The sequence below is a fragment of the Phaethon aethereus genome (assembly GCF_964289735.1).
Source record: "Phaethon aethereus genome assembly, chromosome: 1".
In the NCBI taxonomy this organism is placed as follows: domain Eukaryota; kingdom Metazoa; phylum Chordata; class Aves; order Phaethontiformes; family Phaethontidae; genus Phaethon; species Phaethon aethereus.
The window spans coordinates 173,960,231-174,032,319 of NC_138575.1; the positions used below are offsets into that span (position 1 = coordinate 173,960,231).

Sequence of the window (72,089 nt, forward strand, 5' to 3'; positions counted from 1 at the left end):
TGGTAGCGGAGGTGCTGCAGGGGTGGCTTCTGTGGGAAGCTGCTAGAAGTTTCCCCTATGTCCAGTAGAGCCGACGCCAGCCGGCTCCAAGACAGACCCAGCGCTGGCCAAGGCCGAGCCAGTCAGCAACAGTAGTAGCACCTCTGGGATAACGTATTTCAGAAGGGGGGTAAGAACTGGCAGGCAGCAACTGCAGCGGGAGAGAGGAGCGAGAATACGTGAGAGAAACATCTCTGCAGACACCCGGGTCAGTGCACAAGGAGGGGCAGGAGGTGCTCCAGGAGCCGGAGCAGAGATCCCTCTGCAGCCCCTGCTGAAGACCATGGTGAGGCCGGCTGTGCCCCTGCAGCCCATGGAGCTCCGTGGGGGAGCAGATCTCCACCTGCAGGCTGGGGAGGACCCCACGCCGGAGCAGGGGGCTGGGCTGCACGAAGGAGGCTGTGACCCCATTGGAAGCTGGAACTGGAGCAGGCTCCTGGCAGGACCTGCGGCCCCGTGGAGAGAGGAGCCCACGCTGGAGCAGGTTTGCTGGCAGGAGTTGTGGCCGCGTGGGGGACCCACCGTGGAGCAGCCTGTTCCTGAAGGATGGCACCCCGTGGCAGGGACCCAGGCTGGAGCAGTTGGTGAAGAACTGCAGCCTCTGGGAAGGACTCACGTTGGAGAAGTCCGTGGAAGAGTGTCTTGCGTGGGAGGGACCCCAGGCTGGAGCAGGGGAAGAGTGTGAGGAGTCCTCCCCCTGAGGAGGAAGGAGCAGCAGAGACAACGTGTGATGAACTGACCGCAACCCCCATTCCCCGTCCTCCTGTGGCACTCGGGGGAAGAGGTAGAGAATTCAGGAGTAGAGTTGAGCCCGGGAAGAAGGGAGGGGTGGGGGGAAGGTGTTTTAAGGTTTGGTTTTATTTCTCATTACCTTCCTCTGATTTGATTGGCAATAAATTCAACTGATTTCCCCAAGTTGAGTCTGGTTTTCCCATGACAGTAATTGGTGAGTGATCTCTCCCTGTCATTATCTTGACCACGAGCCTTTCATGATACTTTCTCTCCCCTGTCCAGCTGAGGAGAGGAGTGATGATGGAGCGGCTTTGGTGGGCACCTGGTGTCCAGCCAGCATCAATCCACCACAGTGGGATCTGCAGCTGGATAGTCAGGAGCGGCACCAGCCAGAAAAGCACATGTAACCACTGACAGAGATCACAAGAAAGGTGGGAATCTGGGGAGAACGACAGTTGGAAGTGTAGACAAAAAGAAAAGATGGCGGAGCAGATGGGCTGTGGGGGGTATTGCAAATGAAATGTGGCTGATCAGCTGGAAAAAAGAAAATCAAACCAGACCAGCCCGGACATACCTTTTTCACCAGAACAGTGACAGGGAAAGTTATCTGGGCTTAATCATTTCCTTTTTTAAGGAAAGGATACATCATGCCTGAGGATTAAACAGCATAAATATGTTTTTAAGAGAGTGTGTTATTCCCCAATTATTTTTAATTATGAACTCTCACCCATTTTTCATAGTAGATGTTTAAATAGCATTTTCCATAGGAAAACGGCAATTTTTAGTATTTGTGTTAGCATAGAGGCTCAAGAGTTGAGCCAAAGACTACAGTTTGGACAGAAGGAGGTAGGTAATTTTTGGGATGCAGCAACAAGGAGACAGGAGTGGGATTTGCATTCATAGACCAAAAGATAAGAACCAAGGGGGTGGGGTGAGGAGGGAAGGGACAGTTCTCAAATGCTCCCTTATAAATTAAACTTTGTTGTGAAAAATAAGTTTTGAGTATTTTTGAAGATAACTCTGTGGCTTTGCTGTTTCCCATTTCCCTGGAGGAGATTCTGCCTCTCACAAAATCGAGTGTGATGGAAGTGGTTGTGTGTTGCATATTCCACATGTTTTGCTCCCAGTGAGACTCTGGTGAAGTACATGACAATTTGGGCACTGTGCATTAGTATCTGGTTCGTCGATGCTACTGTCAGGGAGACAGCCAGCTCAGTTACAGGCAAACAGCAGCAGTACCACAGCCCATGGTTGAAACGATTCTTCATTCTTTGAGTGTAGAAAAAAGATCAAGCTGCTTACACCTTGGGTTTCCTCCGAAAGTTTGATGGCATCCAGTGTGACAGATACTTGACAAAAACACTTCAAACAGCAAAGCTCTAAGGTTACCAAATCCTGACATCATGAAATAATGTATTGCATGGGAACAGGACAATTAAAAAGGGAAAAACAACTGCATCTTCTCAAGGAGTTTCATTATATCCAAAATGCTTGGCTCTCCAGTTCACGACACGTTTTGTAGTGTGAAATTTAAAAACGCAAATCACGAACAGTTGTGCACCTTCCTTGAACATGTTGTCATCATACATAAACAACACTGGGAAGAAACACAGGCACTGGGTTCAAACCAAGAGCCTGGAAAATAGAAGAGCTTTAGCTACTAAAAATATTTTCAAAGTCTATACTGCCCTCCAGTGTACAACTCTGCATTACCTCCAACAGTTGCAACCTATTTCAAAAACTGAGTAATGTGGGACTGTGGTGTCCCAGATAATGGAGGGAAGGGATAAAATCCCAGCACTGGGGAACAGAGTGAAAAGACAGCTCAGGCCAGGGCTGAAACAGCCAGCAGTGAGCAGAAGGTAATCCTTGCCAGCTGTCTCCAGCCATCTTTTATGAAAGAGATCACATCTGTTCCCTAGCACCAGAAGAGCTTATCAATTTGGAAGGTTCTGCAAGCCCTACTTGCCACCGGCAAATAGCAAAGCACCCCCCAAGCTCACTCTGCACCCCCACCACAATCAGTCTGTGAGTGAGATAAACTGTTTAAGACAACAGAGATTGTCCACAAATGACCGATTGCTTTAACCAGCAGTAATTTCTTCCAATTAAAGCTTCCTATGAACAAGATGAGTCTAGCACACTGCTGCTGAAATACCTGTGCAGAAGTAATTTCCTTGCTGGAATATTTCTTCATACCCTCTTCAACAGTTCTGCTTTTTTTGGAGAAAAATGTTTTTAACTGGATTGAAAGAACTAAAGTGTGAAAAATGAATTGTTTATCTCTTTTAAACAATATTATGCTGTGCAAGGATACTATTGCACTACTATACAATCACTCCTCAGTGTAATGAAGGTTTTACTCACCACTACATGCTTCTCTTTTGTTTTTTATTTTAGCTTGCCCTTTTAAGAAAAGCAGGTCCTCGAACAAATTCAGAGCCATGGTGAAAGACTCACTTGGTACACAATCTCTGTTTCCCATAGTAAGTCATATGTGCACTTGCAGAATCTGAATATTAAACTGAAAAAACTCTTAAGATCATAATAAGATTGATTTAAAAGTAATACGTATTTGTCTTCTATGCATAGAATGGCTTCATAACACAATTTAACACAGTTCAGAAATTTTCAAATTAGTTATTTTTTGCAAAAATCCAGCATAGTCTTTATAAATGCTAAGTAATAAAGACTTCAAGAGATAAGTAGATGTCAGTTGCTAAATTCTGACACTTGCACACTCAAGAACAGCATTATTGCTGAAATAGATTCTTTATTTCTGAAACATTCCAAAACAGCAGTATACACAGTTGTAATCAAATATTAAGTCATATGCCATTATAAGAAAGCATTGATTAGTGCAATTGGATTTTGTAAAAGATCTATCAAAAAGTTTTATTCGCATTAAAACTCATTTTCCATAAGCAACGGTTAATAAAACATTACAATTTTATTCTTTGTAATAAAGTACTGAAAATCAACTGTAGTTTGAGAGATCACTGTATCTTTGTAAGTGCAATGTGACTTATGCTGCCATTTTAAATACAAAACACTATGACAATAAATTAACAATTGAACAAACAGTGAAAGACCAACAAAACCATGCTGACCCAGCTGGATGGCAATTTCCAGTGAATGCTACTTTTTTTTGTGCTTCTGCAACATAAATATACTGCTTTGTATTGCCAATGGTACGATTTTGTAAGATATGTTCCTAGTGCTAAAAAAGTACATTACCCCAAAAATATTATTTATGGCACAAAAAAGTTAAATTATCTCTCTGTTGTTCAAGGTTCAGGCAAGTTTAAATGAACTTAAGTATACAAAATAAAATGTACTGGAAACACTAGAAAAAAATTCAAGCACATACGTTAAGTCCCCCCAAATTCAAAAGAAAATGCATGATGCCTTTACACTGAATAAATTATCTTAGATTTTCAGTACAGCAAAGCTGCCTAAAAGCATTATCTCCTAGTTCTTTCCAAGGAAATATTCTTTGCACTTTCATGATACTTTCTCAGTTACAAATGCCAACACTGCCGTTGTTAGTCTGATAACAATGCAGCTGTTCAGGTAACTGATTAAGTGCAATATTTAGTATTAGATAAGATGTTCATTTTTTTAAAATGACACTGCATTATGGATGGTTACATATTAAAGTCCTGGGGGAAATAATACTGTATGACCGCCCTTTCCCAAATCATTGTTACCCAGCCAGCTGGGTAATGAAATCCGCATTATTTATTTTCCACTGTTGATGGGCATCCTTCATCAATAGCAGCCGTCTCTCCAGTTCCCATCCCGCATCGTGCTGAGTGACGAAAGTGGCTTTGGAGGCTGAAGAAAACTGTATTAACCAAATGACAAAAAAAGGCAAAAGGAAGTTGTATTTCATGTGAAAGATTGAGGCAACAAACATCATTTACTTCTGCAGTGACACTGGCTTTGTGGCTTGCTTACAGACATCACTCTGGTATATTTCTGGCTCCACACTAATGCAAATGTAAAAGCCTTAGATGAAATTAAGGCCATGTCCAATGAGACCCCATTACTGTTACTGGTCTTAACAGGGTGAAAGCTTTGTAAAAAGGAATTTGGTGAGTAATTGTCATGATGCATGAGACCCCTCTAAATGGGAAGATTTGGTTTTTCAGGGCTAAAGACAATAAAAACCTATTTTTGTCACTACAGACAGCAGAGATCTAATGAGAAATATTCTCCAAAGAGCTGTTGTGCTCAGCATGCTCATGAAAATCCAGCACTTCATAAAAACACCATGCAGGCACTAAAGAATTTTGGCATCTTATCAGTTGAAGAACTCTACCAAGTCCTGCTCCAGACCCTCTTATCCAAGACACATGATGACACGTTTCTATCCCACAGCCGAAGTCAGAGAGCCGCCCGTCCCAGCAGCACCACTCCTGCAGGGAACTCGCTGTCCTCCGGGCCCCCACCCTCATCCCTGGGCTGCATCTCTCGCTAATCAATGAGGACTTCTTATAAAATGCCTGTTGACCATCTTCCAAACCCTCCAGGTACTACCGAGGTAACTGTTTTCAAGTAAGATTAAAAAAAAGGAAAAACAACCATCTGACATGACCTGACTGCCAACTCACTGACAAGGTGAAAAGGCAGGCTCTCTCTGAATTGCTACAAGCGTATTTTAGTTATATCAGAATTTGCTGAAAATAAAGTGTCTCAATTCTGTGAAACTGTTTCTTATAAAACCAGGTCTCAAGCCTTGTTCTCATACTTCTCTGCTTTTTCTGAGAGTTTCCAATGCCTCTTGTCCTTTCCAAACGCCCTTGGCTGGAAAAAGGCTGAGGTATGTTGCAAGGCAGGCAGACTCAGTAAGTTAAAAGCAGTCACCAGAGCAGCTGCTCGCCTCTCTGCTACAACTGCTTTTTTAGTTGCAAAAACATTGCACTTAAGTAAAAAAACAGTTGGTTAAACTTAGGTTCAGCCAAGCTGGTTTTGTGCAGCTCCACTTCGTTGCAGGTTCGCTCATCTTTGACACAAATCCAGTTACTTGAGGCATAAAACACAACCTGCCTGCCTCTGCTGTTTTCTGCGACTGCTGCTTTAATTTCTTTCTTAATCCCAGAAAGAAAAGACGAAAGTATGTTTAACAATCTTCCAGAACAAATGGAGAGGGCAAAAGTAAAGAATAATTAACTAAGTTGAAAGTAACTGTAAGAATACTCCAATGTATCCAGAGCTGAATCTCTGCTACAGGGCAGTGAACAGGAAAATGCACCAGCGTTAAAAAACATTTCAAACAAGCACAAGCTGTCAGTGTGATGCCACGTGGTTTGAGATAAGAGAGTTTTGGAGGGTCTGTAGGCCCCTTCTACTTTTCCATTACCAGATGGATTGCAGTGACTGGCTCCAGCACATGGCAGCAGGAACACGCAAGCCTTCCATCTCGTCTCCGGAGCTGTGCTTGCATTTGCTGCCATTCCTGTGCCTGGTACCTGGGATGGTCCACAACCTGAGCTGCTGATTAACTTCCTGGCTTCAGGTGGGGCCGGCCTCATCACTGTCGACTTATCTGGAGACTGGGACTGTTGGCTGACCCTGGTCACCATCAGTGCTGCTCTTGGTTGGGCACCGTGGGGCAGCCCGGCTGTCCCACTCGGCTCCCGGCTCACCTCGCCCTATGGGAGGCTGCCCCTGCTGCCCCTCACATTGTGTAAGGATAGAAAGTGGGGGACTGGAAGGTAAGGGTCTGCAAGAAGCCCCAAGCATGGAGTTGGAGAGGGCTGAGAGTCGTGTGCATCCATTCAATGGGAACAAAAAAACAAAAGGTGCTGCCTCACTTGTAAGGCAAAGAAGAGATGGACTGTACCGTTGCAATTTCTTTACACTGCTTGTGGATGCGTGAATCTCTGACGGCAAGGAGAAAAGCAGTTCATATTTAGCCAAGCTGGTTATCTTGGCTTTTACAGTTTTATTTTGCAAATTATCAAAAGCACTCCCTCATCCCATGTTTGATCCTATGCAGTAAATATTGAAGTTCCCTAATGCTGGCCCTATATAAAGCATCTAACAAACTACTTTAAGTATCTAAAATAACAATAACTCAGCTACTTAACAATCTGGCCGTAGGTACGAAGACACAGCTTTGCTCTGAATGTGCACTCCTCCCTGAAATCTGCTTTATTTAAAAAACAGAAGATCTGTTCTACCTTTAATCAAGTCATGACTAAAACCACTACTTTATTTTCAGTATACTGAAAGAAGCTAGACACCTGAACTGATAATCAGAAATACCATTCCTTAGAAATTACGACAGTGACAAAAATGAACAGTAGAGAAAATCTGCCTCTGATGGCTGAATTCCTTCCAAGAAAATTCCATATGAACTGAAACTGCCCTTATCTTCCACATGCATAAACAAAATGAGACAAGGGTCTTAAAGAACTGTAGGCTGAGCTACAATCTGCCTGTGCTTTTAGAGTCCTATCAACTTGTCATTCCCACAGTGCAAAGACCATCCATCTTCACGGATCATTGCTCTGCATCTGTGGCAACATATGATGCTGCTAAGGTACATTTGAAGGTAAGACAAGAGGAGGCCAGACTTCCTGGACTATAAATAGCTGATTTGAATCAGCTTCTAATAAAAACAGTGTTGAGAGTACAGTGTCACACCGTCCCACTGAAACCTCTTAATTCTGTTTTTCTTTAATACTGTCTGTTGTATGAAAAGTTATAAAATAGCAAGGGACTTGTCTTCATGGCCCAGAAAGCCTCTTTCTCACATGTTGCTATGAAAGATTTAAGAGCTCTGCAGAAGAACGTGAGTGGAGGAAAGGAAAAAGAAACAAAGAAAGACAACCCTCTACTATAAAGAACTCTAACAGAGAGAGTTCCAGCAGAGAGCAAAGGAGGTTATAATAGAAATCTCATGATACAGTTTTCATCGAAGAAGAAACCTGACAGCTCTTTATCAAAGTTTCACTGCAGTTGGCCAAAACCTGTTGTCAGTCACATCGGTGTAATCCCCGAGTAACTCAACCAAAGAGAGAGTGTGAGCAATTGAACTTATTCTGGATCTAGGCAGTATCTAGTGAAAAGCATAAAAATGGTGAGAGCTAAACAGTGACAGTTCATTCAACAGAAAACCAGGTGGGCACACAGTGGGCCCTCACAAGGGGAGGGATGCGTGCGATGGGAAGAAATAGCTGGAAGAGTTGACACAGGTTGATAGAAGTTTCTCTTTGAGAAACTTCATCACCTATTAATCACAGAACATACAGCTAAGAGTTCAACTCCCACCTGTGATAAGGTGATTAAAACACTGTCTCTTTCCTCAAGCTTATTTCATTGCTTGCCCAAAAAAAAAAAAAAAAAATCAGAGATGAAATTATCTTGAAAAAAAGCAAAAATGCATTTGCTTAATAGTATAGCTCATTGCAAGTATGTGGTATTCCAGATTCCCTGTTTGCCCATTGTCTCCCAGCTGGAATTGAAAAGATGTTGGTTCAATCTAAGATTGTACTATCCAGGATATTTCCTTCCTTCCAACATCGTAATGTCACAAGTTGCATTTTTACAGTTGTCCCGCTTTCAGCCAGGGTAGAGTTAATTTTCTTCACAGAAGCTAGTGTGAGGCTATGTTTTGGATCTGGGATGAGAAAATGTTGATAACGTGCTGATGTTCTGAGTTGTTGCTAAGTAGTCAAGGACAGTCCAGCTTCTCGTGCTGGCCTGCCAGTGAGCAGGCTGGGGGTGCACGGGAAGCTGGGAGGGGACACAGCCAGGACAGCTGACCCAAGCTGGCCAAAGGGATATTCCACACCATATGATGTCATGGTCAGTATATAAAGCTGGGACGAAGAAGAAGTAAGGGGTGGAGGGACATTTGGAGTGATGGCGTCTGTCTTCCCAAGAAACCATTACGCGTGATAGAGCCCTGCTTCCCTGGAGATGGCTGAACACCTGCCTGCCCATGGGGAGTGGTGAATGAATTCCTTGTTTTGCTTTGCTTGTGTTTGTGGCTTTTGCTTTACCTATTAAACTGCCTTTATCTCAACCGATGAGTTTTCTCACTTTTACTCTTCCAATTCTCTCCCCCAACCCACCATGGGGGAGTGAGCAAGCAGCTGCAGGGGGCTTAGTTGCCGGCTGGGGCTAAACCATGACAACAGTCTACTGCCATTTACAACAACAGGGATGCAACTCTTTCTATCTTGGTATTCTAAGATTTGCTCATCCTGTGACATTGAAATAGCAGATGGCACATGTCTGTAAGAAGGCAAGCCACATGTGTTAATGATATGAGGTTTCCATTTGTTTTGATTTCTTATTGATGGGTGGCAATCCATTCTTATTTATATGTGATTACATTCTATCAATTATCATGGTTTACTAGGAACTACCAGCAAGCATTGTCCATCACTATTTCTGGAAAGAAATCTTCACCCATTAAGTGAGTCAGTATTGGGAGCTAGAAACTCTTCTGTTTTATAGCCCAGTTTCATATTCAGAAGAAAAAAACCAAACCAAAACACAATCTAAGCCACAGCTTTCCACACAGGGAAGGAGACTCTTACCTTCGAACGGGCTGTGCAATTTTACTTCTGGGTATGCCACTTCCATTGATGGCCAGTGATGGTCTTGGAAGAGCACTGCGTCCTACAACCCCCTGACTGGCAGTCTTGTTTGGCATTGGGATCCCAGTGTTAGAATATAACTGCAAGTTGTTGGACACTGGAATACTGCTGCTACTGCTACTACTACTGCCTTGTACAGTTGGGCTTACGTAGGCAGTAGCTTTGAGAGGCTGTCTGACAGACACTGGAAAATGTCCCACACTGTGAACTCTGTGTTGAAGCTGTCCTGGTGACGGAACTGTAAAGAGTGGTAGAAAAGGAAGTAACAAAGTCAGTATGCAACAGATGAGGCCAGGTAGTAATCCTAATTCTAGACAGATATGAAGAAGGATAAGCACATTATACAATTTACTTGCTAATTATAAAATGCTGAAAACCCCCTTGGATCCAATACTGTATCCAGTAACACTGCACTGAACTAAAACCCCCTTGCTCATCCCTACCCTGAACAAAAATCCCACCCTATATTCATCCTTCTTTGTCACCCCAAAGATGTTTCATTACAAGCACACAAATCCCACCTCTGCAATTAGAGCTATAAACAGGAGAAACTGCTGAAGTTATAAATTAATTACTGTTAGGTAATTTAGATTTTTGTAAGGTTGCTTGCAATAACTACATCTTGTTTAAGATATGTTGTATTAAAGCATTGTGGAACATCGCAGAAGTCTAAGCTTTATGTACAAAAAACAATAAAAAGGCTATAAAAAGATCTTGACTATAACAGTGTACTCTCAGGATGATGTTATGTAAACTATCATCTTAAATCAATGCTACGGGTTCCAGAAGCTTTACATAGAGATTTTCTACACAATCCTGCCCTCTGGTGTACATCAGACACGCATCTGTTTCAGAGTCCACATATCAAAAGCAAACTGTCAAAGCCTGAAGCATATAAACTAGCATACCACATACAGACCAATCCTTTTTCAAGTCTTTGAAAAAGGACATCTTAAAATCATTTAAAGACACAGGAGAAAATACAGATGTGTGATTGAATTAAACAATACTGGCAATATATTGCTATGGAACTTTTATCATAACACAGCTCCTTAAATATCCCAGCACAGCCACTTATTAGAAATGTTTTCAAAAAATTATTTCAGAAAAATCACATTTTATACACACACATATATACACATACATAAACACACAGAGAAATAGATATTTCTAAACTAGTAAATAATATTAAACTCTCAATGCACTATCATGCAAATCCAAGTGGAACCTGAACAACTGCTTCCATTCTCCTATTTGAACAGGACAAAAATAAAACAAAATAAATTCAGCAATTCAAATAACTTGACTGATGTATTTATCAGAGAAGATGTAATTTAACAGTTTTGAAGGCATTTGTAAGTTCTGCTCAAATTTGAAAGAAAACACCCACAGGAAAAGGTTTTGCCAATTTCTCCCTCCGAAACCTCCCATGTCCTGGGAAGCATCCGTTAAGTCCTTTCTCCTGCCTGTGTCCAATGAAATCCACTTTTTCCATTTCCTCTCAGAGTACCTGAACCACTGTGCTAGAAAAGATGGGTTTGGATCTTGATCTATCTTGTTCACGTTCTACATTAATAATTCAACATCCACTACACCAATACTCCCTTCATTCCCCCATCAAAAAGTCACCTAAATTAAACTAATTACAGAGTCATTTTAATTCCCCCACTTAACAAGTATATTATACTTGAGGATATAATTTCCATATTCGCTCAGAAGAAAGTGGTTCAACCTCAGTAGGAGAGTTCATTTATTTTAGGATAGTATTTATACAATGTACTGTAAAACCAGCATTGTAGAAATTACCAAGAAAAGCAGTTGTCAACTCCAGTGTCAAAACTAAAAAAATGTAAGCTTATATGAATTAATTGCATTATTGTTGCTTCTACAATATTACTTTACTAATTATTTTAGAATTTTAGTTTTAAAGTTGACACAAAATGAATGGGCAAAGAAAAAAAAAAAAAGGAGGTGATGAAACTCTCGATACTGCATAACAAGACCTGCAGAATACTTTCCAATATAGAAACATTGAAAATCCTGAGCTATATTAAAATCTGCAAAAGGAATACACTCTGCTTTTAATTTTTCATACAGCAGAGGATCAGTGACTGGGCCATGTATTTTACCACTCTATCAACTCCTTGCGCGCAGATGAAGAACACAGGTACTTACTACATGACTGCATCCTTGAAATCCCATTACTCGCTCCATGCAAACTGGAGTCAAAGCTCTGACTGTTCCTCACAGTGACTGGAGAACTAGCAAAGCCAGCATTACTGTTAATGGTGGGGGTACTTGGCATCCGAGTGAGGTTAGGCATGCTTCTTCGAAGTTTATCTGAAACAAAAGAAGACAACATCCATAGTCATGCCAGAATTTCCAACAAATGCAAGCTGTCTCTGAATAATTTCTGTAGAAAAATCAAAATTAAAACAAATTACTTCAACAGAAAGAAAGGTTTTGCTCTGCAGGAAGAATACGAACACGCTATATGACAGCCTACTAACTGAACCCTTCTGACTATCGCAACAGCATGATTATTCATAAATAATTTAAAAGAGACCAATAGGCAGTACATTTTCAGAATCACAAGGATTTAAACACTAAAGTGTCATAATAAGGATGAGTTTCACATAAATGTGTAAAGTAGGTCAGAAGAACCATGCCCTAAATGTGCCTGTTTCTTTGTAGTGAATACAGAGCAAGGCTGCAGTGACAAAGCCAGACACAGGTATCTGCACTGTGGATATCTAAAGACAGGTGAGATGAGTCCATCCTAAGTGACTAAAGTCTTGCTTTCGGGTGCCAATGAGATGCTAAAAAATTCCATTCAGTACCTAACCTTATCAGCATGCTAAGTTTCTGCAGGTGGCCATGTCCCAAACCTGCCACACTTTAATGCTGTTCAGTTGCTCATAGACCTGGGTTGACATCAGGATTTTTAAATCTGGTGTTTCTTCCTCCTACCCCACTTGTGGTGCCTGATTCAGTGGGAATTTTCAGAACAGGCCTCTAGGGTCTTTCACAAAAAGAAAGCTGCAAACGCCCCAAAAGCTGTTGAACCTGACCCAAAAGCAAAAGCAATTGTCTAAGAGGTCAGTAGATGTCTGCAACCCCACTCATGTTAGTTGATTTGGAGAGCGAAGCCGAAACCAAATCTGACATTTCAAGAAGACTTCCCAACCACAGCAACATTAGCAAATCTAAGGTGAAGCTCTTTTGGTCTCTTCTGCCACAGGGCCAAAGGGAGATGACTCAGTTCTGTATAATCAGAAGAGACTGTTGGAGGCAGGAAGGCACACACTGAACAACCTGGTCTGAATTGCCTCCTGTGATGTGACAGACTTCAGTAAAGAACCGCTGTGGGGAAATAATGGATCATTCATTAAATTCTCATTGATAACACCACTAATGCTGGCCTCTTGGCTAGGTTCAGGAGTGTTCGTGCCCTGCTGAGGTGGCTATGTTTCTCCTGGTACTGCAGTCAGCATGGAGGCCACCAGCTCCTGTCCCTGCCATAGGTTCCAGCACCTGGCAGGTATCTGCCTCCAGTTCTTACGCTGCAACAGAAAGCAGGGGTATGTTTGCCTTCTAACAGGCAGCTACGACTGCTCTCCAACAGCAAGCAGGGCATTTCAAGACTGACGTTTTGTTGGATTTATGCACAGGAACAACACATCACGCACAGCTTTGAATTGCTGTTTTGGATAGACCTCCTAGCTCACACAGGCAAGTTCAGTCCACAGAAACAATGAATTGACTTAGGAATCTTTGTTTATCAGTCCACATAAACATATAAACTATTCAGCGCCATCATGAGCTCTCTAATCCTTAAAGCTGCTAATACTGACAAGTAGTAAGAAGTGACAGTACCATTCTATCTATACAAGGTATTAGTAGTCACTAACTGTAACTTCAATGTATGTGATGCCTATGGAACTCCAGCAAACCAAGTCACAGCAAGGCTACAACTACAGTTGTTTTTTATGACTGGTTCTCATGGTAAGAATGGGTATAGAATCCTGCAAACAGTTAAAAAAAAAATCCTTGTACTTCAAAGGTCCAGCACCTCTCATATCCTCACGTCCCGAGTCCCAGTTACTAGTGCATACCTGCCCTTGTCACTATACCATACACAGTAATCCGTGTAATGATGAGACCTTGTCTTCCATCTCAACTAAGGCTGACTTTCAGTTACTGTAGATGGCCTGACATAGAAAACCATTTCTGTCTAGGAATGAGTTTAAATATTCCCATGAGTTAAATACACTACATTTTTGTATTTTTGAAATAAAAGAGTAGGTATTGGAGGTAAGACAGGGAGGAGTTCAGTGCAGGAAAAGGAAATGCAATGTTTTGAGTTCCTGGGAACTAGAGTACACCCAAATTCTAATAAAGAACCAGTCTAAGGATAATCCTTCATCAAAGCGTTAAGAGTTGTTGTGCTTCAGTGACTCATCACCAACACTGGCAGGCTGAAACTGCCAGTGGTACAGCAATGAACATTAGCAAAGGGGTTACCACTGTTGCTCAGTCAGGTGGTAAGTATTATCATCACTGATAAAACAATGATAAAACAGCAATCAGGCTTCCAAAACTGTCCTGGGGATGCAAACAATGGCATCCATACAGCTACTATATGTCGCTGTTGTTTAAATACTGACGATTTTGCAAACTGGAAAGGCAACTGTCTTCCTATGATGCAATCCTTGGCCCAGAGTGGCAGAAAATTCATGAATATGGGATATCTGCAGCTTAATTTTAGAGCCCTAGCCAACCCTTTAAAATCCTAGGTCCTGAAACCCTAGGTCAACATTACAGCACTTGGGAAAAGGCTTGAGCAGCAGGATGGTGGTAGGGAAGATGGCACTGCATAAAACAGCTTTTCTAATACTATGCCCATATATTGTATAAGAAGAATTCTTTAGACTCTACATGCTCTTCCACTCAGGGACTGCATCAGCTACCACAGGCATGATCTGCGCCTTGAATTGTCCAGTGGATGCAGCTACAATAGCAGGAAAAATAGGTAGAGAAGTAGCTTGGATTTCCTCCATGTCATGGCTGGCCACGTCTTTTGCCTCCTGTTCATTAGTCCCTTCTCGTTCCAGCAGTCTGGTCTGCTGCTGATTCACTCAGTCCTCAGGTAGCAGATTCCTGCTGCACCTGCAAATTCTCATCCATCGAGCATCTGCGTTACTTCTTTGATGGGTCCTTGTGTCTGCTGAGATAAATGGCCCTGAAAAGCAATGAAAATAGCAGGTCAGTTTTGTGTTTGGGGAAAATCCAGAAACGTTCGTCTTGATGGCATTTTGCAGCTTTCATCTCCTTGGATGATGCATCCTCTTTCATCTCTTTCTTGAGGTTTGTTCTGTCACCTGTTTCCCTCCTAAGAACAGTGGAAAGAGTCTTACAGACGTTTTGTCTGTAAATGAAACGCTGGCTCTTATGAGCTTGATATAAGGAAGCAGAAGGTGGGAGTTACGCAATTTTAATATTATTTCAGGCCGATGAGATGTGACTACATACAAACTTGCTGGAAATATAGGAGAAGAAAACAAATCTATTTTTCCAAGCTGCTAGCAGCAAACCTTCCCTTTCTAGAGCTCTTTGCTCTCCTATGACTGATGAGAAAAGGAACAGAGAGGAGGAGTGACGGAGTAGAACTGAGACGTATTCTCAGGTGAGAAGTAATTTGCCCAAATAGTCCTGTTTATGATGAATGCTGAAATTTGCTACAGTTTCTGCTACCTCTTCTGCACTACTCTGGTTCAGTGGCAAGCCTAAAAAATCACTGGTTGTTTACAGTTCATTCTGTCAGGAAGATGTGGATATTAACATATATAAGGACACCAGTGAGGAACTTCAAAGGACCTGCTCCTTCTACAGTATCCATAGTTATCACAAGCCATTACTGAGCCTCAGCTATAATCTAGGCCAAAACAAATACGATGTTTAAGCAGGATGCAGCCATATAGAACATCACAGATGTATCTTCACATTTCTCAACCTTCTTTGAGATGTAATAGCATGACCTACAGACATTGTATTATTGAGATATTTGAAACTGTGAAAAAAATGCAAGGATAGGTCATGCAAGGGAGTTAATAATCGGCTCCTGGTTATTACCACCTTCTCAGAATAGTTCATGTATATACATATGTGCTTGTAACTTCATGAGTCTTCTTTAGGTGGCATACGTCACCCTGGTTTCACGTATCTGCAGTAGAATGATACACCAAAAATCGCCTACTGTATGTTTACACTTCTTCCCCTTTGAGGCATCCATGCTGAATTGCCCGTTGCCTACAGCACAGGAGAAACTGGAAATTGTGAAATACAGGGTCCTCTGTCCACAACTGAAAATATGTATGAGAAGGCCATCCCACAGCACAGATCATATTCACTACTGGTGAGAAACAGGTCAAAAAGCAAGCAAAAGTGTCCCTTATTTTGTCAAACATTCCACAAAAGTACAGTAAAGACTGCAGTTCACCTCTTACCCAGCTGCTTCAGTTCTGATTTTTTCCAGGAAGTTCTTCCCTTGATGCCATTTCTTCTCTGAAGTCAGCCTGGGATCGGTGGCCCAGCTTCTTTCTGGCAGGACGCCAGAACAGGCAGCACCTGTCTTCTGTCTTCTGGTCCCACCATCGCTAGCAGCCACCCCCACTCCTCCACTGCTTTTTTTTTTTCCTTCCCTGACCTAATACTATCAGTGGCCGAAGATTAATGTCCACGTGGCACACAAACAGACCTTGCCCTTGGAGCAAAGCTGCCCCAGGAGAGGTGTGCTCTTGGTGGGCTGCCAGACTGGGAGTTCTGTAGCGGTTCTTGTTAAGTATCATCTTCTCTCTGCCAGAACACCTCATTCGGTGAGGGTCTCCTTGCAAGGAGGGCTTAAGTTGACTCTACATTGAAGCGCTTTAAAACACATTTATTCATTCATTGTTATTCTCTGCAAGCGTTGTCAATGTTTTATTTGAACAAGAGGACTCACAAACCTCACCAAAAGTGCTTTATTTTTAAGGAATGTGATGCAATGAATCATAAATATTAGTGTCTCGCAGAAATTTGTATTACTGTTTAAGCTACATTAGCAGTTTCCTACACCTATTTAAATCCTTCACACAAACCCTGCAAATTTAACTCTGCCTTATCTGTATCGGATGCACAAATAAGCTGGGGAAAAACCATAAGGAGAAAACCTGTGCTCTTCTATTTTAAATATTGTGTTCTATATTATGTAGATATTCAGAGTTTGTTCTGAAATCCTTTATGAACTTGTAAACTCAATTACAACTTCACTTTAAGGGGTTAATTTCTCTTCCTCATCTTTGAAAACCTGAGTTCAGTACATACTTTACATTTGTTATGGTTCTAACATTTATGACATCCCAAATATGCCAGGGTCTAGTTAAAGGTCTGTGGAACTGTCCTTTGATACAACAGAGACATCAGTGCGTAAAAACACAAATACAGATTAAGAAATAAAAACAAGTCTTTCAGTTAAGTGACAGACACCATTCTTCATGACTGTCAATACCTACATTTTGCTAACATTGAACACTTCCATTTTATTCAGAATTACTACTTCATCTTGCCATGGCTTCACAGGCATGTGTCTCCCGCCACAGATAGTTAGAGAAATCAAAGATTTTTCCATTACCCTTCCATGACTTCTCCCCACTGATCACTATTCTCAATCTAACTTCAAAGGTGACAAAGTAAGTTTTTTTTTCTCCTTTTGCTTTAACAAAGTCTGCAACAATTTTCTACAGTGAATTCTCTCTTCTTTACTGAACAAGAGACTTTATGAGCAGAAAAACACCCTGTGAATCAGTAAGAACAGACCTTTTCCCACCACTCCAAACACACAGATCGATTTAATCTATACTCAGCTGATATCTAAACACCAACCTACTGCCCCTGAAATGCTGCTCTTCTATGTGCCTGGAGTTTGCTTTAAAAAAACCACAACAAAAACCAAAACCCAAACAAAAAATGCACTTGCAGCTTTCCAACTGAGGCAAGGGTGTTACAATAGCCAATGATGTTCATAATATTTTGCCTGAGAAAAGTTATTTCCCAGAAGCGTATGCAATAAGGTAACTCATAACTAGTAATTGCTGGAAAATAAAAGCAAAATTTTTCAAGTGAATGGTATCTGTGGCCTGTTTAAGAAGGTATGAACCAAGCTAAAAGCTTAAAAATCAACATGAAAAGATAATGGAAAATGTACATTAAAATTAACCAGACTGCATGCACTGCTACTCAATGAAGGATGAATTTTTCATCTGCCCCCTCTTACTGGATTATAATAAAGTCCTAGTTTAGCCGGAATAGTTTGTCCAAAATAAAGTTTCCAATCTCCAGGTATTATAAAAATGGACACTTTAAAATGCACATGAAATAAGGGGTGCCAGGAGAAAAGTTTATGAGTAAGCTCATGTAAAGATCTGGAAAGTGGGTCTGAACACAAGAAGGTCAATTCCATTTTCAGTACCTTGTGTACCCTGGATTTTGACTAATCTGGATGATTTCACAGCACTATAGCTCTGTTACTTCTGCTTTCAGAAAATCAGAAGTAATAATGGGCACAAATATAAACATCTATTATAAAAGAATAAACAGACCAAACAGGAATAAAAAAGATTTTTAAAAAAGTTAAAATGGAAGACATTACTTCTGTGTCACAGAAAAAAAAAAGACGACTACATTTATGGACAACATAAAGCAGAAAACAGTTTGGTTTTATGAAATTTGGTAGTATTTCTTACATGAAAATGCCTAAATATAAAGTATTCTTGATTATTAATAGAGTTAGCGACATTTTAAGTTGTTAACCATGAACTTCTTCAAACTAGAGGAAGGGGAGAGAGGTATAAGCATAAATCTTCCCATTGCCAATACATTAAAAGCTTCATTACAATTATAAAACACACATAAATTAGATGGACTCACTTTAGCTAATTGCAACAGATACTCAAAAGCTATTCACCTCCTGTCTCTCAGATCTTCTTTAAAGCATCTATTTCTCAACCACTAGCTGGTTACAAAAACCCTGAAAACCAGAATACCTTAAAGAGTTCACAAATGGCATTTTTCTGACATAATTCATCGTTACACACAATTCAGCCGATTTAGGGAAAGGGTGTAATTAAATAAGGAAAAAAAAAAAAAAAGCAGATTTCATGCAAAGCTTTTCTATCAGTCTATTCTTTCCAGAAGTGGAAATAAAGCTTGTTAGAAGACATACACACAGTACAGGCGTTGGCTGCAAAAATGTTGTTGAAGAGGTTACAGCAGATATGCCTACAACCCATGCTACAAGTGGCCCCAAATACACCTTAAAGACATCTTAACATATTTCACATCTTAACATTATTTACCTTTGCACACATCTGCCACTTTATGCCAGTGATTACCAGGAGCCTTTCAGTACAGCAAGCTGTTGGGGACTGGTACCACTCAGACATGGGTGGGATAAGGTGAGAGAAAGAACCTGGGCCTGAGAGCCGGGGCTAGATGGTGTGGTATTTTAAGAGATACATATGGTATTTTATTTTAAAATAGATGTACAGCAATTTAAAACAAGGCAGTGTCAAAATTACCGCAGGGGTAGCACTTTGCTACAATACATTGGCAAGAACGAGATGTGAGTTCAAAATTATCGGCCTCAAACACAGCTGGAAAACATCTGTGAGAGTGTTCTCACCCCAAGCACAGGCAGATTACTAGGATGCCAGAAACGCCAGACAATCTCTCTGCTACCTAAAATACAATCCTGTGGATGGAGAACAGGCAGACCACTGCCTATAGCAAAAGGCTAGACACCTAGTGCACATCAGTGCCTATGTATAGGTACCTCCTGCCATTTGAGACACCCTGGGTTGTCTAAGGCATCTAAACAGCACTGACACGTGGCGATGGGGAAGCCAAGAAGGGTGCAGAGTACCCCATCTAGAGCTAAGTGCTCATATGTGGGCAGCTGAATTCGGCCCTTCATACACATGTGGGCACCCACATCTCAGCATCTAAATGTAGGCACTCCTCATAGGCAATCAGTGTTATACTCTTCAAAGAATTATTCAAGTTTTCCAAGTTCATCACACCTTCAGCATGTTTGTTACAGTATAGTAGTTAAAGCTAGAATAAGTACCTCAACTAGCATGGCATACCAAAAAAAGTCACTAAAAGCAGGTAGGACAGCACCCCTCATGCCATTTGTTCCTAAAGGCAAACAACTGTACTTGAGCTAAACACATAGACTAGTTTTGGGGAAACGTTGTGTCAAAGCTAAACACTGGTTTTAACCCCAGACTGAGTGCCAAAATTCAACAGTTACTTGCCATTTATCCTTCTTTTACAGAAAGCTCTGTGAATGATCAAATGGACCAGGGGCCAGACCGTTGACTGCAACACACAAGAATACAAGTGATCTCTTTGGGGAAAGAGAGATGAAGAGAGATTTGGGAAGACGGTTGGAATGGCCAAGAGCAGCACAGCATGTGGTATGTGTGATTTTGGTTAATTATGGATGATGTTTCCACATATCTTGAAAGCAGTAACTAACAGTTTAGCCATTCCATTTATCACACCCCTCTTTCTCATTTGCTTTGGTAAACTTTTAACAGTGTGGAACACACCGTCCATCATATTGAGCTTCAGACAAATTCTTATTTTGCAGTCTACCTCCATTTCAATGTGTAGGAGTTCCTGACAGACAATGAAATTGTTGCCAAGATGACGAGAAGTGCCAATGAGATGTTGTCGTAATATTACTCAGACATACTCAGTACAGCGAACACTTGACTCCTTGTCTGCCAACAGAACACAGACAAAGTAAAATGTTTCTCACCATCGGTGTTTGCCACTTACGTGGATCAGTGCTGCATGAGTCAGAGGCTGAAGGTGCAGAAGCTGAAGAGATAATTCCCCTCTAAAGATAGTGGTACTGGCTATTATAAGACTGTCTGCCATCCCAGCAAACAGGTAACTGAAGTCACGTGTGTCCACCTTCTGAGCAACACCAAACAGATTACCCAGCACCTCATAAAGTTCTTGAGAAAAAAGGCAACAAGGTGGTAAATTGGTGGCCTTTTAAATTTATATGCTTTCTAGTTAATAAGGAGTCTAATATTTTTAGTGCCCTGTAAGTACTTTCTGAGGTTTCCATGTGGGAATCCAGTGCTTAAGTTCCACTGACATGGAACACAAAAAAATGACTGAAAACACATTTGGGGACCGTATAAAAAGGTCGCAGCACCACATCCTGCCCTCATTCCTGAATCAAAAAGGCCCCATAACCTTCCTATCTCACCAACACTTCTGCAAGCCCATCAGTGCTATCTCATTCTTGTACCTCACCGGCAAGAAAAACAACATTGAAATTAATATGGCACATATGCTGTACCAACAAACACCCACATCGCTCTGCCCCTGTAAACATCAGCCTTCTTTATATACTGCCACTTGTCAATTATACTTCCACGCCATGTCTTACTTTGAATGCAAGTGCTTTTGGCACCAACCTGTCATGTCTTATTTGTCAGGAAAGCACCATGCACACCTGTAGTTCTTTATAAATAGCAGCTTTGTGCCATTTTGAACAACACATTTTCTTGCCCAAGCTGTAACCTGTAATGTTACAAACAAGACCCTGACTGAAAACTGTTTTAAATTAGCTTGGGAAAAAGACTGAAGTAAGATGCAGCAGGAGGAAGAAAACTGTGACCATAAGGAATGAATGGAAGGTAACAGCAACAATGGAAGGAAACTTAAGTCTTGAGTAAGAACCAAGAGACAAATCTTCCAGAGACTCTGGAATACATCTCAAATGCAGCAGAAAAAGCAGCAATGGCTCAGGATAGTTTGGGAGTGACGTTATCTCCCACTACTTTAACAGTCTGCCCTAGCAGACCTGGAACAAGAGCAGAGTGTTGAACCCTGCCGTAAACACTCACTGCGGATTCACAGCACAGCTTGCATTAACAGCAAAGTCAAGAATAAGAAAGGGCATGAAAACCTGAAAACCCTATTTTGTATTTTACTGTATCCATGATGGACATGTGCAGGCCAAGCTCGAAACCCCGATCAGTTGTTCTAACCAACTATTACCTTGCTAAAAGATGCTCCTCTTTCCTTTTTCTTCTTTCTTTACTTGGGGTGATACTTGCAGCACTTAAAAACAGACTAAAGCAAGAACTTTCATGACCAGGTCACAGATTACATTTTTGTAGCAAATTACTTAACAATAACATACTTCAATCATTTACACAGGCTTAATTGCTTGTTACAATCCACGGACTGATCTAGCTGTCATACGCTAAACACACTTTACTCAGTTGACACAACTCCCTCTTTAAAATGGCACTGGCACTTTGCACAGAGAAAAGACCACTTCTCAAAAAAGCATGCAACCCACCTCCATTAATCCTATTTGGTTGCTGCTCTGGAGTTTGGGCTTGAGGAGAGTAGTAGGGCTGCTGATAAGTATTTGAAGGGAAGTGTGGGGAGGTAGGGCTCCTCCTGCAGTCCCGGATACTGGAGAAAGTCTGTGAGTGAGGAATCCCTCTCTGGAAAGGGGAGCAGCGAGTTAGACGTGGCTGTGGAGGCGGGAGGTGGTCAAACTCTTCCTCGTCCTCAAGACTATAGCGATCGTATTCCTGGTCACCACACGTCCCTTTCTTTCCCGCTTGCAGAGAGACGCTTGAACTGTGCCTTGACACAGATGCTGAAGTTGAAGCATAATCTTGCCTAAGGCCTGTAAATTCCAAGAAGAGGATGATTCGGCTTCTGCTAAGTCATTAACTCTTAACATGCACTTCGATCTTGAAAACTAAGCAAGCAATGAGACATAATTTTACAGCAAGAACTGGATTTACAGTGTCACCAGGCTAAATATCTGAGATAGAATTCATTTGATCTAACTCTCTAATCTGTCTTTCAGGTATCTAAGCCTCAATTATCTTCCTCAAGATTCCTTTTTAATAAAAAATAAAAAAAAGAAAGAATATAGGCATCTCCAAAATGCAGTGCCTGTGAGCTGTCTTTGATTCCTCTCTTAAAACAAGATGAACTGCTTTTAGGAGGTACCTATTTCCCTGCCAATGGAAAGACTACATGAGTACTAAGTACTTAACTTTTAAACACCCTAAATTAAGAGGAATTAACACTCACCCAAAGTTTTCCAAGTTATTGCTATTCTACTTGTATATTCATGCACTGAAAATGCCAACAATGACATTTCCTAAACTTATAATCTGTGTAGATATTCTGGCTCTCCAACCTCCCTGAACCAGAATGAGTCCCTGCTGGCAGCCCACCTCATCAACAAGGCTTCGTGGTAACACGACCATGCTTTAGAAGAGGTAGGCATCCAACAACCCCCTTCTCAGAATGCCAGGTTTTAAAAACAATCCCACCATTAGCACTGCCCCAGAAGAGCATGTTCACTCCGCGTCAAGTGAGAGGGAAACATCCACAGCCCTTGTACATCCCCTTTTTCCCAAGGCACAGCAGCCAGGGAAAAACGGGATGCACATATTTCCAGGAGCCGAGTAACTCTGCCAATAGTTGCAGATAACAACATCCCTTGATTTACAAAAAGCCCTCAGCTTTGACAGATGTCTTTGCTATCATAATGAAAACTTCTTAATATGCTTTCCCCTCCCTCTCGAGTGGGAGTTTCTATTCGTGGCTGTGAAGACAGCGTGCCTGCGTGCACGTATAATACTACCACTTTCCACGGGATTAAGCGGGCAACAACCGTCACATGCTCAAACATTCAGTACCAGCTGCTATTACAAGGATGAGATATAACCATTACACCTGACATAGATTAGAAGAAAAAACAGTGTTTTTCTTTCCAGTTTACCAATGACCTGATTCCAAGTACCTGAAATCTTTTTTAAACCTCACTCTGAAGGAGACAAGGGCAGCTGTAATTTAAGTAATGCAATCCTTTGGGTCTTTGATAGTCATAATTTGTGTTTTGTTCTTTTTTTGTTTGGTTTGTTTTTTGTTTTTTGGGGTTTTTTTTGTGTGTTTTTTTTTTTTTTAAATTCTTATCACTTTCACATAGTATCAGAAATTTTCCAAGCTGTGACCACACACATTTGCAGCTGAGAATTCAGCTATCTTGGAAGTCTCACACTTGCTAATTTATCTGCTGAATATAACAAGTGCTACCAGACACTCAGCAAGTTCGATTGCTGACAAGTGATCGCTCTGGCCTGCTCGCTCTGGTTGCTGCAGCCGGATTGCAGCTCTGATTTTTTCTTCACATTTTATTTTTCTTCTATTTAATCACTTATTACTTGGTATTTTCCTTCAGTCAACCATCTCTGAATTTCTCTTGTTTTTCATCTCATCATTTCCTCCTTGACATCTCACTTGGCACTAATAGGAAGTGAGAAAGATACTGCACTTACTGTCTGAGTGACTTCTAAGTCAAATGCCTTTTATTTATGAACAAAGGCATTTTCCAAAAATTACTATCAAGCCAAACTATAATCTATGTCAAACAAACTTCTGCGCTCAGTTTTGTGCATAATCACTAGTCTCAAACCAAAATGCTAAATTTAAATGCCCCAATTCAGGACTTAAAGGGGAATTAATTTCAAAATTCATCTGACAATTAACAAAAACAAAGTAGGGGCAAAAAAATCCATGAGAGCTGCATATTTTTTCCTTTCTCATGAAATGTATGCATGATAAGAATTATTTAGCATCCTCCCCACCCCCAACTGTAGTAATTTTAATTAGTATGGTAAGACACTACAAAAAAATGTGCTCAGCGGGTATGGAGCTACCAGTTGAGATTCAGTAATATATAAGCACCAAGTATTGAAAGATCCAGTACCATTTAAGCTGAACTCAACAGTGAGTGGGTTCTTCCACCTGCCATTCAAGAGGTGACACCTTTTAAGAAAGCTCCACTTAACTGAGACCAGACTGGAGCAGTTTTGACTGTTACAGGAAATCTTCAGGCTATTTTGAAAAAATGAAAAAAGCCACCTACTCTCCTCCTGTAGACGAGCCATGATCTGAACATCGGTGAGGTCCTGCAGCTTGTATCCCATGGAGATGGAATCATCCTCCAGCTCCGAGGTGCTCAGTTCACTGTCTATTGATGACTGTGGACTCAAAGGGGAACTCCTAGAAATGTAACCTATTTAAGAAAACATAACCTTTAGTCTGTGAATACGTCTCGCCATCTTTCATTCATGACCATCAACCCTTTGTGTTACAGTAGCTTAAAGTACTTTCTGTGTAACAGATAAAAATTTTCAGAAGTGTAGTCCAACTCACTAACAATTAGAAAGGGCTTTGATTACTCGTGAGAAGTGGTAAGTGTAGTGATCAGTGGATCACGAATTCCTCTGCTTGTTCCCAAAATAGCATCACATAGCCCAGACAATGAATAATTTACCCAATACGATTCTGATACAGTTCAGATTAGTTAGTGTAGTCTAAACACATCTGCATTTGAATCAGTCTTATGGGACTGTGGTTCTCCCTACTCTGTTCTGAAAAGCAGAACAGTATGTGTACGTGTCACCGACTTCTGCTCTGTAGTCAGATTCCACATCAGAGCCATTTATCTAAATTTTACTGGTTTTCTAGTTGTTTATAGTCATCAGATAAATCAACGATTATAACAATTAAGACACCTATGCAACAACAGAGAAAGCATTGCCTCCTTCACAGAGCTACCTTTCGGAGAGAGCTCTGTATTCTACTTTTTCCCTCTTATGATAGCAAAATATAAATTAAATTGCAATTAGTTGCATGAGATAGTTGTTGCCCAACTTCAAAGAAAAATTCTTCAAATGAAACAGTAAATCACTTTCTAATATTCTCCGGACCACCAGAGGCCCACAGCCTGCAGAAGGAGAACCGCTGTGACTATGGCTCATCAGCTGTGCTTGTATCACAGATGTGTTTGCACCCTCCAGCACTGTTCAAAGCAGCCACCTAAAATTCATCCTAAATTCAGCTGTTCTCTAATAATACCTCCAACAGAAAAGGACACACAGGGGATTACTTTGCTTTGGCAGGACTGTAAGGAGTAAATGTGTTTGCTTTCTTAAATTTGCAAGTTACAATGGTCCTTGAGGTTTTGCAGAGGTAGTAACAGCTGTGCCCTTTTGGAGCAGCAGTGGGAAGCTAGACAAGATACCTGAGGGTATCTCAAATAGCATGAGTTGCCTTCATTTAGGAACTAAACTACATCACATTGAATAGGGGAGATTAGACGTCTCACGCAGAGACATCTACACCAGGCATTCAGTCTGCAGATGTATCTCACCCGCAGTGCTCATATCCCTTAAAACAGGGCTTTCTCCACTGACTTCACACGTTGTAAAGAAAATTGTGCACAGATCAGTGTGACACTGATGCTAACTTCCTTAGACCACACCTGCTCCCACCAGCAATAAAATGTTAATGCCTCTTCCCCAGAAGATTATTTTCTCCACTGCCTCTGCAACTTAAGAGAAGTCACAGATATAAATTGACTCCCGATACCTGCAGTGAAGAAGGAAAAATGCAACTCTTTGCAATTTACAGCCCATAGAAAGTTTGTGTTTTTCCTAACACTCCTGTGTCCCCTGAAAATCAGTGGTAAACATAAAATAAATCTTGGATAGTAGCAACAATACCACTTTGAAAACAGCCATGATTCTACAGGCTATTTTTATTATAGAGACATTCTCCCTGCATCCCCATTACACAGCTGCACAAATGTTTCTGCAGACACACGGAAGGGACATAGTGGGGTAGAAATGAGCAGTAAAGGGCAGACAAAGCTGGGAACTGTTTAAGCTGACACAGTTGCAACTATACCCTCAGGTAAGTCATTATCGATAAACAGGCTCTGTTTACTAGCATCACTTCCCTATAACACGCTGCGTAGCACAGAAGATAACCTACACTATCAGTTAATTGCAAAATTTTAGGTCATTTAAAAAAAAATCTCCCTCTGAGATAAGAGTCTATATACAATCATCCAAACAGTGTATTGCTGTTAAATGCTAGCAAGATTAGATTAAATTAAGCAATTTTGTAAGCACTGTAAATCAATAAAAAGATAAGCATTACCTGTCCGTTCAGGTGTTAGTATTGCTTTACTGGAGGTTTTAGAGAAGCTGGGACTATTAAAGCCATTGGTATATGGGGTGAGTCTCGCAACAGGACTATAGGGAAAAGCCAAGGAGACAGGTGTAGAGAAGAGGTTCCGCCATCGGCTAGCTGTTACAGGTGTGAGGGAGCAGGAGGGGGGGAGAAAAAAAGATTTACAGTTATAAATAGAACAGTGCTGTTAAGATGAGATTATTTTTCTCTCTAATCTCTTCATTATACATTTTTAACTTACAGCAAAAGGAAAAAAACGGTCAAAGTTCAGCAGCAAAACAGAGGATCAGCACAGCCTCCTACCTGTAAAAGTGTGCTCCAAAGAGTTTTCTAGCAAACACGACTTGTTTATCATGTTCTATGTATACACCACTTTGGTATATATTCATCACAGACATCATTGGATGACAACACACGAAGTAACAGAGGAAGCAAAAACCACTACAGTTAATAGAGTAACACGGATGAAATTTGTAGTGCTCTTCAAGGAATTGTTCACAGCAATCAATCATCACACAATTGAATTAGCAGTTAAATTGTCAGTTATGGGAGTTCAGAGACACAGCAGTAAAAGACAGTTAACCATCAAGTGCTAAAAACAACTGTAATCCCATAGCAAGCTTTTAAGCTACCGTACTTTTCCTTCTCTTTTTACAGCATCAAATCCCTGATTACATAAGCATGATTTGTTCTCTTCGCTGTTTTTGGAGGATCAACCAAATAATAGAACAGGGCACCTCTCTTCCTACATATTGCTTACAATTAGCTTGCAAGGCATCTGGTCTGCTCAGTAACACCACAGAGAGCTCAGAGTTGGCAAAAAAGCTAAAGGTTCATTTCATTTACATTTTCTTAGCTCATCCAGTAAAATATGAATACAACTGTCTTTTGGTTTGCCCGTTTTAAGATGCATTCAAAAGGTAAAATAAACTATATCCACATGCCCTTCAGAAAATAATAGTAGAGATAAAGTTGTTTTAAGGAGAAGGAAAAGGCAAAATTTAAAAAATATAAATTTCAGAGAAGATAGAAGCAAAGTTTGTACAGATGAAAAACAAATGATACTATTGTATGTTTATTTGTGATAGGATCTATTTTGTTCTGACAGATGTCAGGACAAGTACAGTGTCAGGACAGAGGTACAGTGACACAAGGGAGGGAGCCAGGAACATACCTATACTTAGTTTAGAAATCAGTGGCATAACCTTAATGCTTAGCAGGTGTACTTTTGCTCTATCATATGCCACAAACCTGTTGTCAAAACTAGAAGGGACCAAAAGCCCTCAAAAGCTATTCTCCATCACAGTGCTAGTCAGTAACAAAAATCTGCTGTGTTATTTGGACCTGTTCATCCAGTTGTTTTAAACACAGATAGTCCAATAATATCAAAGCCCTCTCTATTTTAAAACCTCACTGCCGACAAAATGATTTAGCAGGACATATGAACTTTATTCTTCCTTCTTGTTAACATCAACACTGAGTGTCCGTGGGAACAGCAGGGAACCATGGGAACAGTACCTCTTTGGCAGGCTGTCAATCTTGTCCTTGCAACCTTTTGGAATAATCGGTTTGTCATCAGTCTAAAAAGTGCTATTTATTTCCCCCCCTATCCCTTTTGATTTGTTCCACTCAAAGGTACTCCTGTGTTTGTAAGAAATAACCAGCCTTTACTACTCTTCCCTCTTGTGCTACCAAGCTTGGATCAAAGGCAACCACCTGGTTCCAGCACCAAGCAGTCTGCTGGGCAAGGGGAGTACCTGCAAGGCTCAGGCTCTGCGGGAGGGAGCTGAACTACACATTAGTAAGATCACAGAATCATTACGGTTGGAAAAGACCTTTAAGATCATCAAGTCCAATCATCAACCCAACACCAACATGCCCACTAAACTGTATCCTAAAGTGCCACGTCTACACGTTTTTTGAACACTTCCAGTGATGGTGACTCCACCACCTCCCTGGGCAGCCTGTTCCAATGCTTGACCACTCTCTCAGTGAAGAAATTTTTTCTACTATCTAGTCTAAACCTCCCCTGGCGCAACTTGAGGCCATTTTGTCTCATTCTATCGCTAGTTACTCCGGAGAATGATCTTTGCTGTCTCCTTAAAGAATTATTGCAATTCTCTTATTTTTAATGATTCTAGTTCCTTCAAACTTAAAGAAACCTAAAGGTCTGAGATCTTCACTAGGAGCAGCATCAACACCACTTCTAGGAAATTGCTCAATGTCAAGCAACACAGCACAGACTTCCCGGCAGGGCTATTTGTCCTTATATTCACTAACATGATCGCTTCTAAAGTCAAGCATGCAGTTGTTCCAGGACAAAAAGGAGAGCAAACACAGATGGACACAATGCTATATATCAGTAATTAACACAAATCACTGAAGATGAGATTAACTCACACGGACTTAATAACTGCAAATTGATTTAAGGCATTAATTGAAAGAAATACATGTGATAGAGTAGATCTCAGTATCATATCCACAGCTAATGTTTGCCACCTCCACTAGAAACCATCAATAAGGAGCAAGGGATGACAGTTCCTTGAGATTTTATTTTTCTGCCTAACACAAGATCCTGTTTTGTAGCAGCCTGATCATTTGCCAGACCAATTAGCTGCCAGCATGTTCTCACCCCCAGATGTGGTCAACCGTACAGCACAAATAAACATCATTCATTACCCTCTACAATAACCGCTGTGAGCTGGCCCACTAAGCACAAAGCAACAGTTATCGTGACTATGGAAGCAAGAACCCACACAAAGAATATAATTAGTATTTAGGGCAAACCAGATTTCAAGCTCCTCTTTCAAATAGTATGTGTTCTCAAAAAAAGATGGAGAAAGAAGCCAAGAAACTATCTATGCTAACCGCTCTCTCTACTAAATCTCTAGATATACCAATGTAAAATATCCCCAATTCCAGAACTTTTGCTACCGGGCCTAAAACAAAACTTCAGTGTTTAAGTGTCAGCAAAGGATTGACACTTTTTAGTCATACAATTAAATCCATCGTTTAGGATCAAATACAGAAAACTGTTTTTATTAGGTTTCAAATGAAATATCAAAGTACGGATTGAGTGCTTCTGCAATATTAACAAAGACAGAAAAATTCGACTTACTGAAGTCTTGTGCTAATGCCAAAAACATAAAAAGGTATGCAGGAAGCAAGTGCTACAGGCACCTAGGCAAATACATAAATTAATGTAAAATTTGTAAGATCCCAAGATTGTGCAATTGATAGTCCTTTTAGGATAGTTATTTTGCTCCAAACTGATTCTGAGACTGCCATAGTTAGCATGATAAAACACCACTATGGTATGTGTGGATGAGACAATGTTGTTAAGACCTTTATTTTAGGTTTAAAAGCCCAGCTGTTAAGGTCTGAATTTTACAATATTTGTAGCTTCTTCTTAAAGTCCCAACTCCATTTATCCACAGATGAAGTAAGAAACTCAGGTACCCTTTAAAAGCAAAGGAAGTTTCTAACCTTTGCAGTTGAATAGAAACGTGAATAATCCTGCTCTGAGCACCTTAAACTGAGATGCCCTGAAGGAAGAAAAAGCGTTAGCCATGGATAGGAAAGCAGGGACATCTAAAGCTAAAGAAGCATCAAGAGAAAAGAAATTAAAAAGTCCATTTGATTTACTGACAGCAAAGAGTTAAACGCATTAACAATTTGAATTCTTGAAGCATGAAACTCTTGGAACTAATATTCTGTAATACAATAAGCACAAATTGTCACAAAGTCTACAGTTAGATTGGAAATGCCCAACTTTTCAGGTGGGATTTCCTTGGGTTTGATCAATTCTTAGTAACTAAACTGCTGATTACGTACGGCATTACACAATGCCTACTCTAATTTTTTAAAAAAGGACTTGTCAAAATGACTACATAAGCAATCAAACAAAACCTTTCCTTTAAAAATAAAATCAGCAAAAAGTGAGTGTGTTCACATGTTTACAATATTTACTAACACAACTGAAAGTTTTAAAATTAAGACCTTATTTTTATAACTTCCCTGGAGATACCAAAATGCTAAAATACACGAGAATGGTGACTCACATAGGAAAAATATGAGCAACTACATGAACACAAGTATTCACCATACTGACTCCAGTGAATAATCAGCATTTGCTAAGAACTGATGGAAAATTTCACATGAAAACCTGAACAGGTAAACATCTCCAGAACTGCATGGCTCAAAAGGAACAGATTACCCTGCAAAACCATCAAATGCAGTACCATATCTAAAGCAATTCCTTCACTAAAAGTAACTTCGCATTGAAGCTACATAAGGTACGCAGTTTCTAAACATATATAGCAGCATGTTTTTGAAAGTGAAGACAAAATTGGCTGTTCAAATTAGGGGGAACATTTATAAGCTGGAACAAGAGATAAAAAACCAGCATAGATTCTTATTATGTTGTTTTAATTTTGTGGGGTTACACCGATGTAAACAGGGACAGATCAAGTACAGGTCCTCTACTTGATGAATCAGACACACCTAGGATATTATACTACCCAAGGATATCAGGGTTTCCAAGAAACCAAAAAGAAGTACATGCACATTTTAAACACCTTCCATTCTCATAACTCCATTATGAGACTTGGTTTGCCAGAACAGGAATTTACTTTCATCCTAAGCAACACAAATAAAAAAATATTTCTTTGCTATAAAGACAGAAAACCATAAACTCACAAATAATCATGTTGTATTACTGACTAATCATACTAAATTATATGAGGCCCTATCTAGCTTGGTTATCACTCAATTAGCTTAAGTTTTATATAGGCCTTCAGGACAGAGTCAAAAATACTTTTTAAGCTCAAGCTAAAAATAAATTGCATATATGCAGACATTTGAATATGGGTACTAATTACACAGCCTGAACAAAAACCCTCTTTCGAGCCAATATTGGAGGCACGTTAACAATACCGTCAATCCAGCAAGATGAAAACTGCAAGTTTTGAGGACACAGCACTTTCCTGCTGACGTACTTCCCTTGCAGCAGGAAACCCAAACCCCTTCCCTCGTGCATTCTGCACATGCACAGCAGCCACACTTAAAAGCAAAGTATCTCAGGAGTAAAATGCACAGTCCTGCATGGGAAGCAGAAGTATTTCATTAATCACTGGAGAAATTCAAGAGTGATAAAAGGGAATTCAAAACCCTCTCCTTACCCTAGATAAGATTGTCTAAACCAGCTAAGAGGTATCACCTCAGTGAGGCATATCTAATACCTTCCTCCCAAAGACAGGTATTTAAGCTTCACTTTTAGTCTCTGTTACAATGGTGATTCAGAGTCTGAAAACTACTGCTTGCAGTCAGATGTACATCTGGGAACAGGTGAGTGTCTAACGTGCTTGAGAAGACAGCCAGAGGGAGAGGAGATGAAGGTAGCTCCCATTACTTGCTGAAGAGTGCTGCTGTTGGGAAATTGCTCAAGAAGTGGAAAGTGTGAGCTCCTACTACTCACCAGCCTGAAGAGATTTAGTGGGGACCCTGGACAACCCAGAGCTCTTGTAAGAGCTTGAAGCAGTCTGAGGTAGAAGAGAGGTGCTAGGTACTCAACTGCACCCAACACTGTGGTGCCCCTGCCCAGGAATGGAGCTTCAGGCAGCAAAGCTTTCAAAGCAAAGCCTAAGTGGATACTGTCTTTCAAGTACCCCAGTAGCTGCCAAACACACAAACCTTAGAAGTACGTACAATCCTTGGCTCTACTTCATGGGGTGAGGCATTCAGCTTCTGTGCTCAAAAGAGGACTAGAACATCTTCCAGGGTTTATTTGAACCCAGTGCTTCAAAGCTTTTCTTTGCAATTCCAAGTCCTAAAAACTTACTTATTTGAAAAGTTTTCATTTTTATTAGTTAAAAGATTACAAGTTTGCGGCCCGAGACAGCAATGTTTTCATCTCTAGTAACTGTAAGTAAGAGTACTGAATTGTACTTGTAAAACTGGAAGTTAGTCTGGGGCACGTACATCTTCTCATCTTGCTGAATGCTACTGCATAGTGAACATCTCAACTTTTCAAGCAGCACGCTCCTTGTTCCAGTCTCCCACAGCCATCAGCCGTGGTCATCTCAACAGCTTGTTCCAGCACACACAGTTTCCTAACCACAGCTGTAGCTCCCTCGGCCGTCCAACTAGTGCTAGAAATTTTACCATCAGCACAGGTTGCCTTTGTATGTTGAATGCACATTTTCAGTCACATTGAATCTGTTGCTGGCTGAAACCGTCTCCCTGTACTGTCATATCCAGCTCACAAAATGCTCCTGGGGCTTGTTTGCTGTTTCTGTCCCTTGATTTCTTCGTCAAGAGAGGCAAAGCACCCCCTCTTCCCCAACCGCAATGACAACAGAGAGAAACCCCTTAAGTGTAGACAGCACAAGGGGACTTCTTTCAAGAATCGGTAAATAGGGGTCTCTGAAATACAATTTAGTGTACATCCTTACCCTTGAACCTTGAATCTTCATAATTAGACTAATTATATGACAACATTTTTCTTTGGTTTTCTACACTAAATCCTATGGCTTCTCAAGCTCTTAACATCAGTCTGCTAGTGAGCAACTACATAGCAATGAAATGCCCTCATTTGATTGTCTTTTGCAAGAATGTAATTTCTCTATAAAATTCTAAGTTTTCACAGGGGTTTTAATAGTCAGTATACAGGATTGCCATGTACAGTAAAAAAGAGGTTAGATACTTGTCTCATGTTACTTTAAAATAATAAAACACCATCAAGCTCAGCTTAAAACATCCAATGAAAACAACTACCATTACAGTTTGGACAGGGATAGATTAGAAGGATCTGAGAAAATAATAAATATTGCCCACTTTCCTTTAAGCCCAGGAAAACTGAAAAATAATGTCAGTTTCAGGCATATGTGAGAACTCCAGTTTTAAGAGTATGTGAGAACTGGGAGTACCTGGAAAAGTTGGCTTCCCAATGCATTCACATAAAGCAAGTCCTTTTTGAAAAATTATATAAAAGGATCTAATATTAGTGTAGAATGAGAAAGCAGTTCGGTTGGTATGTGTTGATACACAACTGCTTGGTATATAAAACTTCAACAATTCGTATACTTCAAGAGCTACCCCAGCAAAAATAGCATATCTTTTAAAGGTACAATCAGAAAGCCTATCTAAATTGCAGTAGTTTCTAGAACTTTCAGCTAGCACAGCAAAGCAACGCAATCAACAGTGGTGTATGGCATACTGCAATTGGTGACAAAAAAGAAAATCTAAGAAAGATTCAGGAATGATGCACTTTACCTGGCATATTCCAGTTGTGCCAATGACTACCTCTTGGTGCGAGCAGGGAACATTTATATATTTTTCAAGACCTATGCACAGCTACCCTATTTCAATGTAATTCAGTGAAAGGCTGACCTGAAAACTGTCTTTGGACACGCTGCATAATGGAAAAATTACAATATTGCTTTACAAGTGTGCTGGAGACTCTAACCACGGTTCACCAACCCAACTTAGTCAGAAAAATGATTTTATGACACCAAAATATTCAAAAGACTAGAAATGAAATGGAATTGAGAGGTATGAGTTACCTCCAACAAACCTTCCACAAAAAAACGATACTGCACCTTAGCTACATGGTTCAGAGGGTTGGGTTTTTTGTTGGTTTTTTTTTTTTTTTTTAACTTGCCTTTTTTTTTTTTTGAGGCAAACTTTTTACCAAACAAGCTATATAAACAGACAAGCACAGAGGCTTTGTGAAAAATCTAGCTGTCTCAGCATTAATTTTCGTTCTGTGTGCACAACTCTCACTGCAGGCAGAGGTCCAAAAGCAAATTTTCAGAGCACAGTTAATAGCCAAACTTGTCTTCCCAGCATCCCTTTCTTGATAAATTGGACAAATATTGTGCTGAAGTATTACACCCTAGGCAGGAGTTAGGTCCCGAATATCCATTCCTTCCCCAGCTCCCGCACTCAGCAAGTGTCATTTTATATAAGCTGCCAGTCTGACGCATTTTCATTCCATCTGGTGGATTCTTAACCAAAATCCATGAGCATACAAGCTCTCACATTTCAGCTAGTTTGAAATAAGATATATCTTTCTCTGCAGAAGACTCATTCTCATAGATTACTACATAAGGTGACCTGGAAGAAAATACATAGTCCTGGATTCTTCTGCCAAACTATTAGCATTTCATTCGTTAAGGAGTGTTTACCCCGCTGAATTTCAGGATCTTTTAAATAAGGAATTAGGAGCCTAAAAAGCAAGGAATTCTTACCAAAGGACATTGAATGCAAAAATTTACATGGGGAAACTATCCAAATTCACAGAAGAGGAATCCACCCAAGGTTAATAAATCACATCTAAATCAGAGCTCGCATCTGGTTCAGCCTCTGAACTGGAAATACGTCTGGGAGGGCGTCGGGGCAGGCATGTATGCTGCTTCTCCATATTCTCACTGTCTTCCAGTATCTGTGGTGCTTTTGGACACAGGATCCTGTGTCACACGGACACAATAAAGATGCTCTTATGTATAGACACTGATGTCTGACCTAGTCACCACGGGATGCAGTATACTCCAAAGAGAAAAGACTGGGCACGACTCGCCTCACCTCCACTTTAGAAGGGCATGAGCTGTGCCTGTTTGCCTGCACTGCCTAGAAGGGCAGCCCAGGTTGACTGGCTCAGATACAGACCCCTGCGTATATTCCAACAAAACTCACTCTGACAGCATTCATGACAGGGAACAATAAACAGAGCTTAAAAACAGATTTCAGAGACTGTCTTCAATTTTCCCCTTTTCTAAGCAACTGAAAAAAACCCAAACAACAACTCTTTTGCAGCGCTAGAGCATTGCAACGCTTGCATCCATCTTACTGAAACAGCTGTAGATACCCAGTTAAAGTTGTAGAACATCCTTCTTGGTGGCAGTTCCAGCTGAAAGGGGAACCCCTGCTACCCTCCTACTGGTTAATGCTTTACCCCAGTCCTCCCATGCCATTCTCAGCTGTACTGGTACACTATACCAGCAAGTACAACCATCCTTGCAAGACTTCATGCTAAATCAGATCAACTATCCAATCTGTATTAAGAAGACCTTTTTGGGTTTGTGGGTTTTTGGGGGGGGGGGGTTGGGGTTTGTTTTTTTTTTTAAATCAAGGAAGAGTTCCTCAATCCCCTTTACCAGGAAGATGGAACCCAGTTGTACCAGGGCATTTAAGGGAGAGACGGAGAAGCAGGAAACAGCAGCAGGAAGGTGGGGCTGCTGAAGCCAATGTTACCTCCAGAAGAAATGCTTCTCAGAGAACAGCCTCTGCAACGTGTCTGAAGGCAGGTGAGATGAACTCAAATTCTGACACTGATCGTTTGCTTACATATACAGCGCGGAGCAAAAAAGCAGCACTTTCATCATATTTTAACAATTAGCGAAAAAACAGGGAATGAAATGGTAACCACCCCGCAGTGTCACTCAAAGGGTAAAGGAATCTTTATCACTATGACATGCAGACAATGCACATAAGGCCCCAGAAATATCTTCTAACCGAGATGGGCAGAGAAGCCATCATCTAATCGTCTCAGCTCACAGATCTGAAGGGGCAGCACTCCTTGTAGGCACAAATGAAGTTAGAACAGGATGCATATCCCTACCAAAGAGAGAGCGGGTTATACTCCTGTGTAAAGAGGTGAGAGGAAAACTCAACCACAGCAACCTAACAGCATCTTATTCCAAAGGTAGTGGATCCACGAGAGAATTGCAGGTTTGTTTATACCATACAGTAGAGGAGAGCATCCAAGAGCCTTAAAGAGGCTCTGAGCAGGCTGGTGCATCTACCTAGAGAAAGGTAGGACCATGACAAGAAACTAAAATCGCTTACACAATCAGCACAGCTTCACTAGCAGCTAGCTGCACCCAACCTGGCGGGTATAACTAATTTGGTCTCAAATAATTCAAATAACCTTGCAGAAAGCTCCACACCACACTAATTTATGAGTGATGGCTTCACTCCTCTAATGTGAAACGAGTATCTTCACACAGACATTGCTACTGCAGTCTACCGCATAGCAAAGCATTAAATTTAAGCACAGCGGTGTCAGAAGTTACAACACATATACCACTTTAATGCTGTTTGAGCACCACGATCAGCATGAATCACATTTTGCTCACTACCTACTTAACATCGCCTGCTAATCCAAAGGGAAAACATTTTGGTTGGTGGTTGACACGATTTGTGACATAGTTTACATTTTCCTTTATAAATAACAGGGCTATCATTGATTACGTGCACTCTAACGTTACCATTGTGAGAAAGACATTCATATTCTGTAACAGCATTATAAGCAAAATCAGAATCGCATGCTCATTGCATAAGCATTGCGAAACTCATCCCAACCTTATTTTCCTTCTTGAGTTCATTACCTCTGGTAACTGCTTTGTCTGTATTTCAGTGACAGCAGGATACAGCAAAATCACAGAGAGTACTATGGAAAGCATATTTTGTAATCACTCGATGCTGGGTTAAATGCTCCATTTGTCCCAATACTCAAAAAATAGCAAAACCAACTAAATTTTGAACTGAATTTATCTTTTTGTCTTTTTCTTTAAATGCTGTCTCTCAGGTCTGAAGCACCTCCAGGTCTAACAAACAGTGCGCCTATAGTGTGTGATCAGGACAACTCTTCACTGCCTGCTGCTTGCAGAACCCTGACAACCTTTGTCTGCCATATAACTTCTGCTGTTTCAATCCAGTGGACATTTGCTCCACAGAGCAGCATGGCATATTCTCTCTAGGTCTGAAGGAGTCAAGGCAATGTCTGCAGATAAATAGCAGCAAGGAGTATGCAGCTGCAGGAGTCACCCCCGCAGCCTTCATAATTCAACATAATTCAACAGCATCCTCATCAGAGATACTTGCCCAGGATGCAGCTCTCCCACAATAAAGCGATGGTGACCAGCAGTTTGGTAACTACTGTGCCAGGTTATTAACACCACAGTTCTGTGGAGCACAGTATTATTAAAAAAAAATAAAAATGAAAGAAGGACCTAAATCTGTTTCCTCTGACTCAAAGCTGCCATACTGTCATCACTTCTCGGAGAGGTGCTTTTAACTGTAATGGAAGCAATGACATATGCCCACGGAGGGGGAATGAGGTGCAGTCAGCAACCCCACCTGAAATCAGGTTGTTTGTAGGGTTTGTATTTTACAGTTGTCCCTGTGCAAATGTTATATACAGCTATAGAGTGCTGACCAGAATATACACGGTTAATGTTTCCTATTTCTGCACAAAATGTGTCGTTATGTCAGTAATTTTCAGGTCTGTTGTAAAGAAACAACAGAAGTTTAAAGTCTAAAGCCAGGCCCATAAGCTAATGAAGATGTTCAACAAAAATGCTAATTAAACTGCTTTAACCAGGAGAGGAGGCAGAAACACCTTGTGCCCCAGAAGCAGCAGTTGCTGTCCCAGTACCAAATCACACGGATGGGTCATTCCACTTTGAGATGGAGAGTAGTTACCAGAGTTGCTATTTTGAAAGACTCTGCAAACCACTTTCCAGAAAGGATCTGAGGAGCTGTAGCTCTACAACCGTTCCTGGGCATGTCCCTTGGGGTTTTGCTGAGCTCTCTAATTCACCGCTCTCGCTAGCTGAGATTCTGGATCAATGAAGAGAGAAACCTAATATCATATATAAGCTTAATAATGCATGTCAGGGTGGGGAGTTTGCTTGTAATATGGGCCCATGACCATAAATATGTGTACTTAAGCGCTTCTTCATCTTATAAAGTATCTGGTGGTAAAGTTGACTTAGAGAAATCTGGCCTGCCACTTGGTTATCTATTATTCAGGAGCAGGCTTTCAAGCTACTAATCCATCTGGTACACATACTGGGTATGTGACTCTTGTTACAGGTCCTCCTTTTGTCCAGCACACAGCTCTGTCCCTTAGGGCTACCCTTACATGTGGAGTCTGCCTCAGCGTCTGAGGGGAGGGAGAAGCAGTTTCATGTCCCCTATTCGCAGAGGGGCTTCATCTACCCTTGTACAAGTCATGCAGGTGCAGTGACAATCTTTTTCAGTTGCAGTAAAAGTTGGTAAAGGTATATTAATTTTTGGACAGGTGTCTGTCAGATTACTCCCTGAACTAGTACTTGCAATAATGATGCTTTTCTTGGGCATCTTTCCTGCAGCTCAAAGATACTTGTTTCCCCAAGCCAGTCTACTCCACACACCCACTTTATTCTTTGAATTAGTTGATAAAGACCAAGTAAGCCTGTTGGTGCAGGGGTATTTTGCTAATACAGTATAGTAGGATCTGTAAACGCCTCTTGCACCACTGAGGAAAGCAGTTCATTATGTCAATACTCTACAAGTATTGCCATGAACTAAAAGAAGTTACATCAATAAAAGGAAAACATTCCACAACAAACGTATGTATATACCAGGGAATTCTGCTAAAGCAGGTCATGGATCCACACATTTTCACATTCTTGATGAACAAAACTATGCTGCATTCAAGTCTCCAGCACAGACCTGATCTTCCCAACACTTGTACAATGGCAAGAATACCATGTGTAGCTCTGTAATGTGCATCAGAAGAATCCTGTGACATCTTGGCAAGTTTTACAAAGTACTCCTCAAGCAAAATCTCTCACTATAGGGAAATCAAGCTGTTTGTACTGGTCACTGACAGCCAAATCGAAAGCACAAACTTACTGTATTGCAGTCACATGGGAACCAATATATACTGAATCTCAGATTATCATATTTTTAGCCTCAAATATAAAGCAGAAGACTCCTCTTAAAGTTATTTGACATTTATCCCAAAAAGCATACAATTAGTAGGTGAAATACCTTAAGGAACTAACATAAGGACAATGCACAAACCACAAAAAAGTCAGCTAAAGACTTCCAGTGATTTCAATAGGTTTTGGATGAACATAGTCTTTTTCCTACTACATTTCTACTACTGTAAGTTTTCTACTACTTCTATTTAGTATTTGAGATGTAATTACAAAAAAATCTTTTTTAAATACTACTTATTTAGCTACCTCCTCTCCTACCATAAGACTGCAGACATTTCACTTGATTCTTGTCTCAGGTTAATTTTACAGTGGTGGAAGGCCTGCTTTCAAAAGAGTTAATTCCAGTTTACCACAGCTGGAAAGTAAGTAAAAGCTGGAAATTAATTTTGACTAAAAATTCTTGCAAAAGCTATGGTATGGAAGCCAATCTGAATTTTAGCCACACAATAGGGGAGAAGTGGAAGAACGTTTTGCAAAATGCAGCACATCCTCCGTCTTTAATAAACTCAGTGGTCTGTATTCACCTCAACTAGTTTTCAATGTTCACATTTGACCTTCAGTTCTACCTAACCAACTATGCTCCTCTCTGTCCCTCCCTGTTACTGGAGGAAGACAAATCTCATGCTCTGGGGATATCTTTCTTTCAAGTAGTCCCTGATTTCAAGCCTGAAGTTTAAGATGGCTTAAAGTACTATGAACTTTATCTTGAAAGCACTTACAGAATGTTTAACACACAGAGACACATATATGGTAGCTAGAGAAGATGTGCCCTGAAAATTGAAATATGAGGAGTATCACGACATTCACGTCGGATCCAAGTGACAGCTATGTCCGTTATCCGTGAGGCACTGCATTGCAGCACGTGAATGTATCAGAGCTGGGCTGTTTAGCATGCCTGTGCACGGCATAGACAGGTTGCATGCACTGACAGGATCAACTCTTAGGGTCTACTTATGTTTTGATAACACAATGAGGAGGGGTGAGGTCTTCTGTGTACCTGTATATGCTCTGTACACAAGTGTACCCTTCAAGACTACTAAGAGTATAAGAAGCTTTTACGTTTTCAGCAAGCTGCTTTCTAGAGAGCAAAAAAGTACAGGTCTTGTGTATTTTCTTAACTTCAGTCTCAGAAGGAAGCCTGTTTTCAAAACCAGTTAACCTAATAGGGATTTTTTTTGTGCAGAAATAAAACTCCCTAATTTCTTGCAACTTTACATTAGATGTCTCCAGTTTAATCAGCCAAAAGCAGCTTTAAAAGCCCACTGATAGCAGCGCATCCACGCTCTTGGAAATGTTGTTTACATCCCTTAAAGAACAACAGCTGCTTTGTGATCTCTTGGGTCTTTGTGTCTTTGTACTGGTAGGTCTAAGATCGTCAGCACGATCTTATCTTCCTATGCATTCAGTACACAAGCTGAGTCATTGCAATCACAGCAGTCCCACAGAACTCTGCTGGACAGGCTCCCTTTCTGCAGCTTTGGTCTCAGGAGTTTAATAAAAGACTGGAAGAGGCAGTAGTAAAAGTGCCATTCAAAAAAAAAAATCAAAATAAAATCATATCAACTGAAACTCTGCACAAATATGTAATAATTAGGGCAAACATTCAGCCACAGTGTAAACATTTTTTTTAAACACGTTGAAAGGATTATTTTATGGAATAAACCAGATTTTTTTATATTGATTTCAAGAAGGGCTCAGCTGCTATTCACAAAATGGAGGAAGATGAAGGGTGCCTTTGCCCTTTCTCTCGAAGTCCACACTCAGGGGATTCCTTAGGATAAGGAGCAAGGTCACTTAATCCTTCTCTGCTTGATTTAAAGAACAAGTACTAGTTCAACTCCCGTCTCAGATCAGAGCTCAGCTACCACACAAGGTGCTCTCATGCTCTTCTGCTGAAGATGTCCTATTCCTTTAGCCTATTCCTTGGACTAGAGGTAAAGCAAAAAAAGACTATTATCTAGTGGTTAGTGTACTACTTCAGAGGAGGTGGCTAGGGTTTTGCTCCAGTTAGCAAGAGAGCTTCATTTCTACATACCACAAATGATTATACAACAGTTTTCCTAAGTGGACATGTACTTACACTGCTAAACAGATACACTAGCAACAATTCCAATCAAAGATGTATTTTTTTTTGCTCGGGAAAACAGTTGGCTGCAGGAAAAATGTAGCCAATTACATTCCTAAATTTAAAATTTCTGGTAATATACACAGTTCTTTTTTCTTTTGTACATTACCATCTGCAACAGAGGTAAGCATAACAGGTAAGGAACCTGTTCTATAAATAAGAGAGTCATAGAAGGACAATTTCCCATCCTTCTCTTAACAGTGTAAGATAATAGTTCGATACCAGGAAGAACCCAAATATATTTTTCTGCTGGGATATAACTTTCTTGATCATTTATCATAACATGAAAAGGATGATTTAATCCAAACATTAACCCTAAACGGCATTTTTTCTAACCTTACTGGTTAGTTCTGAATTTCCCTTAAACTGTATCTACTGCCATAAAGATGGCAGTAACCATTCACAGGTTAAACCTCTGGCAGGAGGGTTTTGCAAGGGAGCTTCTCTGTCTGCGGTTTCTGACTCTGATACCTTGTTCCAAGATGCCACACTCCTTTTTCTCTGCACAAGTACATGTGCTGCCTGTATCAAATCAGACTGGAAGAGCTAAAACTTAGGCTGAAATTGAGGTCAAAAACAGCACTACCCTCCAGGACCCCTGTGGCATTCTGGATAAATACAGCAGGTGCCACAGTCATGTGCTTATTATGAAAAAATGTTAACGCTATTACCCAAACCAGAGCAAAGATATAAAAAATACTGTAGAACAGATTTTTCATACTTCTAACACACCAAACTGGGCGTGGGGGGGAAGAATCATTGAAGTTTATGATTAAGAAAAGTTCTGATGGAGGTTTAAGTGACTGCCAAGTGTAATAAAGTATTCAGAATACATATCCTCATGTAGAATTAAGGTTCAACACCAACCTAGAGTCACATTAAGAAGCACTAACTAGATGGTTATTTCTTGAAAAATGGGTAAAATTACATATAGATGTTTGATATAGATACCGTTACCATTACTGCCATGGGGGTCAGGACTTCTGCAAGGACAATTTTTAGCCTAGAGAGACTAGTCTCTTCAGACTCCCTAGAGAAAGACTGATTTCTCCTGGAATTAACTCACAGCACATGACTAAATTTAAGCTCCTCTGGGGTGATTTCAGACATCTCAAGAGAGACTCCCTAAGTAAACTTCAACCTTGCAAGTACCTATAGGTACCTATGCTACAGCAAGAACTGTACAGGCATTTAACAAAGAGGCAATCCTTGCTCCTTGCAAACAAGTAATGTAGGCATAAGCTGACAGAGAAGAAGAAAGGAGTATGACATTGTCAACCAAGAGCACAGAGCAACAAGGAAAGTATGAGAATGTCACAAGTGACAGGAGTCAAAGCATGCAAGTTGCAGAAGCTCCATCAATACAATTATTATACTGCTGCAATATCCTTCTGCCCACATCTTACTTTTCAGGATAAAAGGTACCGTCCTACAGTATCTTTTAAACATTTCCACCACCAGAACCTGTCACATCCCCAGTAAGCAGAAACGGGCTTGGACAACAAAGTGAAATGCTTCTTCAAGCTTCTCCATAAAACCAATTTTCAGAGAATCACAGAATCACTAAGGTTGGAAAGGACCTTCAAGATCATCAATTCCAACCATTAATCCAGCGCCACCATGTCCCCTAAACCATGTCCTGAAGCGCCACATCCACATTTTGAACACTTCCAGAGATGGTGACTCCACCACCTCCCTGGGCAGCCTGTTTCAACGCTTGACCACCCTCTCGGTGAAGAAATTTTTCCTAATACCCAATCTAAACCTCCCCTGGCACAACTTGAGGCCATTTCCTCTTGTCCTATCGCTAGTTACTTGGGAGAAGAGGCCAACACCCTCGTTGCCACAACCCCATTGCAGGTAGTTGTAGAGAGTGATAAGGTCTCCCCTCAGCCTCCTCTTCTTCAGACTAAACAACCCCAGTTCCTGCAGCTGCTCCTCGTAAGACTTGTGCTCCAGACCCCTCACCAGCTTCGATGCCCTTCTCTGGACACGCTCCAGCACCTCAGCATCCTTCTTGTAGTGAGGGGCCCAAAACTAAACACAGTATTCAAGGTGCGGCCTCACCAGTGCCGAGTACAGGGGCACAATCACTTCCCTGCTCCTGCTGGCCACACTAGTTCTGGTACAGGCCAGGACGCTGTTGGCCTTCTTGGCCACCTGGGCACACTGCCGGCTCATGTTCAGCCGGGTGTCAACCAGCACCCCCAGGTCCCTTTCCGCCAGGCAGCTCTCCAGCCACTCCTCCCCAAGCCTGTAGCATCGCATGGGGTTGTTGTGACCCAAGTGCAGGACCCGGCACTTGGCCTTATTAAACCTCATACAGTTGACCTCGGCCCATCGATCCAGCCTGTCCAGATCCCTCTGCAGAGCCCTCCTACCCTCCAGCAGATCAACACTCCCACCCAACTTGGTGTCATCTGCAAACTTACTGAGGAAGCACTCGATCCCCTCATCCAGATCATCAATAAAGATATTGAACAAGATCGGCCCCAGAACCGAGCCCTGGGGAACACCACTTGTGACCGGTTGCCAGCCGGATTTAACGCCATTCACCACAAATCTCTGGGCTCCGCCATGCAGCCAGTTCCTCACCCAGCAAAGAGGAAACCTGTCTAAGCCACAAGCCGCCAGTTTCTCCAGGAGAATGCTGTGGGAGACGCTGTCAAAGGCTTTACTAAAGTCCAGGTAGACAACATCCACAGCCTTTCCCTCATCCACTAGGCGGGTCACCTAGTCATAAAAGGAGATCAGGTTGGTCAAGCAGGACCTGCCTTTCATGAACCCATGCTGGCTGGGCCTGATCCCTTAGTTGTCCTGCAGATGCCCTGTGAGCACTCTCAAGACCAACCGCTCCATGATCTTCCCCGGTACAGAGGTCAGGCTGACAGGCCTGTAGTTCCCAGGATCCTCCTTCCGGCCTTTCTTGTAGGTGAGTGTCACATTGGCAAGCCTCCAGTCTTCTGGGACCTCCCCTGTTAACCAGGACTGCTGATAAATGATGGAGAGTGGCTTGGCAAGCTCCTCTGCCAGCTCTCTCAGTACTCTCGGGTGGATCCCATCAGGCCCCATAGACCTGGGTGTCCAGGTGGCTTAACATGTCCTTAACTGCTTCCTCCTGGATTATGGGTGGGTTATTGTGCTCTCCATCCCCGTCTTCCAGCTCAGGGGGCTGAATTCCCTGCAGATACCTGGAATTTTGTTTCTTCCAAGTAATTTTCTCACACTTATCAGCACACACACAGGCCAAAAATAACAAGACCTTCCATCACTCCATCCTGCCCTATTTTGTGCTGGCCTGCACACTGGTCTCTCCCTGCCTCTCCTACGGGTTGGGAAGGAGGAACGGTGAACATCGAGAAGGTTTGCTAGTGTTAGGTTAGCTACACAGAACTACTTGAGGGATGTGGTGGACTTCTAGAAAGAAAAGACCTTGAAGTGTTGATGCTGAGCCCAGTCCTCTGTATTTGCAAGCAGCAACACAACAGATGACTAAGTTGCTATCACCCACACAGTACAGGCCACAAAATCCTTCCCTGCACCCGTAACAGGCTTAAGACATATTATGAAGCAATAATTGTCTGAAGCCAAAAATCACAAATACATGAAGTGCCAAATACCTCTAAAATTAAAAAAAAAAAAAAAATTGCTACCAGTCTGACACAAATTCCATTCACATGCAAAAAATTTGCAGGTGCAAGTTATCTTGCACAATTTGTTTTCTTGTGTGCTGACAACTTTTCAATGACATGACAGCATCAATATAAAGTGCATGCTGAATTTCTTCATATGTAAAAAGCAATTCTAAACAGAAAAGACAAAATAACGAATACCTACTGCTGTATGATGCATGAAAAACCTTGAGAGTCATATGCCAACGCGTTAATAATTTAAAAGCTACAGTTTGAAGCTATTTCCAGAATTAATTAGAAAATAATTACAAGTTTTCCTTCCAAAACTCTTCAGATAATTCCTTCAAATTAACAGGTTACATATTAAAGTCACCTGCATAATAATAACTGTATCACTGAAAAGATGAAGGCAATTTCATTGCCAATAAAAACAATGTTTATTAAAAAATGTAACACACGAACATATATATCCCTAAAAAGAAAAAGAAATCAACCTTTTCTCATAGGATTGTTTCAGGCATTCATTGCTATATGATGTCCACAAGTAAGTTTTTGCACCTAAGCTCTCCTTACAGTCAATGGAGATCTACAGCTCAATTCAGCTGCCTACATGTAGGCATCTAGTGCCACTGAGACAACTGGTCAGGGCATTTCAAAGGCATCAGTGCCATCTATATGGACAACCAAACCTGGCCCCGTCTTTCTACTGGCTATAATGGGAATTCACATACTGCTTATATGAAGGTACGTCAGGAGACGGCTTGTCCTCCTTGGCCAGAGGCAAAGGTAACTGGACGCAACATGAACTACAGAAGCAGACACAAGACGTTCAACATAGCAAGGAACAGGCTGCGAAGCTGCCAAAAGTGACCGACAGCACCACAAGGGATGGCTGGGTTCTCACAGTGGGTTGAGAGGGGTTACATGAAAAACTGAGCATCATAGGCAGCTGAAGGGGAACATCAAGGACCTTTGGGGGCAGAGTCCTGCAAGGTCAGCAGTGCCTCCAGAACCCCATCCATAACACCACATAAAACTGAGATGACCTAGGTAACGGCACCAGAAATACCAAATCTGGGTACAGATGTAGCAAAACTGGGAACAATGGGCAAAAGTAATTACGGACAGGTTGCTTATTCAGGAGGAGACGAGGACAACAAAAAAGGGATAATCACAATGAATGGGTAAAGAATATGCATGGTAAATGAAGAGAAGGGGGATAGAAGGGCTGGCCATGTGGAAACAAGCTGCTGGTCATCCCACTGGTCTGAGCCAGCCCTGTGCATGTTCAGTCTCTTTCTACATCTTACTGAATTCTTCTCCTGACTATTGTTCTGTGCAAAGGGTGTCCCCTGTGCCACATGTATGAGAGAGATTCCAGCAAACTTCAAACACTAGCCAGTGAGCAGGACAGAAGGTCTAGGAACCCTCTGTCGAGCAACTAGAGGTCTACAGGTTTGACTGGAGGGACTTTCGGTCTAGGACAGCTAACACAGAGGTCCATATGAGCATGCAGGTGAGACACCAGCAAACATCAACTCAGACTAGCCAATGGATAGGACTGGAGGTTTGGGGGCTGAATACCGCTGGGACAACAGGTCTAGGGGTCAGCTACCAGAGAGTGGGGGTCTGGGGCCTGACACTCAAGGGACCGTAGGTCTGGGCAAGTACATGGGGTGGGCATGTACGAGTGTCGGTGTGAGATCTGCTAGCAAGGTTCAGCCTTACAACTGGTTGGACCTGGGAATGGGTAAGTGCAGCAGCTTCGCATCTAGTGGACCAGAGAGGAGGAATCCCCTGGCTCCGAGACTCCAACAACTTCAGCTCTGGACAAATGGAGCAGTGCACTCCCTTGTGGCTTGAAGTCCACTAGATCTGGGCACTCTAAACATACCTCGTATGTTTAGACAGCTTCATTTAAATACCTAGAGTCTGGAGCACAGCCCACTCTTCAGCACAAAACAGCAGGAGCGTGAATCAGTTGTCTAAAACCAGAATGTAATGACATTTGCGGGGCTCCAGCTCGTGCAGATCAGTGAGGCTGTTGTGCAGCTCCTGTATCATACCCATCTGCCCCATCTGGATATCTTAAGGACCCAAGAGCATGTCAAATTACACTTAAGCACCTTTGTTAAGATAAATTAATCATGGCCAAAATGATCATGCTGTTACATTAGGTACACCAGACACGTGACTAAAATTAGGTGGAATAAATCTGAACCATATCATGTTCTATGAATTCACATAATAAATGCCTAGACCCAAGGACAAGGTACTTACAGTCAGATACAACAGAAACAGCTCCATGTCTGTCTGTGGTAACTGCGACACAAAAAGTCTTTCCAGAAGAGATTCAATCACCCAGGTTTTCCTCTGTGATTCAGACGCAACACAACACAATACCCCACGTATCTCACTTAAGACCAGCAGACACATACTATTTACATTTACATCAAGTCATTTACACACTACATTTACACCAACTACTTCACCAATGTACAGACTCTGGCACAAAATTGTTGTGCCTAACTACGACAGAAAGATTCATACCAGATACTAGTACGTGAAAACACAAAAAAACCCCAAGTGTCCTGTTTGTCCCCATTCTGGAGAATGAACTTAGGCATCTAAACAAATTATTATCAGCAAGGTCTGAAGCACCATGACTGAAGAAATAGGAGACAATGAGAAGCCATCTCTGAATAAAAGGCATCAGAGCTGTTCTTGCAAAATACAGAGGGTATTTAAGACTTGTTAGAAGTAAAAAGGAATATTGTAATCTAATTCCTTCCAATGCCAAGTACTAACCAAGTTGTTTTTCTAATAAGTGGAGAAAAATTAGTATCTCCAAATTAATTCCACACAATTGCTTAAGAATGGAGTAAGACAGGTTGGATGAATTGCCTCTTTGGCTTCTTCAGAGTCAAGGGATAACTAGGGGTTTTTTTAGGTATCTAACTTCAATTACTAATTTAGATTAAATTAACCATAACTTTTAGTAACAACAATTACAAGAGCTCTCTAGTTACTAATGCTTACTATACCTAGTCAGAAACAAACTGTCCTCCAGCAGCTGCAGATAAAACTAAGTGAGAAGGGAAATTAACTGATCTCTCCTATGTAGCAGAGGATACAACTCATCAGCTCTTACACTGGAATTCTGCTGACTGCATGAGGACATCCTCACCAAAGTTTGCCACCTTTACCTCTATGTGTAACCATTTTGGAAACGCGCACTTCAAGGTACAAGTCACCTCACCCTGAGGTAATTGTAATTCACCCTGAATTAATACATCATAGGTAGTAAGATCAACATTTGTACTACATAATGAAGGCAAGTGAATACAAGAGAAGCTGGTCTTCTTGCCAAAGGTGGGAAAACTTATTTGTTCCAAGTCAGAATGCATTTGCAATGCCCCTCTCCAGCAGGGGGGCACACAGAGTTGAGTATGTTCAGCCACCAAGCTGTATTTCCATGCTTCTACTTTCAAGAAAAAGCTATCCCAAAATGGTGTTATCGTACAGATTTCTCTGGTGATACGAGGTAGGTACAATCTCAGCTCAGCTAGATGGGTAGACTCGGTTTGCAGGTACTTCACATTGTAGAAGTAGTAATGGTTGTCCAAATTCACCACTGAATGTGATCCCCCACCTCTTGTATCTTGGTTTACATGGCTTTTTAATTGCGGTAACACAACAAAATAAATAAAATAACAATAGATAAAATAAGTAACGTCTAAGTAACGATAAGTAATCAGCTCTTTATGTCACTTTAAAAATCAGTTGTTACCCCATATCAGTTTTCCATAACATCTCATAGACAAATACTTCAATCATAAAATAAAACACTCAAGAACATGTTGAAGTACGTTTTGTGGCTTATTTTCTTATGATTCTTTAGAACTAGTAAAAATGTAATCTTTCAAGTGTTGCAAATGCTTTTCAAAACAAGAATTACCTAGGTTTCAGGGTTTTTTTTTTTTTTGAGAAAAGCCATTTTTAGTCTTGCAGGAAGACTTACACTACTTTACTCCCTCAGACTTCTCAGAAGTACGAAGCTTTTAATTAAGCATTCAGTTGCAGCATTTGATCAAGCCACATTCAAAAATTTTACGAATGGCTTAGTAACTCCCCCCAGTGAATATTCCACAAGAAAACAACTTCTTCAATTATAAATTTTACAAATATATCCCATTCTAGAAGTAAAATTAAGAAAATCATATTTTAAGGGAGTTTCATGAAAGAAAAGTATATAATCAGAATTCCATATATAAAATTATATAACTGAAAATGTGATTTTTAGAAACTCCTATGTCTCCATCATTTGCACTAAATTATCTTCTATGTTGCACCGTAAAAAAGATCAAGCAAATCTGTCAATGCCTGTGCCTCACAAGTATTCAGATTTGAGCTTACTGACTACATTTCATTACCTGGTAGAGTCAAAAAAGTTTTATTTTATTACAAGAACTTTTGCATAATCCCTACATAAAAGCAAATTACTGGTGTAAATGTTGTATTTCTACAAAATATGTACAGAGAGATGTTGGATGTGAAACATTTGGTAAAGCAAGTCCAGATAATAGACTTCTTTCTATTATATTAAACTGTGAGGTCAGCTGCCAAGGAGAAAGACTGTATGGCGTATTTACAGGACTGTGGACTATATTCCAGAAGTAACCAACCAAACGATACTCAGGGGTCATGGCATGAAACAGTCTGAAAAAAAGCTTCCTAAAAGATGCAGTGCTATGAAGACAAGAACCAAAGTACTCCCTGAAAGTGAAAATACAGAAATAAACATTTCAGTGAAGAAGCAGTGCTACCTCTATATACCACATGGGGGAGGCTCGTCTGCATTTTGAAATGTTATTCCCAGATCTCTTGTGCAGACATCAAAAGTAGGCAGTGAAAGAAAGTCTGCATATAAGTCAAAAGCTGTAACAATAATTTGGGGACCAGCAAACAATGAGCAAGACACATATTATCAGGAGCAAAAATGAAATGACAGCTTCCAGAACAGCCTAGTTTTGAAAAGGTCCTCTTTTCCATAGAAAAAGTATCTCCAAAGGATAAGCTTTCAAGTGCCCCCAGGTCCACTAATAAAACCTAGGTTTCTTTTTAATTTCTATCCAGGAAAGTAGTTGTGTACTTTGGAAACAAAACCAGTGATTAGTACCCTGCTGGATAACACTGTGCCTGTTTTTTTAGCATGACCGTCAGGGTTGATGCTACTACTATTGTTTTTAGACATATGCTGCATTACAGACTTTGAGCCTATATTACAAGCATAAATTATTCTCATTTTAAATAAGCCTACTGAAATCCTCATGTAAAATTTGACAGTGTTTCTAGCTGTTTAACCGTTCATGCTGAGTTGATAATCCCAGCTCAGTAGCTAACGTGGATTAATAGAACACTTATATTCTAAACCAGGATGATCTTACCTCAACTGAGGTAAGATCCAACCAACATCACCTCTCTACCAACCTTTACATAAACTTCAGAATCCATCATCTTCTTGTGATTATAATGTCAACCAGAAATCAGTTCTAAGAAAATATTTAGTTATGAGCATAATAGTATGCGTATTATAATTTAATAAAAAGTAGAAGTCATATCTAAAAGCCATATTAAAAAGTCAAGGGATATCTGTGAAACGAGTAAGAAGTGAAGCGTCTGAGCTTCTATGCGTTTGTTGCCATAAAGGTTTTCAACCAAACGCTTGTATCTTCAAGTGTACTTGCAGAGCAGAAATGTTCCAGTGCTAGAGAGAAATATTCTGTTTGAAATGCAAGCACACGCTTCTAAGCGGAATATCAAAACCGAGTTTTTCCCCATTGAAACAGGCAAATCATCCTCAGCAGCTGTGTTAGAAAATCCAGTGATATCAGCATTTGCAAAACCTCTAAGAACTGCTCGGAATTATGCAGCTGTTACAACAGGTCAGTTCATATAAATGAAATCCAATAGGAAATAACTCCCGTGCATGTATACGTGCACTTCGAGCACTAAGCTTGTACTGCAGCAGAAGACTGCTATGCATCCTGTCCTGTGACCCGTCACATTTCCTGGAAGGTGCTCAGATGCTGATAGGAGTTACTGTTGCTCATCTCCTTTTATTATCAGAAACGTATACAGAAAGGAACCAGATCAGTTGTGCCATTTCTTTCATTCCTTCTAGAGCTTTACAAGTGTTATTATTTATGATGGAAACAACAACCCAGCCTTCTGCAAGCTTCAGCATGTTATCATTTACTACACCGAAAGCATTTTACATAAAACGTTAATCTCCATTACATATGAAAAATAAGGATGAGAAAGCTGTATTCAAATTTATTAATCCAGCCCTGAGTGCTAGATCATACATCCCTGATGCATCAACGGACAGCAAATAAACTTAAACCTATTTCAGAATAATAAAAAAATCCCACCCTGCACTGGATGCAGCACTGGATCCAGCTCAAGCATACAAAATAAAAGCTTTCGTCCATTTACAGTATTTTTTGTTTGCTTAGTTAGCAGACTACAGTGTAAGAGTTCCCTATCACAGCAATCCTTAGTTGATGAAATGCATTTCATATCACAAAGACTCCAAACTAAATGACTTCACTACAAACCCTTGGGAAGGGGAAGCGAATTAGGAGAATGGGACAGAACCTGGCCTCTTTCTGTGTAAGCAAGAAGTTTCACATCCAGGTAAAGCCCTTCTGCCTGGGGCCCTACCAGCTGTAAGATTTATTTATTTTTTTTTAACAGGTAAAAAGAATATACTACTGTCAAATTAAATCTCCACCCCACTCCCCCCCCCCCCCGCAAGTTTTTTCTTCTGAGTATCTTATATGTTTGGACATCAAACTTAGCTGACGTGTGACACCGGGATCCAGCACAATAAAAGCTAAAATTTCACTGATAAGATACTTGGGTTTTGTGAAATCAAGCAATTGGAGAAAAACTACAACAGTTCCGTTTCACAACATACCTTATCATCCACAGATGACATCAGAGCTTTCATCCTGAAGCACATTACTCATTTTAAGAAATGAAGCAGAGTTTAATCTTAAGACTATAAATTACTGCAGCCAACTGCAAAACCTACAGACTTCGTGGCCTATTCTTTTTAAACATCCGAAGCGGCATTTCTGAGTAAGAACTCAGCTAAACCAAACTCTGAATCTAGCCAATACCTCATATTCTCCAAGAAAGAGGAGTTTTCTGTCTGGAAGGCTGAATTGGATGAGATATGCTTTGAAGCCCTGCATAAAAGCTGAGCTCCTACAGACTGACTCCTTGCTAAGCCTCTTAACTCCTCCGTTTATCCACCTGCCTCTTCCAGAGCATTTTACAGAAGCGAGGCTATACAGGGTATCTTCAGCCAGGGTGTCAGCACCATCTCATCGATTTCAGAGGAGTTATACCCATCTGCACCAGCTAGGAAGTTTACACCTCACATCTCTCTGCTCACTGAGCTTAATACTGACATGTCCCAACATCTCCAAGTACTACCAAGAAAATACAGAGGAAGCTCCACCATGCTGTTACAACTGTGATGCTGTCCTGTTGATTTGAATGAATCAAAAGAAATAAGAGACAGCAAGATTAAAAACCAAAAGGAGAGGGAACTGACCCTACAGTAGATAGAGAACAGCTATAAACAAACCAGAAAGGTTTCAAACAAAAGATGATTGAAGAAGAGCAAAAAGAAGTGATCCAGGTCAGGCTATAGAAAAAAAACAACCACCAAACAAGTATTACCTTGACACTAGAATTGCTCATGGAAAACAGGAACAATTCCAAGCAAAGATCTTATCACAGAAGGTTACATTTAACTTTCATCCTCAACGCTAGTGTGCCAAATCCACAGAAACAGGGCTTGTAATAAACCTAGTTCATTATAAACTCAGAAAACCCTTTATCTACATAGCGGTAGACCAGAGGAACGTTGAGAAGCTTGTCCAAGTTCTCACAGTGGTTCACAGAAGAACTACCCGTAGGAGACCATCACTGTGCTTATACCCTTAAAGACTTATGCCAAGAGGAAATCTTACTTCCACCACGAAATAGTTAACGCAGTCATTTTCACTAGTAAAGAAACAGGCTGGTGGGCACAGAGTGAAACATAAACTAGCATCATTTGAGTGATTCTCCAGCCTGAAAGACCAAGTAGTCATTGTATTATTTCATTGCCTAGGATTGCTTTGGCCGAAGTCTCTTACAAGACCTTCATCCTTGTTATGAGCTATCCTAATGTTGGGATATTTCAGACAACAAATGAATACTTTTATGAAAAGAAGGATATAATGTAATAAGAAAAATTATGTGAGCAGGAATGAATACAGATTTAAAAATCATAGAAGAGAGCAGAAATTAGTTAAAAAGTCATAAAAAGAGCCTGACGAAATTTTACTACTTTTGGCTCATAGCCCTTTCTCTCCGTATGCATTCATTCAGATATGCTGACTTTGTAGTCAAAAAATCAATTTTTACTGCTTTTTACTTCTATGCATACTATAGAGCCTAAAAAGCTATGACAATCTAAACTGGACTAATTTTTGGCTAATGCACCATGGACAAAATTACTAAGTGAATTCTACATAGAAGCCATTTCAGAAATCACATTGGTACATTATAAACATTTTTTGTCTACATATTTAATAATTCTGAAGTACATCAGCGTTACCATTGACTCACTGCCAAACAGAAAAGGCAGGAGTAGATTTCAAAATCCCTCTAAAATGCCCTTTAAAGGCATATGGCTAAAGGGGGAAAATGCTGTTCAACTTACAAGTACAAAGTCTGAAACTTTAGTACCAGAAAAGAATGCCATTCTTACTGAGTCACTTTTAAAATTAGGATAAAATTATGTATACATATTTATACACATATGCTTACTGATAGAGTGGACTGCAAAACAAAACGCAGAAAAGTCAGATTACAGAAAGTTTGTTGTACTTTAGAATAGAATTATTAGATTCTTACTAAAATCTCACACATGGTTTCAAAACCAAAGAAGAAACAAATATTGTGAAACCAACTTCTACAAAGATAGGGTATGGAATACGACATTTGCTTATTCCATATTATTTGTAAAGGTATAGATGATAAAATCTCCAGAAATACGAGAGTTAATCAAGTCTAACAATTTTTAATTAAAGCAATTTTAGCATAGAATTGCTCCAGTAGAAACACAAGTCCATTCTGTCCTTGAACTGCTCCCATAATGGGTTTTATACATGGCATGTAATTTCTCAGAAACTTTCTACAGAGCCCAGGAAATTCATGAACCCATCACCACAACTAGAACACATGGATCAAAGCAACTCACAGCCAACGTAACTCTGTGTGATTAATGTCACTCACTGTGACCTCCGCACAGAGAGAGATTGAACTGATAACCACAGAGTGATTTAAATTTGAAACAATAAATTTGCCTTTCTAATGTCTTTATTGCCTATTAAATTTAAATGATAGCTTGTAAATGAAAAATAGGTCACACATTCCTCTGGCACTTGTACCAAGGTGCACTGGCCCATCTGAGAGGCCCTTGGGAGGCCAAGACATCATCAAAGGAATGGCATATAGGGCACAGGACCTATGGAAGGTCTGTAATCTGTCCTGAGTGAAAGCTGGAGGTCAGCCAGGGTAACCAAGGACATCTCGAATGGCACTATGTGGAACAACCTGAATGGAGCCTCTGCACTGAGATTCAATGCCAGGCTGGGAGACCCTATACCACATAGATGTACCTTCAAGTGACCAGATGGGAGTTGAGTGCCAAGCACCCATTACTGCCAGTGAACTCGAGAGAGATACTGACTTCATCCTAAGGCCAACACATACACCTCAGCACCCGAGCAGCTCCTCTGATTCCTCTGACTCTACAGACAAAACTCCCATTGACTGCCAAGCACGGACACCCAGCTCACACTACAGATACCTAAACTCAGGTGTCCAAATCATGAGCCAAATTCCATCCTAAAGCTAGGTGGGAAGATCACCAACATAGGAACCACCATTGGGTCCACCTAGCGTTAGGCAAATGAGCTCAACTGCATTGTTGCTACAATAACCATTGTAGAATCTTTTATAGTCAATGCAAAGAGACACGATGCCTTCAGAGACTGATTCAGTTAAATGCCTGGTTTTGGATAAGACTAATCCACAGCTACCCATATCCTCCAAAGCATTTCAGAATGTGCTCAATCTCTCTTAATGATGGCTGTAGTTAGCTTATACAACCATATGCTCGTAATGTCATTAGCTTTATTTCCTACTCCTGTCATCCTCCTCTATTGTTCATTTGCTTCTTTCCTAGTGAGCTATAAACCTTAAGATAATATCCTACCTTAATCACGTTCCTCAAAAACACTTATTACAATCATATTGAGATCCTAGATAGTAAAAAAGTGAAAATAATGCTGGCTGGTATTTATTTAGAACAAAATCCAGCACACCCAGATATAAGTCTACAAATTCACTGGCACCGAACAGCCATCAGATTGATCCCAGTACTTGAGACCACTGAGAGCCCAACAAAGCAGTGTTAGCAGTCAAGTTACAGTTCTTCTTGGTCTGTCCTAGACTTAGCAAAGTCCTGATACTACATTAGATGTGGACAAATATGCCTTTAAAAATTTATAGCACTGATTATTTTGTCTCTACAAAAAACCAAAAGCACTCTTTTTCACATCTCAATACAGACACCAATAGTAAAGTTAGCATCAAAGTCTTCTTGCCAAGAGGTCCACTATTTTAAGCAGTGGATGAAAACTGCCAAGTTTAAGAGACACGAGTTATGCAGATGAAGAAAAGGATAACAAAGGAGAAGAACACTTTACAAAACGCATGATCAGAAAAAAAAAAAATCAAACAATTGTTAGCATTTATGTAGTGGAGGAAATCTTGCATACACACAGCCAAAAAAAGTGTGTCTGCCATTTGTAAAGCTTGCTAAATTGTGAAAAATACCAAACACCAGTAAAATGCCAGACCCAAAGAAAGTAGTACAGAAATTTAAGTAAGATTACCTTGTTCCAATCTAAAGCATAGGGAACGTTTTGCAGCCTCTATCTCAGGACTGGGATGATCCAGAACGCGCCTGCACCACTGCAGAGGACTCAGTGATTTCTCTTGAGGAGTGAGAGTCTTGGTAGGCAAGACATACAACCTTAACCAAAATACACACAAATATGAGCAAGATATGCAATACTTAAAAGTTTACTTTTGTATTCTTACTTTCCTGCCCACTAATAATTTCTAACAGCGCTAAGACCTGCAATATGATACCTAACAACAAAAGATATTCCTAATAACAAAAGATATAAGCAGAAGAGTTCACATTAGTTTTCTTCGTCCCTCCTCAGAAAAATAGGTGGCAAAATATGAACTCTACAGGTCTGGCACGTCAAAATAAAGTTCAAATAGATTTCTCACAAATATCTTCCATCTCAACATTACCACTGTCTGAATTACAGCATCGCCCAAAGTTCAAATGCATCAGGTGCTGCACTCACATCAAAGGTGCTATCAGTTTTCCCTTTTAAATTTACCTTTACTGGAAATCAGATAATTTCAGTATTTGATTTTACATTTAAATCACAGTTTCACTGTTATCTATTTCACTCTTTTACCGATAACAATTTAATCAACTTGTCAGAGTGCCGATTATAATTTTCATACACACTATCTTCTCCCAGATGAACCAAATGTCGTACAAGTCATGTTTTTAAAGATTAGAAAACATTTGCTGAGAAACAATAAAAATCCAATTCTGATATTCAATTCCAGCAGAAAAAAAAGGCAAGAAAAGCTAGTGTATATGAGCCATTCTCAACCAAGAGTAGGCAACTCATCAGATGGCCAAGCACATTAGGAAGCCAGATATCAAAGCAGATTTCATGGGGAAATTCTTGAACCTGGGGTCTGCATTGCTGCTGTTGCCCTTGCAGATAGGCAGACATGAACAGACACTGGTTCACCTGGGAGAACGCAAAAATCTCCCGGGAAAGGAACTATTCCTGGCATCAGAAGACATGTCGCAGCTCCTTGGCCTGACCGCTTCTGATCGATGGGGCTGCAGACAAGTCAGAAGCAGATTGTCATGCACCAGCACAACACTCCACGAGTTGCAAAGGAATCTGGCCTGCACACAAACGGTGCAAAAGGCAAGAAGGGGAAAATAAAAGGACTGAGCTTCTCACAGGACCACTAACAGGTCCTTTCACCTTCAGGGTTTTGGCTCAACAGCTACCCAAGTCCCCTGTTGGGACCCCTGTCCCAACTGTTCTCCCATGTCTGCTCAATTTTTATTTCTTTTTTCCTCCCCTGTGAAGTTAATCAGCACTCTTTATCCAGCTCACTGGGAATAAACATCCTTTCTGTGATTGCCATCTCTCTTGGCATTCCCAGCAGAGATCAACTATTGAATTTCTCTGAGAAGAGGACTCATTTCCCCTGACTTCCTGAAGTGCCTGGCTACACATTTAAGAAATGATACGGAGGGGGGGGGGGGGAAGGCTTTCAGCTTTCCTGTTAACCTACAGAAGTGCTTCAAAAGCTAAACATCTGACTGATGAATTCTCCGTGATCAGACATTTGTGTAAAATGCTGAACAGAAAAAAGAGGTTTGACTTGTCTGCAATGATGCTAATTCTACGGCTTTTTTGTAAATGCAGTTAAAAAAAAAAAAGGTATTTAAGGCCTAAAATCACCAATCAACAGCTAGGATACACACTGATCTTTGGTTTCCAGATAGCAGTTTGCTTGAAAGACTGACATTACAAAAAAGCCCCAAGCAGCTGGCATCACACAGCTGACCTTTCACAGACAGCGACAGAGATTTAGCCTTGAACTAAAAACGTTCAATACCTACAACAACTCACTTTTAATGGAATAAATTTGTTAACAAACCCCTGTCACGAAATTCTTCCTGTGGAGACATATGTGTGTGACATGAAGGTAAGTTTGGGCCCCCAAAAAGCATTTACGATTGCTTCAAGGGACAAATCAAATAGGAAACTCTACTGAGGCACATAAAACAACGCCGACTTTGTACTGCCCTGAAATACAAACAGGGAAAACATTTTGTTTAACAGGACAGGATCAAACAAAATCGATATTTCTTAATGTGAAGGAAAGTGACAGGTGAGGATTGAGGTAAAATCTGACTCAAGTCTGGATCCACAGCCCCAGAACAGCCCTGTGCAGACTAACGGTACACACAATGAAACAGCACTGACAAAAATTTCCATACAATTTGTTGATGATTCTCAAAAGCAATTTTCCAAAACTGCAGCATGGTATTGTACCATGAAGTATAAACAACCAGCATTCAAGGAATATTTACGATATTTAGATTAATTTTTATATCCTTTCTCTGCTACCCAAAAATAAGGCTGTTTAAATGCACCTCAGCTGCATTATACTGTGTTTTATTCTCAGCTGACGTAAACTTCAGCTCGATGTAAAAGCTAACCACATCAAAAACTACGTTGAAACTTTGACAAATATTTCAATCAGTTATTTAAGTATAGAGAATATGTATTTTATTACTGACACTTTAAAACAACTGAGCATCAATTACGTTTAACATGATTAGGCAGCCAGTGATTTACATAGTGTTCCAGCAGCGTTTGAATAGTCCCTGCGATGTTCATCCACGTTGCCAAGTTTTGAGGCATCAGGCTCACTTATTTATTTGTATGTCCAGTCTATAATTTCCCCTTCTATTTGTCTTTAAGCGAGGGCAATCATTCCTCTAGGTCGATTTGGGGTTCTGCTTTATTCATTTCTGTTTTATTCAATTTGGTAACACCCAACCGTGCCTTCAGGAGCTACACGGGCGCTTAAAGATACACAACCAACCATTTAGATCAATGTCTAAAAGACAAAAGCCCTCCCAAATCCCTGAAGATGGGAGACAATTGGGCAGAGATTTTAGGATGGGGAGGCAGCGCTGCTCAGATAAAGGCTTTCCCGGAACAATTCCGCTATTTTTAAGTCCTTATGTAAACAGGAGGCTGAAACTAGGCTGAGACCTTAAATTAAAGAGAGACGATCTTCCTCAAAGGGGAAAATCGAGCGCAAATCCCCCGCCGAGGGCGCGACCGCCTGGGCGAGACGGGGGGTAAAGCCCCCAGCTGAACCCCATCCCGGGCACGCCCTCCCCCCGTCGGTAGTGTTAACCGCACTGATGGCACGTTTTGGGGGGGTGGGGGGGAGGAAGGCAGATGTGAGTTTAAACAGAACGAGATCAAGTGGATTTGGGGGCTAATGCTAATCAGAGCCTGGAGAGCACCAGCACTGCGGGAGGCAGCGGGCGCCGCCAGCCCGGCGGGGGAGCGGGGGTCGACGGACCCCTGGGTGCGGGGGGCACAGCCGGGGCGGGGCGGGCCCGAGCCGCGTGTACCATGTATCCTCGTCCTGTCCGCAGCAGCCGTCCTCCAGCTCCAGCACCGCCACCTCGTCCAGCGCCGTGACCGCCGATCCCGGACCGCCGCTGGCTTCCTGGCCCCCGCCGCCGGCCGCCGGCAGGCCGGGCGAGGGCTTGAAGTAGGCGAGGGGCTCTGGCGGGCCCAGCGCGGCGGCGCACAGCAGGGTGGGCGCCGGGCTGGGCAGGCACGGCGGGGCCCCACCGCCGCCCGCCGCGCAGGGGGGGCTGGCGGGGCGCAGCCCGCCGGGGGCCGGCGGCGGGGCCAGCAGCAGGTGCGGGCTGGGCGGGCCGGCGACCACCGCGGCGGCGGCGGCACGGCTGCGGAGCTGTTCGTTTTGCTTCTCCAGCTTCCGCACCAGCTCCTGCAGCTTCTTCACCTCCAGCTCGGCGCTGACGGCGGGGCCGGCGCCGCTCCCCTTCACCTCCGCCATCATCGCCGGCTTCAGCAACGCAGCCTCCATCCTGCCGGCTCGCCGCCGCCGCCGGCACCTGCTCCGCCGCGCAGCCGGAGGGCAGCGCCCGACCCCGGCGGTGAAGGCGGGAGCGCCGGGGAGCGCCGCTGGCCGCGCTGGGGGCTCGGCCCGGCCCGGCCCTGCGCTGCCCGCCCCCGCTCTTGCGCCTCCCGTCAGCGGCGGCGGCGGGGACGCGGGTGGGATCCCCTCCCACTCCGGCAGCCGGAGAACCGCGCACACGCACACGGCGGGAACAAAGAGCCGCCCGGCTCCCCCGCCATCCAGCCCGGGGGAGGGCCACGGGGACCTCCGCGGGTAGCCCGGGGGCAGGGGGGCCGTCTCAGCGCGAGTCTTTAAACAAAAGGTGCCTTCCCCACCCCACCCGCGGGTTGGATCTGGGCCAGGACGCCGCTCCTCTCGTGAGCCGTGTAATTAGAGCCTGGTGGTGTCAGGGTTATAATTATGCAGATTGAAAGTGTGATGGGAATGGGAATAGCAAATAGAGGCTTTGTTGGGCTTGAAAGGAATGGATTCGGCCAAAAGCAGGCGTTTGTGGGTTTGAAACGTGCTGATTCTGGCAGTTTTGGTTCATAGCGAGGAAAGCAACATATTTTTGAAGATGCGTTGCTGGTGAAGCAAGAAGACTGAACCAAGCGTAGTAGAAAGCTACATAATTGTTTATGTGTAGGAGAATCCCTGAGATGAAAGATGCCCTCCTATTGAAATGACTTCCTTTAACACAGTCCAGATACGCAGGTGGGTTTGTAACGTTCAGGTCTTTGCTTGAAGAGGGAGATGAATAATTCACTCATGGTAGAGTTTTTCTATTGTCCTTCATTGCCCACTATTGAAAGAAACCATTGTTTGTGCCCCTTCCTCCCGCCTGGCCAGTGAGCAGAGATTCAGTGTTGCCCAAGGCAGCTCAGCCATCACACAACCCTCCTTGGGTTCATTTCCCCTGGCTATAGTTACAGGGGGCAACCTCCTAACTTCCTGACCTGAAGTCTCCCCAAGCTCTGATAGGAAACGCGGAACGAATCTCCAGGAAGCGTGTGAGCTGCTCAGCCAGCCACTTATAATAGCTATCAGCGGGTCGCTACCCAATTCTAGAGCATCAGCTTTAGGCAGAGTAGTAGCAAGAACAGCCACCACTGCCTTCACCGTGCTTCGTCACTTGTCTCAGGTTTCATAAGTGAGAAGGGACAGACGCTAAATCTCTGTTCGGGGCGTCAGTCAACTTTGAAATCATCCAACCCTGTCACAGTTTTCTCTCTTGTTTATAGTCTGGAAACTTTCTTCTGCACATGCATAGGACAACGCTGCTATTGTTTGTCAGTAAATAATAACAACTGGTACTATAAGAACAGTTGGAGAGGAAGATACAGTATGGCACAAAGCACTGACGTCCAGATAACTTTTATCACTGAAGAGAATAAATGTAGCCCCCAGTGTACTAGATTGCAACCGGATAGCGCTTTATCTGAAACTTTTGTTCAGTCTCCTGCATCTCTTTGGAAAAAAGAAGTGGAAAAATGCTGAGAGTGTAAAAAATGTCTGGCCCCAATTCTGTCATGTGTCATCAGAGTGGGTAACATAATCCAGTTTTCGCTACTAGAGATAGCTGTAATCTTTATGCCCTGAAGTAAAAGAAGAATTGAGTTTCTACATGTTTAGCCCAGGGCAGAAGGCATATATCTCAGGTTGTTACCAATGGTACTAGCCTTAATACTTAGAAATGCATATGCTAATCCAGTAAGATTCTAAAGTGATAAAAGAGATAATTAACAGTGTATATTATATAGAGTTTATTAGACATCAGTAATATACAATGGAAAAAAAAAAGCCAAGAAGTTGTTTATAATAATGTCAGCGCTGGATGATGCAATAAGGCAGAGGAAAGACTCAAAGAGACTCAAAACGGAGGAATTAATTTTGTCTTTGAACAAGGCAAACAAAGTGCTTTAGTGGGCCAACAAAAAAACGGGAAACGAGTATCTGATTTTTTCATTTGCCAGAACAGGAACATGACAGCATGGTCAGGATACTTCATCAATAAAAACTATAATGCCGACACCAGTTTGGAGATACATCGGGAGACACATTTGGAGACATGCTACAGCATGTAGCATCGTGGCACATTATGTTAAGAGTCTCCATGGAAATGCTTGTCCTCAGTTATGAATAAAAGTAGTTGCAAATTTTCAACTGCCTTCTACTGTTTCTGCCGCCTACGCAAATGTTGCATGCAGATACTTGCTTGGGCCGAGTTCCTGAGGAGAAAGCTTAGGACTGAGCATAGTGCCTTAGCATGGGTACAAAAGCTTTTCCAGGCAGTTCAGATCAATAGATCACAGACAGGATCAGGCTCATTACATCTCGTCCCCAAGAAAATGGTCCAGAAGGTTGGCTCTTCTTTGAGTGGGACCTCTTTGAGTCTAATTTCCATCCAGCAGTATGGGTAGAAAACAGCTTAAACTCGTGCATGCCTCAACTACCATGCTCACGGCCAGTGTGAGAGACCATATCTTTTTTCCAGACATTTCTTGGATGTGTTGATCTAGTAAATGGTAGAAATCAATTTCATAGTGTTGCATTTGTTGCTCTATTGTAAATGTGCATGGAATTTCTCTAACAATGCAGCTTCACGTAGAGATGCAGGCCGCTACCATCTGTGTTCTGAAACACGCAATCTCGCAGTCTTCATGCTGGCCTGCTAGTCTTCTGCAAAGGATGGTTTGAACAACTTAGTCATTAAAATATTTGACCTAATTGTTTGTTTTTTTACACATAAATTATTCTCCTCCCAATACTGATGTTACTAACAGGTTGTTAATGATCTCCATTCAGTATCCCAGCAGTAGCTGATGAGTTTGATCAACCCAGAACTTCATAATCTCTTTACAAACCACAATGAAGACTTCGCGGTTCCATTCCTATTTTTTAAGGTATTGATAAAATGTGTTTAACACCAACCCTAACGTGCCCATGAAACCTGTTACTCCTGGACCTGAGAAATTACATGCCTCAAATCAGCAGAGATCTACTACAAGATGCTGCTTACATGGTATCCTGTAGTAGAAATCTCGGAATCGGTGAAGTAATTAATAGACTCCCAATGCAGAGAACAAAGAAGCAGGAAGTCTACAAATCCCATCTGCTCTTCCCTGTTAATAAGCCTGTTGCTTTATGCTGCAATAGCTGTAGGCTGGACCTGCCTTTCAGGCAAGCCAGTAAAGAATTAATTGCAGTAATCCAGTCTGGGCTATACAAAAGATGTGTTACAATAAGGTCAGAGCACAGACAGTAAACTCTGAGTCTGGTGAGATTATTTCGAAGTGCAGGTCTGATCTGAAAAACGACTGTGAAAGTAGTTTTATAAAAATAAAGCCACTACCATGCCAGCAGAAGTTCATCTAATCCAGTATTCTGTCTTTAACAAAGGCTGATAGTGGCTTTGTAAGGAAAATATCTTGGAACCAAGACCAATGTTGAAGGATTTTCTCCAGCTTTCAGCAGTTGCCGAATCAAGACATCTGGACCGTTTATTTTTGATAGCCACCAATGTGTAATAATACTACATTTGCTGAGCCCCATTTTTAAACCATTTAAACATTGGGACTGTACAACACCCTGTGGCAATTAGCACTGCAGTTTAATTATGTATTGTAAGAAAAACTACTTCCTATTATCTAGTTTGAATCTGCTGCCTAGTAATTTAATTGGGTGTCCCTTAGTTCTGGGTTTTGTGAGAAAGACAGAATGATTAATCATTCTCTATTCAGCTTCTTTTTGTCATTCATGACTTTATAAAACTCAGTTACTTCTCTTCCAAGCTGACAAGCCCTAATTTATATAGCCTTGGCCCCACAAAATCTGGGCTGAACCTCCCATTGTTTCCTGTCTCCCTCCATAATGAAAACTCAGCTTTCTAACCCATTGTTTCCTTTTTATTAATATTCCATGTTCTTTTATGTCATGATAGCTTTGAGAAAGACTGTGACAAAAAAATTGTGTAAATCCAAATATACTCAGTTAAAGAAATCAGCTTAACGAAAAGCATATTTCCTCCTCCAGAAACACACAGATATTCATGAGCATACCTTGCTTTAACAAAGCTTTATGGACTCTCCTCCAATATATCATACAAAGCCAGATGCTTCTATATTCTTTTTTTATTATACTTTGTACAAATTGGCTTGAGAGAAAATCAGACTCACTGAAATGTAGTTTCCCCAGAGCAGCTTTCATATTTTTTCAAGACTGGTGTCCCAGCTGATGCTTCCAATTCATTTGGCACCAAGCCTGCTTTGAATGGCAGGGTAAATGTCTGTAAGAAGTTCAACAATGTCACGCTTCATCTGCTGTAGAGTTTTTGCATAGACGCTATCTGGTACTAGCAATTTGTTATTGTTAGATTTATAAATTTGTTCTAAAATATTTGAGTGGTTAAATGTTTTCCTGTAGTTACAGCATAGATTCTCCATTTTCAATGTCTCTTGCAAATGTTTTACTTCCTACCTGTTGCTAATTTTCTGCTAATTTGCTTTCTCATTTTTATACAGTTTCCTTTTTTAAACTACTATGATTCATTCTGGCTTTTTCCTTATTGAATTAATATTAAATTGAAGTACATTGTAATCACTATTAGAATGGATTTTCTATAGGATCAAATCCAAAATGTCATCATTTTCTGTGAGCCTCAGTTTCTCCAGAATATCAGTGTTCATGATATCCAAAGACATTGTCTGTGCTTTAAGCTTAGGAACTCCTAATCCATAGATCCATCTAGACAGAACTATACATGACAATTCTAATTTATCGGATTGTTATTTTATTTTGACTCATCAATTCTATATCAAATCAGTCTGGCTTTCAAATGCATTAATCCCTTCCCTTCCTTTCTCCTTCCCTTCGTTTCCCTTCCCTTCCTTGCCTTTCCTTTCCTTTCATTTCCCTTCAGACAGAAAGCAGGAGGCCTGTATCTTAAAAATGAGGATGAGTTGTTTCTTTATGATGAGTCTTCATCGAGAACAAAGACTAATCATGCTTTCAAAGAAGCTTGAACATTTGCATTGTCTCCAGTATACATGTATATTGGAGAATATAATTTAGTTCACAGAACCTTACTGCTAATAAATAAGAAGGAGAAGACAGAGGCGGATATATGGAGTTCAAGGTTGTTAATGAATGAGCTGGTAATGTTAGAGTAAAAGTTTTCAAATATCACATAGGCTGTTTGAGCGTAAAATGCTGAAGACCATAGTGGCAGAAGTACAGCTTCTCTCCAGGAGACTAAAAATCCATGAGACACCTTTTGCCAAGAATCCCAATTTGAGCTTGATTTGTCTTCAGGGAACAGTGGCTGTTGACACAGGAAAAATGCCTTATTTCATGATTACATGAATATACTGGGGGGTTCAACTAATTCTGGTCATTTTTTCCCTTTTTTTTTCACCTTCAATTTTGTCTATCTGCATATAGTTGGAGAAGCAGATTCAAGAAATCCATCAGCTTTGCAATAAAGTGCAAAAAATTTACTATTGGTGTTAGCAACTCCATCATATGGATAATTAAGTGATTTTTACAGTTTGCAAAATATTAGTAAGTATAAGCCAACAGGCTGAACACTTTATGGGACTGTAAAATGGTTTAGAAGTCACCATGTTAAAAAACTATACAACAATATGCTTAGCATTGGTTATGTGACATATCTAGGAAAAATTAAATATTGCAAAACCCCCCCAGTCCAGCAGTAAATATGTGTTTTGAGAAGGCGCATCTGAGCGGCACTGATACGCTGTCAAAAGAGCATGGAAAGTTTGCAGTTCCTTGGAAGATTTTTATTGTGTCAAAGTGTGTGTGTTACATTTTCACGTGGAGAATTGTTTCAAAAAATAAATACCTGAACTTTCATCTAAGTTTGGTTTGATCAATACCCAGAAATGCCCATTGTCGTGGTTTAGCCGCAGCCGGCAACTAAGCCCCACGCAGCTGCTCACTCACTCCCCACACGGGAGAGAGAATCGGAAGAGTAAAAGTGAGGAAATTCATGGGTTGACATAAAGACAGTTTAACAGGTAAAGCAGAAGCCGCACACACAAGCAAAGCAAAACAAGGAATCCATTCACCACTCTCCATGGGCAGGCAGGTGTTCAGCCATCTCCAGGGAAGCAGGGCTCCATCATGCGTAATGGTTTCTTGGGAAGGCAGATGCCATAACTCCGAATGTCCCTTTGCCCCTTCCTCCTTCTTTGTCCCAGCTTTATATACTGAGCATGATGTCTTATGGTATGGAATATCCCTTTGGCCAGCCTGGATCAGCTGTCCCGGCTGTGTCCCCTCCCAGCTCCCCGTGCACCCCCAGCCTGCTCGCTGGCAGGCCAGCACAAGAAGCTGGACTGTCCTTGACTACTTAGCAACAACTCAAAACATCAGGACATTATCAACATTTTCTCATCCCAAATCCAAAACACAGTCTCACACTAGCTTCTATGAAGAAAATTAACTCTACCCTGGCTGAAACCAGGACACCCATGTAATTTACTTTTGTGATTTCTTTTTTCGTGACAAATGCGATCTAAAAAAAAGCCTAGCACGTATAACACCTGTCCTTTCACTATCTATAACCCACTCATTCACAAAAGATCCAATAAATGGCAAAGATACCTAGAGGGGAATTTAGGTACAGATAGAAAACCTAAATCCAAACTTGTTTTCCAGACCCAGTCTTGCACATACTACGTAACTTGCAGAGTATTTGAGATCTTTCCTGCAACAGAACATTAGACCTGCATAAAAACCTTTCTATTCCTCCTCCCATGCCAGATCTCCTGGGTAGTAATGGATCTATCAGTCTTTCTGCCTCTAGGTCCCTTTTGCCCATTCTAGAGGTGTGTCAGACACACCTCCAAGGCTGGAGGACAGCTGCTCTATAATCATCCCTTTCTGGGACAATCTGGAAATAGAAGTGTGGTGCAGCAAAGGCATTTCTTGAGTACACTCACTGGATTGATGAATGGTGTAAGAGGGACCTGGACAAGCTTGAGAAGCGGGCCTGTGTGAACCTCATGAGGTTCAACAAGACCAAGTGCAGGGTCCTGCACCTGGGTAAGGGCAACCCCCAGTATCGGTCCAGGCTGGGGGATGAAGGGATTGAGAGCAGCCCTGAAAAGAAGGACTTGCGGGTCCTGGTGGATGAACAGCTGGACATGAGCTGGCAATGTGCGTTCGCAGCCCAGAAGTCCAACTGTATCTTGGGCTGCATCCAAAGCAGCATGGCCAGCAGGTCCGAGGGAGGTGATTCTGCTCCTCTAGTCTGCTCTGGTGAGGCCCCGCCTGGAGTCCTGCGTCCAGCTCCGGAGCCCTCAGCACAGGAAAGACATGGACCTGTTGGAGAGAGTCCAGAGGAGGGCCACAAAAATGATCTGAGTGATGGAACACCTCTCCTCTGAGGACAGGCTGAGAGAGTTGGGGTAGTTCAGCCTGGAGAAGAGAAGCCTCTGGTGAGACCTTCTTGCAGCCTTCCAGTCCTTCAAGGGGGCTTATAAGAAAGATGGGGACAGCCTTTTTAGCAGGGCCTGTAGTGATAGGACTGTAGTGATAGGACAAGGTAATGGTTTTAAACTAAAAGAGGGTAGATTTAGACTAGATCTAAGGAAGAAATTTTTCACAATGAGGGTGGTGAAACACTGGCATAGTTTGCCTGGAGAGGTGGTAGATACCCCATCCCTGGAAACATTCCAGGTCAGGGTGGATGGGGCTCTGAGCAACATGCTCTAGTTGAAGATGTCCCTGCTCCTTACAGGGGGGTTGGACTAGATGACCTTGAAAGATCCCTTCCAACCCAAACTATTCTAGGATTCTATGAATTGTGGTGTTATAAAAAGAGCATATTCTTCTTAGCTCGATCTTTTCCTTGTGTTTATTCCAATTTCATTATGAGAAGAAAAGTCCCTGCTACCTTACTCACCTGTTTCATTTATGTTCCTACTGAGGAGATCCTAATTCTGAATTAGAAGGCAGGGGAATTTTTAAACAGTCCTGGTGGTCTCCGAGTTAAAAACCAGAAACTGGAGTTCTCAAAGCATGTGCTGTCCTCTGACTGAGTATCTGGGATGTCTCACACTGCAGTTGAAGAGGCAGAAATAATACTGTTCCTTCCCTGCTTTCCTCTTTCAGCTTCCTGCAGACATCGTTCATGTCAAAACTGTTACACTTGCTCTCATGGAGAATTTTGTCATGAGAAAACTGTTATTTTACTACTAAGGGCTTTACTGTTACCTTTACTTATCTGTACTTTGGTAAATGGGTAAAAGTGATGTTCAAATGCATTATTAATTGTATAAACAGACAAAAACAGTGTTCAAATTAATTTTCAATCATATACTTCTGTAGATTTTCCAAATATCAGTATTTTAAATATTTGGCTGTTTAGGACTATAATGCTACATGTACAGTTAGCTGGATTCTCATTCTTAATTCCAAGATTGGAAATACACACAGGGATAACATAATTCAAAGTTTCATGGGTGGAAACTTCCTAGAGGAACCAGAAGATATGAAGATAGACAAAATTTTCTGGAATATTCATCTTACAATCAAGCTATTGATTTCATGGCACCATTATTTATGGCAACACAGTTACATTTTGAATTCCAACCCCCAGTTTTCAAAATCACTGATTCTACTTGTCCTGAATTGGCTTCTTGGCATAACACTTTCATCTTTTTTTATCTTTTCTCTTTTTTATGCTTCTTTTGGTGGTTTGGCATGTGAACACTATTTTTTTCCCCCATTAGGAAGAATGGCTTGAATTCCGGAAAAACTTTGCATTTTCTTTCCAGAAATTATTCTGTTTTGTTTTGCTTTGCTTTTTTTCCTGGGTAGGTAGTTTTAAAATGTTGGCTGCCCATCGCTTTGACCATAATAGCTGTCTAAGCAACCAAAACAGATGTCTGATGACTGCACAGCAATGCCAAGATTCAGACAAGTGCTTTTGGCATGATTATACTCAGATATTGACTCTAACAGGGACAAAACCAAGCAGTTTTAAGTCTTGGCACAGGCTATGAGACTGTACCTGTCTGACAGTCCTAAAAACTCCACAAAAATAGCACATTTACAAGTAGATTGCTTGGAAAGGGAGGTGAAATCTGAATTTTTCTTGAGACACCTAAACAGGTGCAGCAATACCACTGCTGTGCTGGGCACTGAACAAACGGAAGGAGTTCGTCCCTGTCCAAAAGAGCTTGGAGACTAGAAAGGCAAAGAAGATACTAAGGTTTAGAAGAGATCATCGTATGAAAAAATTTCCAGTATTCTGAGATGAAAACCCCCAAACTTCCACTCCCTCACCATCCTACTCCAGCCAAATCTGAGTACAGACAACTCCTCTAATGTTGCTCAAAAGGAACACGGCATTGACAGAGGTACCAGAGAATCATTCAGACTGCTTTGAGTTATGAATTAGACCACTGGGATGAGATGGAGGAATTCCAGGATCTGGTCTTTGCTCCCAGGACTGTCGCTGTATTTTCTATTCAGCCATCATTCCTGAGGGGTCAACAGGCGCATAGTGAATGTGCAGGCCGTCCAGGTAGCCCGTGGGCCATGGGCCCTGCACAGGTCTGGGAACATGGCAAAAACGTTAATGGGAACATCTAGTTTATTCCATACAGCAGCCTGCTCCGCTGTGTTAAACGATGTGGTTCAAACATAGGTATGTTGGCGGAGAAATTGAACTTGGCCTTCCTGCTTTCTGGGCCATGGTTCAACACCATCTCCATGATTTTAAAAGGCGGTAGCTATCAGGAGATTTTTGAGGAGGTCTGATCTTAGCAGTGCTTGCCAAATATGTTTTGAGAGTATCTGAAGATTCTTCTCCCTGAAATGCAAGGATTTCAGGACATGGTTGGTCCCCCTTGGTATGGGGACATGTGTTGCATTGGGATAGTTTAATGCGTTCAGTTTATTTACTCTGAATACATATAGGTCAGAACTCTGCTACTCTGCTTGCCTTCCTTGATATTTTAACATAATGCTGTGGTTTATAATGAAAAGTATCCACTGTCCTGGTTGGCTTTGCTTTCTGATCATACTTGCATGTTGCTCACCATAGCTACTCTGTTACACCAAGAGGTGGGTTTAACTTCCAGTCAAATTGGTATTAGACTACAAGGGAGAAATGTAGCCTCCCTTTCTCCCTCCTGCTGTACCAAAACACTTAGTTTTTCTTCGCAGCAGCATAACAGCAGAGACACCATTCCGTAAAGACGAAGGATAAAGACACTTAACATATAGGTAGGTTTGATGTGCCAAAGTCTGAAATTGTTGACCAAAATAGCTCTGTTTAGCTGCTTAACACATGCAGAATCACTTGAGGTCTTAAGTTCATGAGATATTTCCTTCTTTGACTTCAGAGGCCTACTGGCCTGTTTTGTGCTTTGCCTGGTCTGAGCAACTCAGCTCTAATATCCTGCAGTAGTAAAACTGGGACTTAGAAGCAGTCACAGAATCACTAAGGGTGGAAAAGACCTTTAAGATCATCAAGTCCAATCATCAACCCAACACCACCATGCCCACTAAACCATATCCTGAAGTGCCACATCTAGACATTTTTTGAACACTTCCAGAGACGGTGACTCCACCACCTCCTTGGGCAGCCTGTTCCAATGCTTGACCACTCTCTCCGTAAAGAAATTTTTCCTAATATCCAATCTAAACCTCCCCTGGTGCAACTTGAGGCTATTTCCTCTCGTCCTATCACTAGTTAGTTGGGAGAAGAGACCAACACCCTTGTCGCCACAACCCCCTTTCAGGTAGTTGTAGAGAGCGATAAGGTCTCCCCTCAGCCTCCTCTTCTCTAGACTGAACAACCCCAGTTCCCTCAGCCGCTCCTCATAAGACTTGTGCTCCAGACCCCTCACCAGCTTCGTTGTCCTTCTTTGGACACGCTTGAGCACCTCAACGTCTTTCTTGTAGTGAGAAGCCCAAAACTGAACACAGGATTCGAGGTGCGGCCTCACCAGTGCAAACAGATCACAGAATCACAGAATCACTAGGTAAGGATACAACAGAGTATCTTAATACAGCAAAACAGTTCTTGTGACCTTCCTTGTTCTTTTAAATATCAGTAACTTTGAAGCCATCTACGTATTTAAATGCATCAATATGTGTTAGATGCTTTATTTCACTCCTTTCCTCTTATTGCTTGATTCTAACCCCTGTAGAGCTATGCCCCAGCTTTGTAAAATAAAGTATCCATTACACAGTGAGAAAATGGGCCTGATGAATCCCCAAACCCCACATAATTTAGTACATCATCTCTCAATACAGCTTTTCAGTCTAATTTAATGCATTATTGAAGATAACATGTTCATTAAAACAGCTGCCAGCAAACTGTTCATTTGGATTGTTTCATGGAAGCACTAGTCAAAAAGAAATAAAACACCACATGCTAATGATATGCAAAAAGGACAAAAAACAATTAAGTTTTGATACATTGGTATTGAGATGTTAATATGATTTTTTTTTAAATGAGTACTACCATCCAGGCTTTTATATGGTAAATATCAAGCATCACAAAACCGGTGTTTCTTTTCAGCAAACTTACAACATATAATAGAAAATAACAAAAAACCCACATGGCAAAATTACCAGGGCTGTTCAGCAAGGATGAATTAATGAGCACAGAATTATTATTTATTTTTTCTTATTGCTACTTCTCTGTCAGTGAGCATTTAAGTAGCAGATATTTGGATCCAGGGTTTGCTCCTGGTCTGTAAAATCTCGCATCCTCTCAAACACTAGGAAGTCCTGGATTCTAATCTGCTGGCTCAGATGAGTATCTAACATCTCCCATTGTAACTGAGCCTTAGCAATAACTGTTGGTCTCTGAACAGGACCACATTTGGGACCCCAACATTAAAACTTCGCCACTGATTTTTTCCATCTCTTGTGAAAGTCTTTGTTTCCTGGTGCAGCACAGGGTAATATTGAATATAGTTTAACTAGAATATGCCATCAAGAGCAATAGACACACACCATAAAAATATTTATAATAACAGGTTTATTAAAGCTACTGCCACTAATTCATAAGAAATGTTCATAAAAATAACAAAGCAAAGTATCAACTGTTTCATGGCTCCTTTTC

General features: G+C 41.4%; 1 protein-coding gene across 2 annotated transcripts; it reads right to left on the minus strand.

Annotated features, from left to right (window-relative positions):
- Positions 1-4,542: 4,542 nt before the first annotated feature.
- On the minus strand, positions 4,543-60,247 carry SLAIN1 (SLAIN motif family member 1; the record flags this gene model as incomplete). Of its 2 annotated transcripts, XM_082014427.1 has the most annotated exons (8): positions 4,543-4,618; positions 9,330-9,627; positions 11,565-11,729; positions 21,817-22,155; positions 24,415-24,564; positions 26,496-26,645; positions 56,083-56,222; positions 59,463-60,247. In XM_082014427.1, the coding sequence occupies 8 exons, from the start codon at positions 59,945-59,947 to the stop codon at positions 4,543-4,545; spliced, it is 1,803 nt and encodes a 600-aa protein (XP_081870553.1). The 2 variants fall into 2 exon arrangements, with proteins under 2 accessions (XP_081870553.1, XP_081870554.1); XM_082014428.1 differs by lacking the exons at positions 21,817-22,155; positions 26,496-26,645; positions 56,083-56,222; positions 59,463-60,247 and having other exon boundaries at positions 24,415-24,475.
- Positions 60,248-72,089: the final 11,842 nt, after the last annotated feature.